The following is a 72,089-nucleotide window of genomic DNA, read 5'->3' as shown; positions in this document are numbered from 1 at the left end:
TTCTTCTGACAAAAAATTTAAACTGATTTCTAATGGTAAACATAAAATAAATAAACTAGAGTACCTCCAGTAGTCACAGTTACCATTAGATATCAGTTTAAATTTTTTGTCAGAAGAAATCCAAAACCATGTTCTGAAATAGTGTCTTGTTTCTCCAATAGGCAGTGCCACAAGTTCAGCCAAAAAAAATCTTAACACAACACACACACACAAGTGTCATACTAACTAATGTAAATCCACCCGATGATGGACGTTTAAACCTTTGAAACGCGCCGTGGAAATAAATAAAACGGTGACTGGTAACAGTAAACTTGTTGTTTCATTTAATTACTGTACTTCCCAAAAATACTTCGACACGTTTCTGGTATCATCAATGAGTCATATTTTATTGATTACGATATTGCAGTGTTGTGTCATTCCGATTTACGGTGCAATGTTCCTAACCATCAACAGGTCCATGACGGCGTCGTTCGTATCTCTTTAAGGAAGGTCAGGCATTTACTCTCGGCGGCGACTGAGCGGCGAGCTCAACCACGAAATTTAATTCGCCGTAGCTCAGGATTATAGGTCAAGGGGAGAATGATCGCGTCCCTATATCTTGTTTTGTCCTCGTCTTGACCCCGGATTCTGCGCCACAATGGCAGTCATTTACGGTAAATGATGATGAATGTTCGGTGACTGATTTACAGAGCACACTTTAGAGGTCGACGGATTCCAACAGTTAATTTCTCCGGCCTAGAAAAACATTGACTAGATTATGTGTTGCCCTGACGTTTTCATTATGAAATAACCTGGAATAGTTGACCTGGAAATATGCAAATCCTGTGAAGCTTGACAGCACGGCAGAGCAAGTGGCCGCTCAAGCCACGAGCTGGTCGAATTCAGATCCGGCAGCTACACTCTCCGTTAACTCGGTCTGATGGCAGATACAGTTGAGTAGCTGAGGAAAGGCAGGAAGGTTGTGGTGTAGTGTCGCTGGCTGAATAGGGATCTGAACAGCCGTTCTCCCGAATTTGAGTCCACTGTCTTGTTAGTTTGATACCTCGCTAGGTAATGTTGACACGTCGTTCCTACATTTGCGTAGCGTCTCACCAACCTTAGGGTCGAAATTAAACAAATGGCAGAAAAGAAACAAATGGCCGTGAATGAATATTTCAGGCAGTGCAAGATCCTAAGAGACGGAAAAGAGCCACCGTGGTACAACAATCGAGTTAGAAAACGGCTGCGGAAGCAAAGGGAACTTCACAGCAAACATAAATATAGCCAAAGCCTTGTAGACAAACAAAAATCATGCGAAGCGAAATGTAGTGTGAAGAGGGCTATGCGAGAGGCGTTCAATGAATTCAAAAGTAAAGTTCTATGTACTGCCTTGTGCAGAAAATCCTAAGAAATTTTGGTTTTATGTCAAAGCGTTAGGTGGATCAAAACAAAATGTCCAGACACTCTGTGACCAAAATGGTACTGAAACAGAGGATGACAGACTAAAGGCCGATATACTAAATGTCTTTTTTCAAAGCCGTTTCACAGAGGAAGAATGCACTGTAGTTCCTTCTCTAGGTTGTCGCACAGATGACAAAATGTTAGATATCGAAATAAACGACAGAGGGATAGGGAAATAAAATCGCTCAAAAGAGGAAAGGCCGCTGGACCTGATGGGATACCAGTTCGATTTTACACAGAGTACGCGAAGGAACTTGCCTCCCTTCTTGCAGCGGTGCACCGTAGGTCTCCAGAAGAGCGTAGTGTTCCAAAGGAGACGTCGAACAGATGTGCAGAACTCTAGACCTATATCTCTAACGCCGATCAGTTGTAGAATTTTGGAACACGTATTATGTTCGAGTATAATGACTTTTCTGAAGACTAGAAATCTACTCTGTAGGAATCAGCATGGGTTTCAAAAAAGACGATCGTGTGAAACCCAGCTCGCGCTATTCGTCCACGAGACTCAGAGGGCTATAGACACGGGTTCCCAGGTAGATGCCGTGTTTCTTTACTTCCGCAAGGCGTTCGATACAGTTCCCCACAGTCGTTAAATGAACAAAGTAAGAGCATATGGACTATCAGACCAATTGCGTGATTGGATTGAAGAGTTCCTAGATAACAGAACGCAGCATGTAATTCTCAATGGAGAGAAGTCTTCCGAAGTAAGAGTGACTTCAGGTGTGCCGCGGGGGAGTGTCGTAGGACCGTTGCTATTCACAATATACATAAATGACCTTGTGGATAACATCGGACGTTCACTGAGGCTTTTTGCGGATGATGCTGTGGTATATCGAGAGGTTGTAACAATGGAAAATTATACTGAAATGCAGGAGGATCTGCAGCGAATTGACGCATGGTGCAGGGAATGGCAATTGAATCTCAATGTAGACAAGTGTAATGTGCTGCGAATACGTAGAAAGAAAGTCCCTTATCATTTAGCTACAATATAACAGGTCAGCAACTGGAAGCAGTTAATTCCATAAATTATCTGGGAGTAGGCATTAGGAGTGATTTAAAATGGAATGATCATATAAAGTTGATCGTCGGTAAAGCAGATGCCAGACTGAGATTCATTGGAAGAATCCTAAGGCAATGTAATCCGAAGAAAAAGGAAGAAGGTTTCGGTACACTTGTTCGCCCACTGCTTGAATACTGCTCACCAGTGTGGGATCCGTACCGGATAGGGTTGATAGAAGAGATAGAGAAGATCCAACGGAGAATAGCGCGCTGCGTTGCAGGATCATTTAGTAATCACGAAAGCGTTACGGAGATGATAGAGAAACTCCAGTGGAAGACTCTGCAGGAGAGACCCTCAGTAGCTCGGTACGCGCTTTTATTGAAGTTTCGAGAACATACCTTCACCGAGGAGTCAAGCAGTATATTTCTCCCACCTGCGTATATCTCGCGAAGAGACCATGAGGATAAAATCATAGAGATTAGAGCCCACACAGAGACTTACCGACAATCCTTCTTTTCACGAACAATACGAGACTGGAATAGAAGGGAGAACCGATAGAGGTACTCAAGGTACCCTCCGCCACACACTGTCAGGTGGCTTGCGGAGTATGGATGTAGATGTAGATAGTATGGGTGTAGATGTAGATGTATTCAATGAGCAAAGCCTGTGTGGCTCTTCTATGTAACCTGCTTACGTCCCGTAACAAACAGCGGTTGCCTTGACGGTGATGACGACGATATTTTGAAATAATGTATGTGATATGTCCCCGAAGGTGTTCACCACTGCTCACAGTTCGTCACTGGTTTTCAAACGCAAAGAAAGTTTCATTAGAAGAACTTGCAGATATATAGGTAACATGTCGCCACGGATAATTATGTCGTATTAAACTGCGTCATCTAAGCCACTGAGAGCTGGCTAATGTTTCCTAGGTTTGGGCCTAATAACACAGCTTAAATTAATAATCTTGCTTGTCGCAAGTATTTGACTGGTTTTTCCGAATTCGAAATGAGTTACAAGGTTTTGATTAGGTTGGATCCTAATAGCAACGCTTAAATTGGTGCAAATGGAACTAGTAGCAGTTAAATTAATATGTTCAGTGTGTGTCACCTCGGTCGCGTATCCTGTGCTATGATTGGCTGACGAGGTAATGTGTCTTGTACTGATAAAAGCACATCGAGTAGTCGTCATGTTCATTTCAGTGTTTAAGAAGCTATGGTCGTTTCCGTATTTGCGATTGTGTTAGGAAAATATGCAGTTCGATAGATACAAAGGATTAAAAATCTCTCCAAAACGCCTCATTTTTAGTACGGCTTGTTGTGCTAAAGTGGCTGGAAATGTGAGGCAGGTCTACAGTACCGATACCAGTTTTCAGAATTGTTAGCACAATACACTTTGAGATGGTGCTGAGCCTTATGAGAGAAAATTCGTCAATAAGCATTAGTCCACTTTCTCATGAAATGTTCTCTTCGAAAAATATAGAGTGGCAAGAATGGAACGTCAGTTACACCTCTGCTGGGGGAAGGAGTTTTTCTTCAGTCTGGAGTTCATGGGCTGGTCTCTCCCTAACTCTCCTGAACAGGTAGTGGTCTTAACGAAAGAGGTCGACTCAGGGCCGCACTGTGATGTGCGGTGTTGTCCAACAGCCATTGCAGAGAAACTTTTAGGAACCTGGTAGGAAACAACACCCTACTCAATAGGTGTACGGGGAACGGGGAATGGCCAATGAAAACGTCTACTACATTCCACTCCTGGTTCTGATTGGCTTGAAGTGGAGCGGTTTTGAGCTCTTGAAATTAGGAGTTGGATGGTAGGCCACTGGAGTAGGGGGGGGGGGGGGGGGCAGTGGTCATGGTCATGTGCAGTTTGGGGTGGAGGCGGTGTTTCGTAGTGCATTTCAGAAGTCGGGGGAAAGTAATCCTTCGTCGTCAACAGAATTATTTATTGCGATACAGAAAATTAAGGTTCTCAAATATGCGTCTCTCTGCGAGGGTGTGAATTTCAGATCGGGTCATTAACCTACGTTTTTATACATTCGTTTAGCGAGTGTGAAGACGCTCGCTAGGCAGAGACTTTAATTTAGGCTCCGGCGCCAAGTAGCTAACAGGACGATGGTATTAGCGAACTAGATGAACTTGGACAGGTTCTTATGGACTCTGAACTGTATTCTTGTTTATTGTTGCGGAAATCATCTGCTGGAATTGTCAGAAACCAGTTGGAGTTGCTGTATGAACTGTCAGCGGGGTACGTGCTCCAGTCCTGTGGTCGAATCTACTTATCTTAAAGAAATTGGTTGAATTAATACAGGGCTTTTAATTATTGAGTTCGGGGTTAAGAAGTTTAATGCTGATCTCGCGGGTTAAAGGAGGCTGGAGATCTTTATTTTGACTGAGTTTACATGTTTAGCAGTACATACAATGGATCCGCATCCACCAATAAACGCTTCCAATTACGTAGAGGTTTCAGAAAGTAAGTTACACATGTTGTCCCACGCTATAACTATCACCCAACGGGTGTGGCGCATTGTCAGAAGAGAATATATGTTCCGGGATTCCTGCAGATGCAGATGTGCTGCGATACGGATAACTGATGTTTCACAGTGCGCGAGTGAAACGCCGCGCCAACACAAAGGTAGTCCAGAGTAGAAGTGCAGGGAACAGTACGACTCTTGTAGGTAATGCGTTTTGCGAACAAGGTTCACGGCGAATTTCTGGTGGTAAATGCGCCAAGCGCAACGCCGCTTTCAGCGGTAATCGATGGTACTAACAATTTGATCACTGCCGCACAGACGTGGATGATGCTGATCGGCAAGGAAGGCCCTCGACATCGACCGCAGGCGACAATGATCAGACAACCGAGGAAATGATCAGGCAGAAACTATCACAGAAATTGTAGGTACGGGTGGTGTCTGTTCACAAAATAGACACCATTTGCGGAGAAGCAGCTGGGACACATACATAAATATTTTGCTGTGAAAAGGATGGAAAGGAAACGGGTTGGGAAAGAGATAGGAAGGGAATAATAATGTCCAGTCGCGCAGGGTATTGATGCTGTGCAGTGGTGAGAGTTGAAAATCTGTGCCAGACCAGATCTCGACCCCGGATGAATCGCTTCTCTAGGACGGTTGCCTTAATCGCCTTGGCTATCCGTACAAAGTTTATCATCAGGCACAAATTTCCAACTTCCCGCTCGCCGCACGGGAACGGTCCCGTCTATTAAACTCTTAATCGCAGATTTCTGATTCCCGTAGTTCAGACGTTAGTTGACCATCCGCACTGTTTTTTTTTTATTTTTTTAATGCCATAAAATGACGAAATGCAGAAATTCACATGAAGAATCACCGCTTTTTGGCGACACAACCAACATGTAAGCCAATGTAACGTGGGAGTTGAATGAAATCCCAAAGAAGGACTTTTGTGACAGTTCACATCGTTTACGAACGTTCTCTGCGTTCTTTCAGTTTTGGGGGGGGGGGGGGGGGGGGTGCTATGAAGAACACATGAAACATTAAAATCACCATCTTCACTTTCCTCTATTTTTCATTAATCCAGTATAGAACTTTTTTTGATCGACGGTATATGTAAAGTTGCTCATAAATAGGCGGAGACTGCCATTACTGATCGATTAGCTTCTCATGGTCGTGGTTCACGGACACGTAGATTTTTGTAAAGGACATTATATTCGCTGTTTACTGGAGAAATTATTTATTTCACAAATGCAATTACGGCCGTTGCTCTATTTTCAAGCTGCACCGCAAAAGATTTTGTTTCAGAACATCTTAGACTTTAAAATCCTCCGGCGTGCATATGGGGCTAGTTTTTACGGTGATATGTATGTATTTCGCGGGATTTTAAAGTCTGACGTGTGCTGAAGCAAAATATTTTGCAGTAACACTTGAAAATAGGCCAAAAGCCGAAATTGCAACCGTTAAAAAAAATTCTGCAGCCAACGGCGAATATGATGTCGTTAAAAAAGAAAATAAACATTACTATTCGATTAAGCTATTGAAGATCAACCACACGAAAGAGTAACGAACGTAAGATTTCTAGGAGTACGCATCCGGAGCGACCTCAAGTGGAATGACTACATAAAACTAATTGTGGGAAACTAATTACTGGCTAAAATTCATTCGAACAATCTTAAGGGAATGTAACTCACGCATGAAAGAAGTGGCTTACAAAAAACTCTTTCCTGGCCGGTTCTTCAGTATTGCTTTCAGTCTGGAATCCTTGATAGGTCGGAGTAACAGAAAAGACAGAGAGAGAGGATCTAACAAAGAATTACACCTTTGGTAACGCGATCGTTTAATAAGATTAAGAAGGTTACGAAGACGCCCAACGAACGCTAGTGGCATGTTTTACAAGCAAGGCGTTATGTTTCACAGAGATGTTTACTACTGAAATTCGAGAGCGTAAGTTCCAAAGAGAGTCGGACGACATCTTACTTTCTTCGCCATCCATCTCGCGAAATGACCACAACGACAAAATTAGAGAATTAATGTGTGACACAGGCCTCGAGCTAAAGTGTGTAACTCCGATTTTGTCAAATCGCTAGCATGCTACAGGAAGGTAATCTTTTGATGTGTGTTAGGACTAAGTATCAATAAATCATTCTTACGTTGCATTGTCATATATCTTTTGACAATAAGACTAACAGAAGACTTATAATGTAGGGTACTGATATATACGTAATTCATAAAGCCACGAGTACATCACAGATGCAAGACGAATATTAAATTTCAAATAAGTATATATCGCAGTTCATGCCGACTGATTCAGGATGTGAAAATAGTCAATCAGTACTTTTATATAACGCAGTCTGCTTAAAAGTGTTAACTTATGCTAACTTCCTTCATAAACAGTCCTACAATGTATTCCCAGAAATGGTGTCCAATTGTTATAAACCAATTGCAATTTTACTCATACAGTGATGGCATGTTGGCGTTACGGTGAAAATTTAATATTTATAAAGTATATTTTACATGTAATTTTATACTGGTAAATGTTTTTATAAAAAAATGTTTTACACATGAATTGTACTTCATTTTAATATTCTACATTGTGTGGGGGTTTGTTTTACTATTTCCTGTTATATAATTGTCAACTGTCATCCATCGCTTGCAGCGAAACCGACCAGTAAGGTCAATTCCCATTCCGTAATCTGTAAATGTCGACTGTGCAGTTTTCCCATAAAACTAATTCTATTACATATATGGTATGGCATAAATTTGCTAATGTATATTATGTCATCGTTACGTGAGGACGTGCTTCCAGTTTTTATCCGATGGCGTAGGCAGCCAATCATGACAATTTACAGCATATTGTTTCTTTTCTATACAAGTTGCTGAATCTCTGCCGTGCGTTTACTTGATATAGAATAGTTTGATGTTACAGTCCTTCTCTTAATTCAAATGGCAAAGAAAACCTTATCCCCCTTGCATTAGTTGTAACTGACGTCATGCAGTGGAGACCGCCATCTGGTTACCTCTCTAGCTTCCGTTATACTCCAAATCTAGTCGTCAAGTACTTTGTCGCAGTTAAGGTACTAAGAAACGGCAAGATGTGGCGTGTGTCTGTCTTGTTCGTGCGACTCAGACTTTATGGTAGCACACCTGATATGTCACTGCAAATCCTCGGCTTTTTATGGTAAGTTTTTATTTAAAATTTTACTTACTAGAAGTATTTGTTATTATATGTTGACTTTGGATTGTATGCGTTAATATGAACAGAAGTTTATGAGGGTTCTTACACTGACATGACAAAGTCATGGAGTGGCGATATGCACATATACAGATGGCGGTAGTATCACGTACACAAGGCATAAAACGGCAGCGCATTGGCGGAGCTGTCATTTGTCCTCAGGCGATTAATGTGAAAAGGTTTTCGACCTCATTCGCAGTTAACAAACTTTGACCGCGGAATGGTAGTTAAGATAGAAGCATGGGACATACCATTCCGGAAATAGTCAGAGAATTCAATATTCTGAGATCCACAATGTCAAGAGTACGTCGAGAATACCAAATTTCGGGCATTCTCTCTCTCCATGGACAACGTAGAGGCCGTGAGCAGCAGCGTTTGGGTAGAATTGTCTCTGCTAACAGACGAGCAACACTGAGTGAAATAAAAAAGAAATGTAGGACATACGTCGAACGTATTGGCTAGGACAGTGCGGCGAAATTTGGCGTTAATGGGCTATGGCGACAGATGACCGATGCGAGAGCCTTTGCTAACAGCACGACGTCGCGTGCAGCATCTCTCCTAGGCTCATGACCATATTGGTTGGACCCTAGATGACTGGAAAACAGTGACCTGGTCAGATGAGTCCTGGTTTAAGTTTGTAAGAGCTGATAATAGGATTCGAGTGTGGCGCAGTCCCCACGAGGCCATGTACCTAATTTAAGTTGTCAACAAGGCACCGTGCAAGTTGGTGGTGCTTCTATAATGGTGTGTGCTGCGTTTCAATGGAATGTACTGTGTTCTCTGGCCCAACTGATCCGATCATTGACTGGAAATCGTTGTGTTCGACTAAGTGGAGACCATTTGCAGCCATTCATGGACTTCATGTTCCCAAACAATGATGGAATTTTTATGGAGACAACGCGCCATGTACACAGTCGTTCCCAATGGGTTTGAAGAACATGCTGGACAATTTGAGCGAATGTTTTGGCCACTCATCGAACATTTATGAGACATAATAAAGATATCAGTTCGTGCACAAATCCTTGCACCAGTAACACTTTCGCAATTATGGACGGCTATAGAGGCAGCATGGCTCAATATTTCTGCAGGGACTTCCGACGACTGGTTGAGTCCATGCCACGTCGAGTTGCTGCAGTGCGCCGGACAAGAAGAGGTCTGACATGATATAACCCTTCTGTCAAAAATGGTTCAAATGGCTCTGAGCACTATGGGACTTAACATCTGAGGTCATCAGTCCCCTAGAACTTAGAACTACTTAAACTTAACTAACCTAACGACATCACACACATCCATGCCTCAGGCAGGATTCAAACCTGCGACCGTAGAGGTCGCGCGGTTCCAGACTGTGTAGCGCCTAGAACCGCTGGGCCACACCGGCCGGCACAGTTTTGTCACCTTTGTGTAATTTCCAGCATGTTGTACATTCGTCATGTGACAGACTGATGTAAGCATTGTATAATGAAACTACCATTACCCGGTTTTATGGTGGTGTAATTTACATCACGGAGCTGTTATCTGTGCCATACTAAATTTTTACACGATTGTAAGCTTGTAGCCTCGACACATTTTCTTTTTATAGATCTGAGGATGACAATACAAACTGCTGAAACTTGTAGTCCAGTAAATAGATTGGTTTTCAAAAGTAGACTGTCGTTCTTCCCAGACAGCATTCGCTAATGGAAAGGGAAAAAGGCTGCCGGGGGGAATGATAGTGATATCGGAAGTAGGCCTGCAGCGTAAGATGACTTGTGGAGTGTAGAGGACGTGCTTTTGCCTGAGCAGCCGGCTTTTGTGCCGCCGAGACTGTGTTGGCGCGCGGGAGGTGCCGGCGGCGTAGGCGCTAGTAAATCACGCGTGGGCTGTCGGGTGCTCGTTGCGCGAATTACGTAAATGTGAGAGCCGGTCAAGGTTGGTCGCCGCGCCACCCGTCAATCGAGCTCACTTAATGCCAGAGCTAATTTTAAAATCTGCCCGACACGGCCAACTCCCTCGTAGCGCGTCTTCCTGCCCCCATGCTCTTCTCGAGGTTACTTCTTTCCTTCAGCTTATCGCCCTCCTCGCGTAGCTTCTCAGTTGTGCATGCTCACTCCCAACTCTTTGCTTTTAACGGAACATTTATGGAGTGCTGTATCAGTAAATTGATTTAATTTCGGGTAGCTAACAGGCCTTATCTTTTTTCTTCTTTCTGTCATTTACTGTCCTACAAGTACCATCGCACCCGATATCATACACGGTCCAGTTACATTAATGCGATCTCCGCCTAAGCTCGATATCAGCGTGCAATAACTGCTCACAGATGGCAGGTGCCAGCACGGTGGCATGAAACAGTCAGTCGTTGTGTCCTTTGGCAGGACACCTAGAAGATGTAACAAGTCCACTAAAGAGACAGCTTATACTACACTCGTTCGTAGTCTGTTAGAATATTGCTGCGCGGTGTGGGATCCTTACCACGTGGGATTGACGGAGGACATCGAAAGGGTGCAAAAAAGGGCAGCTCGTTTTGTATTATCACGTAATAGGGGAGAGAGTATGGCAAATATGTTACGCGAGTTGGGATGGAAGTCATTAAAGCAAAGACGTTTTTCGTCGCGGCGAGATCTATTTACGAAATTTCAGTCACCAACTTTCTCTTCCCAATGCGAAAATATTTTGTAGAGCCCAACCTACATAGGTAGGAATGATCATCAAAATAAAATAAGAGAAATCAGAGCTCGAACAGAAAGGTTTAGGTGTTCGTTTTTCCCGCGCGCTGTTCGGGAGTGGAATGGTAGAGAGATAGTATGATTGTGGTTCGATGAACCCTCTGCCAAGCACTTAAATGTGAATTGCAGAGTAGTCATGTAGATGTAGATGTAGATGTAGATTCAGAAACGAAGCCGATTAACTGACTCGAAAAAGGGCGTTGTCATTGAATTTAGGTACAAGGGTGGAAGCATTTCCGAATCGCCTAAGTTTGTAAACAATTCGCGTGCCGCTCTGGTTAAAGTACACCGTGCTTGGCAAAATGGCGCTATCCAAACCCTGCGCCCTGGTAACTGTCATGGATCACGAACCGTAGATGACAGGGACGAACGATGATTGCGGGGAAGTGTACGGGAGAACAGACGTGCTACTGTTGAGATGAACCAAGGGGCCACAACAGTGTCTCCTCAACGACCGTTCGGCGAACGTTGCTGCTTATGGGCGTCCGCAGAAGGCACCTGCTTCACGCACGCATCGAAGACGAAGACTGAAATTTGCACTTCAATACTACAAGTGGACGTCCACTGAATGGTAGCAGGTGGCCTCTTCAGATGAATCACGTTGTATAATTCACAGAACAGATAGCCACTGGCGTGTACGGGCCTTCTTCAAGGAACCCCCACCCGTGCTAAAGCTCTAGAATTGTCTCAGTTTAGCCGGTGAATCCGTAGATGGTTGTATAAGGGGCGTACGGTATAACTGGCCACGCTTTCCCACCCGAGGTTTTCGATAATTAAGCCAGCCCATCTTTGAACTGACTTACTGAGCAGCCGTGTAGGAATTCTTCTTTTCTGTTAGGTGGAGATGCTCTCGTAGTTTTATGTTACCTTGCGGAGTCGTAGCAATGCCGTCGGATTCTGAAAGTAGAACAACTACCGTGTATGTTTTACGTACTGAAGCGGAAAGAAGTTTTTTGTGCAAATAATTTTTACTTGAGATGCCATTAAGGTGCGTTTATTTAACAAACACCGTAAAATGAACTTGTTCATACTGATTTTATGCTATTAACGGTACGAAAGCATGGTCTACCGCATGAATACACTCATGCTCATACATTAGGGATAATGCTGATACATGGCGAAACAACGCTCTGGTGGGCGGTTTGCGGGTTTAAATCACCTCGGGGTATGGCCATGCGGTGCATTTGACCTGCGGTGGCGCTGGCAGCAGTCCACATACGTTTGCATGTCAGAGTACAGCGCAGCGAGTAAGTGTGCAGACGTTTTCAGACGTGCTAATGGCGACTGTGTGTTGAAAATCGCTCAAAGAACACATATTTATGATGTTATGAGGGTAGAATACTAGGGCGACTGGAGGCTGGTCAAACACAGCAGGTCGTAGCACGGGCCCTCCGTGTGCCACAAAGTGTGATCTGAAGATTATGGCAACGATTCCAGCAGACAGGAAACGTGTCCAGGCGCTACACTACAGGACGTAGCCACTGGAACAGTTGTCTAGAGACATACAGTGTTTAGACGACTGAACAGACGTGGTTTATTCGCCTAGAGACCTGCAAGGTGCATTCCACTGACTGCTGGTCACAGGAGAGACCGTTAAGCCTGGTGTCAAGTACACAGTACATGGTCATTGGAACAGTGGTCCCAGGTTATGTTCACGGACGAGTCCAGGTATAGTCCGAACAGTGATTCTCGCCGGGTTTTCATCTGGCGTGAAACAGGAATCAGATACCAACCCTTTCATGTCCTTGAAACGTACCTGTATGGGGGTCGTGGTTTGATGGTGTGGGGTGGGATTATAATTGGTGCACATACACCCCCGCATGTCTTTGACAGAGGAACTGTAACAGGTCAGGTGATTCGGGATGTCATTTTGCACCAGTATGTCCTCCTTTTCAGGGAAGCAGTGGGTCCCGCCTTCCTCCTCATGCATGATAGCGACAGAATATATCAGGCGAATGGAGTGGCCTGCCTGTTCTCCAGACCTAAACGCAGTCGAGCATGTCTGGGATGCTCTCGGTCGACTTATCGCTGCACGTCTTCAAACCCCTACAAAGACTTCAGGAGCCCCGACAGGCACTGGTACAAAAATGGGAGGCTGTACCCCAGCAGCTGCTCGACCACCTGATCCAGAGTATGCCAACCTGTTGTGCGGCCTGTGTACATGTGCATGGTTATCATATCCCATATTGATGTCAGGGTACATGCGCAGGAAACAGTGGCGTTTTGTAACACATGTGTTTCGGGACGGTTTTCTCAACTTATCGCCAATACGTGGACTTAGAGATCTGTGTCATATGTGTTCCCTATGTGCCGATGCTGTTAACACCAATTTTGTGTAGTGCCGCGTTGTGTGGCACCACATTCTGCAATTATCCATAATTTATGAGCATGAGTATATTAACGGTACGAAAGCAAGGTCTACCACACGACTAGATCGAAGGCAACCGATCAACGACTGTCGACTATGGCGCACATTCTGTAACCTTGAAAGGTCTCTGTTGGATTCCTTTCATGTTAATTTCTTAAATCTGTTGTCATTTACGGCATAAACTCCTCTTCTAAACTTACTGTGGTGTTTCTGACTATCTGGGAGGAGACTGAGCAGTGAAACGTGTTACTTTTACACATAAACAAGAACGATCTGTCACACTACTACACTTTAAAACACAGTTTATATGTAATTCATGTCACACAGTCTCATACGGAACCTACATCCGCTTTCTTTTATGTACTGTATATGATAAGATACCGTCATCCCCCTTCCCTTCTGTGTGAGAGGATGAATGTTTTCTAGTTGCATGCTTGAGGGTAGCAGACAAGCCTGTCTGCTAGAGAACAGTAGGACCAACGTCGGAACAGATAGCTACGCTTTCTAAAAGCAGAGAGGTTTCTATTCTTAGTATGGTCCTGTCTGTCCCTTGTCATGTTGGTATAGGAAGCTGCCTCTCTGGTTACTTCCGTTTGTATCTGTTAAGCACGCTCGGTATGATCCCAGGTCAGTCTGTCCACGGCGAGCGTCTGAAGTGGTAAGATCTCCGGCTAAGCGCGGGTCTGCTAAGTCCATAGGACAATGGATTTCTTAAGTTCAGCCTAACTGAAAATTTAATCACCTTTATTTCAGGTTTAGCTCTAAAATATCTAATGTTATCTTAAATTGCAACGCAGGGTAATTCGAGTGTGAAGTTCAGAATATCTTCCGGTAGTTGCTTTGTCACTACTTTGTGAGTAAAGTGGAACCACGTGTTGATCAGTAAATCTAACTAAGATCATCAATCTTAAATGCGAATGTGCGTGAGATCATAACGCCTCGTCTTGACAATATTTTTCAATAAACAACTTTTCTTTATGTTCAACCCACGTGGGGTGTACTTTGTGAGACCAGTACCACGTGCTTATACAATTGTTTGACCCATCAGGTTAATAGTAAGACGATAGTAACCAGTTCGAGGTTTTTCTTTTGTAAATTGCTTTTCGATCTAATTTATTTTAATTATCAAAATTATTGTGGAGTCACACTCTTTGTGTAAACCAAGTTGACCACGTGAAGCATGTGGTGTAAGCATCAAAGTAGCCTTCAGCTATTCTTTTCGGGAAGGTTTCACAGAGAGTTAGTATGAATTTAGTATACCAGTGTGTGGTAATTTCATGACGGACAGGATTGCGCTACGAACGTAACTTCTTTGGGTGAAAATTGAATCGGTTGGTTGTGGTTAATTTCCTCTTGGATATGTTTCAACGTTCTTCGTGTGTTATTTTATGAATGCAGTGTTGTATGCAGTCTCCCAATCTCGGCTCCATATTTGATGTGTTCTGTAGGATTACAAACTCACATTTTCACAATCCTAAATAAGGCACCAGTTTAGTTATGAATCAAGTTTGATATGCTGAAATTTTAACGGAACAATGATCAATGTTAAAATAAATGTCCAAATATAAACTGATTTATTTCTTTTTATTTAAATTGTCTTTATATATATATATATATATATATATATATATATATATATATCACCGGCTATCGTAAGATGAGTACTACAAGATTATAATTAATGTTAGTCTGGTTGGGAATTTGGTAAGCTAGACTGGATACCTGGTGAAACAGTTGCGCAGTAATGCAAGGTTACCTTCCTCAGATAGCTCACAGCTTTTAACCCACTTCTATGGTCTTGAATATCAGCACCGCTTTCACCTCAAATTAATGCAACAACATTACAACCTGAGCGTACAATCAGTATAGTTCGTTTAAGATCGTACTTCTTCCGTTATGCCAAAGCCATTCATTTATAAATATTAACGTTTTCTGGCCTTAGAAAATTACTGGAAGGTAGTGTTTATGACCCGTTGACTCTTTCTAATGTCTGAGTGGCAAAAGGAAACTTTTGTTAGCAAATATAAATTAGAAACAATTACCTGATTCGAGCTAGAATAAATGTATTTTCCCTGCGTATCTCTTTTCTGACGTGACGAGCGATTTCTGCATCGGCACCTCATCCACTAGCTCTGAAAGCGTCATTGGCCAACCGTCTCTGGTAGCCAATATGGGAACCTGCCGCTCACTGCGTACTCCGTGCGTACCGAAGCGGTCATATATTCACTTCACGCATGTAAAACACCACAACTGGAAATAAAGTAAAAAGCGCTCTTATCTGCAAATAAGGGGTACCTTACAGGTCCAGGCCGGAAGAGGCAGCGTTATAGTCTGATGAATGTGTTCGTGGCAGCTCCTGGGTGATCTCGTCATTCTAGAAGGCACGATGGATTCTTGGGAGCCACGTTCATCCACCACATGCAATTTTTTTTTCTTCGGCACGGTGGCAACTACCAACGTTTCAGACAGCTTGTAGTGTATGTACTTGGTTCGAACAGCACCAGGATGAATTTCCCGTACTACTCTGGCCACCAAACTCGCGGGATTTAAACCCAATCGAGAAACTGTCAGACCAGCTCTAACAGGCCGTTCGTGCCATGGATCTTCAGCGGAGAAACATATATCAGCTGGCCACGGCACCGAATTCGGCGTGGCTCCCCATTCCCGTCGGTACCTTTCAGAACCCCACTGTCTCTCTTCCTGCACGTCTCGCAGCGGTCCTCACTGCAAAAGAGGGTCATTCAGGCGTTTGACAGGCGCTCACATTAATGTGTCTGGACAGTGTGTTTCTGATCTTACTAGCGGACAAATATCTTTCCTCTCCAGGTGGCTCTCTGTTAGTGATAATGGGGCTCTGCCCTCTGGACATCAAGATTAGAGAGTAGGCAGCATGGTTCTGGGCCAAGAAAGGGAATATTAAGAAAACAGAGAATATTCTGGGTGTTCGGGCTGGGGACAAGGGTGCGACTAGGAGCAGAGGTGAGGAACTGTGACTGGAATCATGGGAGGCTGATGATACTGGTCGCAGAACATTTTAACTTCTGCCGGATGTGAGAGAACGGCTAGGAATGAAGTATTTCCATTTCCTCACTGGTCATAGGTCCTATCCGACATATCTATGTTAGTTTGGGAGGGGGGTTAAGCCTGCGTGTGACTGTGGCGCACGGGATGCTTCTCCCGACCATGTCGTTTACGAGTGCCCCCTTTTCAATGATGCAGCTGCCGCATTATGACTTCAGCTACCCGACAATGACACATACTTCCTACTAAGACGGGAAGAGACATTTCGAACTCTGAATAATCTAGCCAACGAGGTATCGCGGAAAGTCTTAACAGAATATCTGAGGGAAAATCGGAAATAGCAGCAAATAACTAAATGTGTCCCTGTACCCTGATCCAGTACCGCCTGTGCGTGGATAGGTCGACTCACAATGCAGTTGGAATCCGCCACGTGCAGGACTAGGAGGCTAGGGTACAACAAACCGAACTGAGATATGCACCGGAATTGATGTAAAAAAAATGGTTCAAATGGCTCTGAGCACTATGGGACTCAACATCTGTGGTCGTCAGTCCCTTAGAACTTAGAACTACTTAAACCTAACTAACCTAAGGACATCACACACATCCATGCCCGAGGCAGGATTCGAACCTGCGACCGTAGCGGTCACGCGGGTCCAGACTGACGCGGCTAGAACCGCACGGCCACATCGGCCGGCGGACTTGATGTAAGATAGGATCTTCGTTAGAACTTAGAAATAGGAAATATAAATAGGAACCTGCAGCGATTCAAGTAATCCTTGGCCCGCGTAGTGTCAGGGGCACGTTCATCGTGGTTAGCTCGGTGAGCAAGGCCACACAGTAGGTTTATACAATCACTGACACACCTGTGATACTGCAGGTAGAAAAAGTTTTTAGTCATAAGTACCCATTAGCAATAAGTAGAGTACCAATAGAATAGAAATTGCCCATTGTTAAACTATACTGTAGCGCACTTGTAGTAACTGTAGTTGTCTGCTACTAATAATGGCAATGTAACATCCTAGGACCCACTAATCATGTAAGGTGGTGCGTTGCATATCTATATTATAAAGATGATGAATAAAGAATTTAAAAAAAGTCTTTAATCTTTGCTATTACGTAGCCACGTATTATTAATATACTGGCCCTTTTTATTGTAGCATCTATTTTATTGCATCATCAAATTGAAACTTAATTTTGTTTACAACTGAACATGTTTCACCTACTTGTTTTAGAAATTGTCAGTTGTCTACAAAGGAATTGGCTAGTATCAATATTTTCTTAACGACAATTATTTTATTTTGCCTCGTTTGGATTTAGAAGCGAGCGTTTCAAGTCAGCTCTATTGGGTTAACTTACAACTAACGTAAATGATAAATTAATTTGCACTGCTGCTGTGAAACACCACATATTCATACGTCACTTCATTTTCCGCAAACTTTCACCAAAAACTGTGTAACGTTTAAGTGCAATTACCATGCACCAGATGATTACCGCTGCACGTATCTGCGACCCGCTGTAGTCGACTATCGCTGTCAGTTATCTCATTACTACACGGCTGTCCCTTTTCATGATTCGTATTTTTAGTTGCAGGTTGCCTATATAATGGACTCTAGGAGCAACTAAAATTTGATTTTGAAAATTTCGCGTAACTATTGATCGAATTTAAAATATTTAAAATGCTGTCATAATCTACTCATTATTAGGTACAGAAGTTAAAGGTATAACATAAAAGGACAAGTTTTACATTTAGAACTATCTTGTGCCTTGAGGTAGCGCAATTCACCACGCACAAATGCCCAGATCCTATTTTTCACTATTTCTGGATGGGATCGCTTAGGGACTTGCAACAAACATTATTCATAATTTAAAACTTTTACGAAACTGTTTCTCGCTGATGCTTCCCTCGAAATAATGACAGGGAAAAAAGTTTACTGTTTACTACTTTTGCGCTGCGCACGCAGTGAAACTGAACTAGGCACGACATTTTAATTTATTGCTTCTTTACTAGTAGCCCTAATCGCAACACATTTTGCAGACAGTATCCACGTATACCACAAAAGGTACATGCAAAATTATATCACTGTGCGACTCATAGTTCAGGAGATATGGCGTCATAAGCATTGCGACGCCTGAAAAGCTAGCTTTTGCATTAACATGGAGCGCAAATTAACCACACTATATTCATCTGGTGTTTGATAATGAGAGAACTTAGCGGCTTCCAACAATCTTTAAACATAATTTCAAACTTTCCTAAACTTTTTCTCGCTTACATGGTTAACGTCAAATATTTAAAACTTTAATTTATTTTTAAAATTATCAGAAGTTTGAAGCAGCTTTGTACGTAGGAGTTCGATTCTTAACAGAGCCGGAGATTTACTTGCATCTACCTAAAGTGAATCGGTCGGAGTGGCCGAGCGGTTCTAGGCGCTTCAGTCTGGAACCGCGCGACCGCTACGGTCGCAGGTTCGAATCCTGCCTCGGACATGGATGTGTGTGATGACCTTAGGTTAGTTAGGTTTAAGTAGTTCTAAGTTCTAGGGGACTAATGACCTCAGAAGTTAAGTCCCATAGTGTTCAGAGCCATCTGAACCATTTGAACCTAAAGTGAATGTCGAACTCCAACAGTCTCAGGAAGCCGGGCAGGGACTTTCGTATTTCGATTCTTGCAGAACTACAACATGGCGGTCACAAAGCGTATTTCGAACGCGATTCTGCGTCTGCAAGAGACTAGTACATTGGATGCTCTAGATTACTGGAGAACAAAACGTACTGTTACAAAACTGGTCTCTAAAAAAAAAAAAAAGACAATTGTGCTATAATACTTCAAAACTCTAGTCTGATTTCGCCATTAACAGGTTGATTATAAAATTGATTCTGTTTTATTTCACTTATGGTTTATCCATACATACCATTGTCGGAGTGCCATGAGATGCAGTAAAGATCTACACTCGGCAACAAAATTAAAGGATAACTTTTGCGAAAGCCCGCATTTGCCTCCCATTTCGACGCGTACGAAATTTGGCTCAAAGGTCCCTACAACCTTCCTTTGTAAATATATGAAGATGATATCTGTTCTTCATCGGTGAGCGTACAGCTTTCTAGAATGAAATGATAATTAAATCAAAACGCTAAGCTGCCGACAGGCGTTGATATACATCAACGGGGACAGTTGAAAATGTGTGCCCCGACCGGGACCCGAACCCGGGATCTCCTGCTTACATGGCAGACGCTCTATCCATCTGAGACACCCAAGATTGTCTGCCGCGAGTAATGAGTGTAATGGGCAGGGGCACTACGTATGTAGTGTGTGGACATTAAGTTGGGAGTGCGGGTCTCATGGGGAGCGTGCAAGGCATAAATGCCTGCAGTCGCACTATTCTCTGTGCCCTCGGTAGATCAGATGGATAGAACGTCTGCCACGTAAGCAAGAGATTTTTATAATTCCAACATCGGATTCCTAGTCAGCGACCCAAATTTTGATTATATGCTTATGAAAATGAAGTAACCTACTAGGTGTTGGAACAACATTCTTTCCACATTTCCGTTGTTCCTATTTCCACCCTAATCGTCCATCATTTAAAGCTATATTTATTATGCATGTAGATGTATATTTCAACTAACGGGTGAAGACATTACAAGTTGGCAGTGCAGCCGTCGCACAACAGAGTCGCAGATGTATCGGTTGCGCAACTATTTGGCTCAAATTACTCGAGGCTAGGAGGAAGGTTTTTAGATCCAGTCTGTGTGTTTTGTTCTATGTGTACACGTATGACTTCGTGGAATTTAATATGCTCTTCATCATTTCGTCATTTACGTGTAATTGCTTCAATTGAAGTAAGTTGCTCTTGCTGAATCAGAGTTCACGATTAAATAAGTACACATGGAGATTGCAAAGTGCAGTGAGCTCAGATCTGAGTGTGCACAGACACTGTGAATGGGCAAGGAGCGGTTACTAAAGCGAGCTACTGAACACTGACCGACAGGCAAAAGTGCTTGGGAAGACGAAGCAAGAGGTGAACTGATGGACGGGAACAGGCACACAAATCTTTCAGGAACTCTTTGAAGAAGCTTCACAAATGATCAGCCAGATCTTGATAATGTTTCTAAGTAATGCATATATTTTAAACTTTCTTTAATTCATCAGAAAAGTGCGGTCCCCGATGGATGAGTGGTGAGCGTGACGGATTGCCGTCCTACGGGCCCGGGTTCGATTCCCGGCTTGGTCGGGGATTTTCTCCTCTCAGGGACTAGGTGTTGTGTTGTCTTCATCATCATTTCATCCCCATCCGGCGCGCATGTCACCCAATGTGGCGTCGAATCGCAGTCGTGTTGACACGTCTGAGTTCACAAGCCCTCTTATCCGTGCTGTGGTAGCTGTTCGATCTACCACTTCTGGCCTACAATACGACGTCTGGCGGGCGTCTGTGCTGCGTGACGTTCAGAACCCTGTCTACGGGTATGAGAATGTTCACGTGACCATTGACACCAGTGCCGTTGCGCAGCTGACGCAGCGCGTCCAATTTGTGTCAATTCTCCGAAAGAACAATCCCGCTACTCGGTAGGCCACAATTTGACCTCTTTCAAACTCGGTCAGTTGGCTGTAGGATTGCGTCCCCGTGGCATGGTTGCCTGCTTGCTTCACACGTTCGCACCAATTGAGTCTTCTGGCTGTGAGCATTCCCTATTGAAGGGTAGACACAGATGACGCACTGGCAGCTATGCTATTACGCTGTCTGTTGGAGGACGACGATGAAACCATTACCAGTACATACAGGGTGTTTCAAAAATGACCGGTATATTTGAAACGGCAATAAAAACTAAACGAGCAGCGATAGAAATACACCGTTTGTTGCAATATGCTTGGGACAACAGTACATTTTCAGGCGGACAAACTTTCGAAATTACAGTAGTTACAATTTTCAACAACAGATGGCGCTGCAAGTGATGTGAAAGATATAGAAGACAACGCAGTCTGTGGGTGCGCCATTCTGTACGTCGTCTTTCTGCTGTAAGCGTGTGTGTTCACAACGTGCAAGTGTGCTGTAGACAACATGGTTTATTCCTTAGAACAGAGGATTTTTCTGGTGTTGGAATTCCATCGCCTAGAACACAGTGTTGTTGCAACAAGACGAAGTTTTCAACGGAGGTTTAATGTAACCAAAGGACCGAAAAGCGATACAATAAAGGATCTGTTTGAAAAATTTCAACGGACTGGGAACGTGACGGATGAACGTGCTGGAAAGGTAGGGCGACCGCGTACGGCAACCACAGAGGGCAACGCGCAGCTAGTGCAGCAGGTGATCCAACAGCGGCCTCGGGTTTCCGTTCGCCGTGCTGCAGCTGCGGTCCAAATGACGCCAACGTCCACGTATCGTCTCATGCGCCAGAGTTTACACCTCTATCCATACAAAATTCAAATGCGGCGACCCCTCAGCGCCGCTACCAATGCTGCACGAGAGACATTCGCTAACGATATAGTGCACAGGATTGATGACGGCGATATGCATGTGGGCAGCATTTGGTTTACCGACGAAGCTTATTTTTACCTGGACGGCTTCGTCAATAAACAGAACTGGCGCATATGGGGAACTGAAAAGCCCCATGTTGCAGTCCCATCGTCCCTGCATCCTCAAAAAGTACTGGTCTGGGCCGCCATTTCTTCCAAAGGAATCATTGGCCCATTTTTCAGATCCGAAACGATTACTGCATCACGCTATCTGGACATTCTTCGTGAATTTGTGGCGGTACAAACTGCCTTAGACGACACTGCGAACACCTCGTGGTTTATGCAAGATGGTGCCCGCCCACATCGCACGTCTTTAATTTCCTGAATGAATATTTCGATGATCGTGTGATTGCTTTGGGCTATCCGAAACATACAGGAGGCGGCGTGGATTGGCCTCCCTATTCGCCAGACATGAACCCCTGTGACTTCTTTCTGTGGGGACACTTGAAAGACCAGGTGTACCGCCAGAATCCAGAAACAATTGAACAGCTGAAGCAGTACATCTCATCTGCATGTGAAGCCATTCCGCCAGACACGTTGTCAAAGGTTTCGGGTAATTTCATTCAGAGACTACGCCATATTATTGCTACGCATGGTGGATATGTGGAAAATATCGTACTATAGAGTTTCCCAGACCGCAGCGCCATCTGTTGTTGAAAATTGTAACTACTGTAATTTCGAAAGTTTATCTGCCTGAAAATGTACTGTTGTCCCAAGCATATTGCAACAAACGGTGTATTTCTATCGCTGCTCGTTTAGTTTTTACTGCCGTTTCAAATATACCGGTCATTCTTGAAATACCCTGTATATCATCCCAAGGTGGCACATACCGTCATAGGAGCAAGATCGATGTCGACTTTCCGGCAGTGTATGACAGCGATCCTGTCCAGCTGTCGGTATAAAATAAGATGGGTAGCACTCCAGAAGGTATGAAACTTCCTGGCAGATTAAAACTGTGTGCCAGACCGAGACTCGAACTCGGGACCTTTACCATTCGCGGGCAAGTGCTCTACCAACTGAGCTACCCAAGCGTGACTCAGGCCCCGTCCTCACAGCTTTACTTCTGCCAGTACCTCGTCTCCTGCCTCCTCGCAGGAGAGCTTCTGTAAAGTTTGGAAGGCAGGAGACGAGGTACTGGCAGAAGTAAAGCTGTGAGGACGGGGCCTGAGTCACGCTTGGGTAGCTCTGATGTAGAGCACTTGCCCGCGAAAGGCAAAGGTCCCGAGTTCGAGTCTCGGTCCGGCACACAGTTTTAATCTGCCAGGAAGTTTCATATCAGCGCACACTCCGCTGCAGAGTGAAAATCTCATTCCAGAAGGTATGTTTATGACATCTTTAACCAGTTTAATGTGCACCGACTTAAAACTAAAGACTATCGTTGCTTTCCGAAAAAGTTGGCTACAAAATTTTTTCTTCGTGGCTCCGTTTATTAAATGAGCCTCCTACTACCTTGATAGTATAGTTAATGAGTTTTCTGTATTTGCGTAAACATATTTGCACGTTTTTAGTGGAAGGTCATTTTTCTATTGTGCGACAGTGTCACACAGTATGAAAACGTCCCTCATTACTGAAGTTATCCCATAACTATTATCGGCACAAAATATCTCTTTAGCGTTTGCTATAGAACTCTTGGCAAGCCATTCGGAACTGTGATCATATTTTGCTTTTTTTTACTAGATAAAAATTTCCCCTAGTGATATTTGTTTTCGGGAAATTGTGCAGAACTAGTCAAATTTTGTACACTGAACTCCATATCTGAAATATGTCTATCAAGAACTACGAAGAAAATGTATATTTCTTGAAAGTCGGTTGCCAACCTCCTCGTACTCAACGGTATTCTGCATTAATGCCGAAGCCGACATCAGTCCACATAGTCAGTTCACATAATTTTGAAGCACGGAAGCTGATCCGTTGCCGATTTTTCATCTATCTGACGATACGCATGAAGCTCTGAATAAGGATACCCAGGGCTACCAAGAAGATTTTACATGCACATATTCCCGTGAACAAACGATGCATGTCCAACTCGCTTTATTTGTTCATGAGACCCAGAAATATTAGATACAGGCTACCAGGTAGATGCCATTTTCCTTGACTCCCGGAAGGCGTTCAATACAGTTCCGCACTGTCGCCTGATAAACAAAGTAAGAGCCCCGGAATATCAGACCAGCTGTGTGGCTGGATTGAAGAGTTTTTAGCAAACAGAACACAGCATGTTGTTCTCAATGGAGAGACGTATACAGACGTTAAAGTAACCTCTGGCGTACCACAGGGGAGTGTGATGGGACCATTGCTTTTCACAACATATATAAATGATCTAGTAGATAGTGTCAGAAGTTCCATGCGGCTTTTCGCGGATGATGCTGTATTATACAGAGAAGTTGCAGCATTAGAAAATTGCAGCGAAATGCAGGAAGATCTGCAGCGGATAGGCACTTGGCGCAGGGAGTGGCAACTGATCCTTAACATAGACAAATGTAATGTATCGCGAATACATAGAAAGAAGGATCCTTTATTGTATGATTATATGATAGTGGGACAAACACTGGTAGCAGTTACTTCTGTAAAGTATCTGGCAGTATGCGTACGGAACGATTTGAACTGGAATGATCATATAAAATTAATTGTTGGTAAGGCAGGTGCCAAGTTGAGATTCATTGGGAGAGTCCTTAGAAAATGTAGTTCATCAACAAAGGAGGTGGCTTACAAAACACTCGTTTGGCCTATACTTGAGTATTGCTCATCAGTGTGGGATCCGTACCAGGTCGGGTTGACAGAGGAGGTAGAGAAGACCCAAAGAAGAGCAGCGCGTTTCGTCACAGGGTTATTTGGTAAGTGTGATAGCGTTACGGAGATGTTTAGCAAACTCTGTGAAAGATAGTGCAAACTTTTTGTGTTTAAAACTTGCTTTAAGAAAAATGGCAAGTAGTAAATCTCCACGCTGTCAAAGCCACCACGACAACTTTTGTTATGCATGTGGGAAATTCACTCCAAAGCCCAAAGAAAACCAATCACTGATTTCGTTAAAAAGGCACATAAATTGTATTTTGATTGCCTTGTTGGTGATTAAGGTAAAAATTTTGCGCCGCTTATTGCCTGCATAACCTGTACTACAATATTAACCGAGTGGTTGAAAGGAAAACGCCGAGCCATGCCATTCGCTGTTCCAACGGTGTCGTGTGAGCCTAAAGATCTGTATTCAGATTGTTACTTCTGTCTTAGAAATATTTCGGGACATTCAAGTAAAACTAGTGTAACTAACCTGTTTGTACGGGTTATTTACGTTAAGAGTGGGAATGGAAATGCTTATTGATTGTGAAATTAACGTGAGAAAATTAGGGTCGCCACCGACTCCAGCCATACAACTAATCAAAGGTTTGGCCGAGTCGGAAAATAAATTAATTTGATCACAGACCAAAAACTCATAAAAATACGTACGTCGTGATATCGCTCATAGGGGATGCGATGTAATTAATAGTATTTTCCGTGCACTGTCCACGAGAATCAACCATCTGAAATAAAATAGTACATGCATGAACACTGTGCAGAAGATCAGCTCCCAGCAACACACCTGAAAATAAGACTTAATCTAAAGCATTTGTTTTAAAATAAAAGGGGAAACTAATCCCTGGACCTGTGCGTAAGGAAACGCGTTGGATGTGCTAACAGGAAAGCTACGAGGTGAGTGGCTTAGGTGCAAAATGCAAGAGAAAATTGCGTATAAAATCATTTATTCCTAAGATATGGATGTGAGGCATGTACACAATTCCTGATAACATTAATTCCTAAAACATTCAAGAAAAGCATCGATACATACACCGTTATAATCTACACCTAAAATCATTGGTGTGAATCATTCATACAACTGCTGTTGCCTGATAACTGATCGCAATAACTCCTGAAACGGTACACGTTTCGCAGTACACCCGCGTGCCCACGTGGTTTGTGGAGACGCAATTTCTAGGTATCGTGGACAAGTTGCAACAATATCACATCACCCAATCATGAACAGTTAAGATTCTTTAAAACAAACATAAGACCGGACAGTTAGTGATGACGGTAGCCCAACAAACTCTAATGTTCAACCACGTGGTCGGTTCCCCACGGACGAAAGATACATAAAGCAAGGAAAATTTACGAGAAGGCAAAGCTATTAATATTTAGAAAAATGAAACCTTATACAGGCACAGCTGAAGGCAAACAGACATTCATACAGAAGCGAGTGCTCACTTCTTATCGACACCTTTGTGTGGCGCTCTTCTGGTGCATCCAAGTCTGCTATAGAAATTTACTAAAAGAAAAATCTGCCAAAGTTTTGCATTCCTTGCTGCGACAAGGCAAAGCAATCTTTCAGAGTTGAAAAGCGAGACCAAAAGCTAACAGCTCTCCTCTCGCCAAGTAACAACGCGCCACGCGGTCAGTCTAACTCACCCTTCTTCGACTGGAGCACAGCTGTGGACGCTTCCCGTACCGGCGGCAGACTGCCTCCCTTTTTCCTCTCCAGCCTCCTCCAGGCTCCGTGTGGCCCGGAAAACCCAAGGATGCCATTTCCGCCACCAACCTAACGCAGGTGGATTTCTCACCAGTAGCGCAAACCTCTTTGCCTACTTGACCACTACGAAAGTTGGCTATTCTGTACAATTGCTGCTGAATCTGTATGACTATCGCAGGCTTTCTGCAGCGGACTACGCCACTGTCTAGCAGCGTGACACACAACCACATTCATTCAATCACGCCACTATGAGAGTTATGAGAAAAGATAAACAAGGAAAAGAAAGAGAAACGCTAGTGAAAATGGGCTACCGGACTAATGAAAGGTGGCTACAGGACCCTTTCACTAGTCATAAAATAATGTATCCAAATGTATCTTCAGTGCATTTGCTTGTGCCCCTTGATGCCTGTTCCTGTCTGCAACTTGAAAGCCACGGAACCAGACTCCATGTCAAGTGAATCAGAAAGTATTGAACATATAGAAGAGCATTGCCCTCAATATCATGACACTTCGCCTCAGCTCTTTAATCAAAAGGAACTGAACGGTTTGGTTCGCGATCTAAAACTCTCGAAACAGCAAGCTGTACTCTTGGGTCGAGACTGCTACAACGGCACCTTCTAGCTCCAGTGACAAAAATTTCCTGTTTCAGATCAAGAGGTGCTTCCTTCGCTCAACATTTCGATATGCAGAATTCAATGTGCGCATGTAGAGATGCCAATGGTCTGATGATGGAGTTAGGTGTACAACGTAATCCACAGGAGTGGCGTCTATTTGCTGACTCCAGTAAAACCAGCTTGAAATCAGTACTACTGCATAAGGGCAAAGCATGTCCATCGGTACCTTTGGCTTTCGCAGTAGACATGGAACAAACTTAAGAAACCATGGTTTTGCTGCTAGAGGCAATCAAATATAAGGATCATGAATGGCAGCTTTGCTGTGATTTAAAAGTTGTTGCACTAGTTACTGGTTTACGAAATACTGCTGCTTTTAGTGCCTTTGGGACAGCCGTGACACCAACAACTATACAGTCAAGGAATGATCTATAAGGAAGTCATGTGTTCCTAGAAACGTAAATGTGAACAGTACCTCGTTGGTTGAGCCTGATAGAATCATTTTGCGTCCCCTTCATATCAAGTTGGGCCTTATCAGGAACTTTGTAAAAGCTCTGGATAAAGAAGGTGAAGCCTTCAATCACTTAAAAGAAAAGGTTCCAAATTAAGTGAGGCAAAACTGGAAGAGGGTATATTTGTTGGGCCATAAATAAGAAAATTGCTGAAAGATCCAACCTTTGATACCAAGCCAACAGATATCCAATTAGCTGCTTGGTCTTCTTTTAAAGCAACTGTGAATGATCTGTTGGGCAATTAAAAGAACATGGGGTGTAGAATGTCGCTTAAAATTCACTGTTTACATTCTCACCTTGATTTCTTCCCGGAAAATTTCGGTGCCGTAAGCGATGAGCATGGTGAACGCTTTCACCAAGACATTCTTACCATGGAACACCGTTAAGGCCATTGGAACCCTTCGATGATGAGTAACTACTGCTGGGGTCTTGTTTTTCAAGCCGGCCGGTGTGGCCGAGCGATTCTAGGCGCTTCAGTCTGGAACCGCGCGACCGCTACGGTCGCAGGTTCGAATCCTGCCTCGGGCATGGATGTGTGTGATGTTCAAATGGTTCAAATGGCTCTGAGCACTATGGGACTCAACATCTGTGGTCATAAGTCCCCTAGAACTTAGAACTACTTAAACCTAACGACATTACGCACATCCATGCCCGAGGCAGGATTCGAACCTGCGACCGTAGCGGTCACGCGCTTCCAGACTGAAGCGCCTTTAACCGCACGGCCACACCGGCCGGCCTCTTAGTGTGTGATGTCCTTAGGTTAGTTAGATTTAAGTAGTTCTAAGTTCTAGGGGATTGATGACCTCAGATGTTAAGTCCCATAGTGCTCAGAGCCATTTGAACCATATTTTTTTGTTTTTCAAAAACCATTGACGATTAAAGGTGAAAATATCTTCTGAACTAATTTGAACCTTTTGTTGGATTCATGCCCCCTTATATACATACAAAATAGTATTTATTTCAAACGTTCTGAATGTGTATTTTTGTTTTACTTAATCGTATCAGTTTTCGCTATTACCAATTTTTATTCTGCTACGTGTCTAGGAAATATGACGTCATTGAGAAAAACTGATTTTAACAGTGCATTCAACACCCCAAAATTGGGTAAATCCATCCATTTACAAACCACATGCAGAAAGTTACAAATGTGACTATGATTCCGATCTAAGCACGTGAATTATCGAATAAAACATTTCCATACGGCAATTTCGACTTCTAATTCGTTATTCGCGATATTAGAATACTTTATACCCGAAGTTTTACTCGAATCCGCCAAAATTTATAATTTTTGATCAGCCAAACTGAATCCACGATTTTGAATTTCGTAATTCCGTCATCGTATTCCCAATCAGCGTTCCAAACAATTTAAAAGGAACTCAGTTTTGTAGGATTTTATATCTATTTCTGTAGTACATCCGGGTTTTGAAGCGAGTTAGGGCACCGTACTGCCTCACGTGTTCTGAAAGCCACCAGGTGGCATTTAAACTTGCGGTGGACAGTGCTCTTAATTTTTTTGATCGTTAGCGTTGATCGACGTGTACTGTGGCTGAAATGTCGTCAGAGTTCATATTCACTGTCGGCAAACACTGTGCAAGAAACGCGATGTCAGTGCATTTGCTCGCGACTAGTTCGTGGGTGTCCCTACGACGCTTTTACATCAAAGAGGCACTGGTGTTTTCACTTTCTACCTTGTCAGAAGTACCCTCAGTGCCTTGTTTTGAGGAAAACTGTCGCCATCACGTGTTGGTGCCATCGCAGTTTGTAACAGCGAAGAGACAGGTCACAGTACGGCAAGGAATCCGTCAATTCAGTGCTGGAATCCCGCCGGTAGCAGCCATACCACGCAAAAGCTCATCCTCGCCGTGGTATATAGAAGTCGCCACCGTCACACGTTTACCTCAGTTCGCTGCATATGACAAGGCATACGCACAGGTCACATTCATCTACAAAATGCGTAGCACAAGTGATGCACAATAGTACCGTCCGATATCCATTGGCTGCAGAACTTTAGAAGACATTCAGAGCTGAATTATTCTGCTGTAGCTGCCACAGCTGTACAGCAAAATAATTAATGAAAGGCTTCGAAACACCTCCAATTCAATTTATTAGAACAATAAGCAGGCATACGTAAAGTAAGATCTTGTGCCGATGATGTTTCACTCTGAAACAAAATATACGTAGAAGGTGAGAATTCAATTTGGAGACATGCCTTCATTCATCGACTTTGAGAAGGCATTTGACCGCATCTACAGGGAAAAGAGGTTGCCTCAGACACCTGATACAAGTATGCCAAATAAGAATAGATAGTGGCAAAATGCTGACACCAGAAATGGAGATAAACCAGGGAGTAAAACAAGGCTGTAGTGTGCCACCTTGACTGTTCGACATCGGCATCGACGACTTGGTCACAGAGAGTGGATGACGCACGGAACACCTCGGGGCATAAGAATTATAGCACTCCGTCTTCAGGCCACAAGTGGCCCATCGGGACCATCCGACCACCGTGTCATCCTCAGCAGAGGATGCAGATAGGAGAGGCGTGTGGTCAGCACACCGCTCTCTCAGTCGTTATGATGGTTTTGTTTGACCGGAGCCGCTACTATTCGGTCGAGTAGCTCCTCAATTGGGAGCACCCGGAAAAGTGGCAACAGCGCATGGCGACCCGGACGGTCACCCATCCAAGTGCTGGCCACACCCGACAGCGCTTAACTTCGGTGATCTGACGGTAACCGGTGTATCCACTGCGGCAATACCGTTGCCTACTATAAGAATTAAGTCAGGCAAATTTCTCAATACAATGTCTTTTGCCTTCGACTGGGTAATCATACAGGACAGTGAAGACAAATTACAAACAGCGGTACATAGGGTAAACAATAAAAACCTAAATTACAATCTAAAGGTATCAAAAATTATAATATAAAGAAATCAACAACAAAAGCGAAAAAAATGAGTTTTTTAGGAAAGTACCCTATAAGGACTAAGATAATCATCAATAATATAATAATAGAACAATTGTCTCATTTCTAGTATCTATGATGTCAAATAAATTTTGAAGAAGAGAAAGATATAAATAAGAAAATGAACAAATATCAACACATATGGAGCACTATAGAAAGTACATTGAAGCGTAAAACTAGAAGATAAACTGAAATGAAACTTTATGTCACAGTACTTCGCAATTTATGGAACAGAGGGCTGGAAACTCAGAGCAAAAGACCTAAGGCAAATTGAAATGTAAGAAATAAAGTTCCTTAGCTCAGTGGAAGGCTGTGCAAGAGGAAGACAGAATAAAAAATGAAGAAAGAACTAGGGGGTTCAGCCATTAAGTGGAAAAAGTAATCCAATGAAGGCAGGATCTGAAGGAGCATGCATAGCGTTATGTCACCTCAGAGAATCCGTCGACAAGCAATGGAATACACTTCTACTGGAAGAAGGAGTGTGGGAAGGCGTGGAAATGCCATAAACCCTATTCCTGGATTGACAGAAGAAGATTATGACGTAATGAGTTATGTCGAACAGAATGAGCTCCTCCATGACAGTCAGCTTGGATTTCAGAAACATCGGTCATGCCGGTCCCAGCTCAGGCTTTTCTCACATGACATCCTGAAGGCCATCGATAAAGGCAGCTAGGAAGATGCATTAAATCTTGACGACCGAAAAGCATTTGACTCAATACCACACCTATACTTATTATCGAAATTTTTGAGTGGATTAAGAATTTATTGGCAGGGACTATGTAGCGTGTTATCTTGATGGAGAGTCATCAACAGAAGTAATTTCAGGTGTGCTTCAGGGAAGTATGTTGGGACCCTAGCTGTTCAAGTCGTACATTAATGATCTAGCAAGCAATATTAGTAGTAACTTCAGGTTTTTATAGATGACGCCGTTATCTGTAATGGAGTACTGTCTCTCAACCTCCGTAACCAAGGTCGGTAACGAACGCCTCTGCAATGACGCTCGACTCGGAGGAACGCCAGTTCGAAGCCTAGAGGTGGATGAAAGCTTCGCTGCCAGTATTTGGTAACGAAGAAGAGGAGAGGTGGTTCCTGATCACCAGTCTTTACGCCAGTGTCCTGGATTAAATACGAAACCTCTCCGCAGTGTCTCATAAGTGAAGCCATATAACATTATTGATGGTGTTCCATCCGTCAAATGGGGACGTTGAGCTCGGCGGCTCACTTGATTATTATTATTATTATTATTATTATTATCATAACTATTTTTACTGTCATAATACCACAAAGATAGGACAATACACTATACACGCATCTATTACACTCAACTACACTCTACAAGCTAACATACGACACCACGTTCGTATATCCGCAAGACAAGGGGCCACAGAGTGCGGAGAAAGGACATCCTTTACGACAGCCATATGAGCCCATCTCGTGATATTCCACGGCTAAAAATGTCATATGGCGTTTACATCTTTCAAAGCATTATCTAATAAAAGTTCCACATATATTCTGTCAGTCCTTGAGAGGATTTCAAAGTGATGGAGAGACTGGGAAAAATCCTATTAATGTTCAGAAGCATACATCTGTGCACTTTACAAAAGAACAAGAAGATGCCGTAATACGCAGTCCAGCCTCATTCTACATCTACATATATAATCCGCTAGCCACCAAGCGGTGTGTGGCGGAGGGCACATTCGCGCCAAAGTCATATTTCCCCCCGTCTTTTCCACCCGCGGATCACGCGAGGGAAAAACGACTGTCTGAACGCCTCAGTACGAGCTCAAATTTCCCTTATCTTTGAATGGTGATCATTGCGCAATGTGAAAGTTGGTGGCAATAATATATGCTCTACATCCTCGGCGAAGATCGGATTTCGGAATTTAGTGAGCAGTCCCTTCCACTTAGCGCGCCGTCTATCTGCAAGTGTGCCCCACTTCAAACTTTCTATGAGATTTGTAACGCTTTCGCGGTGGCTAAATGTACCACTTACGAATATTTCCGCTCTTCTTTGGACCTTCTCAATCTCTTGAATCAGACCCAACTGGTAAGGGTCCCAAACAGACTAACAATACTCTAAGACTGGACGAACTAACGTATTGTAAGCTATTTCCTTTGTTGAAGGACCGCATCGCTTCAGGATTCTACCAATAAACCGCAATCTAGAGTTCACCTTGCCCGCTACTTGTGTAATCTGATCATTCCATTTGAGATCATTTCGAATAGTCACACCCAGATACTTGACGGATGTTACCGCCTCAAAAGACTGGGCATTTGTTTTGTACTCGTACATTAATGGGGATTTTCGCCTTGTTATACGCATTAGATTATACTTACTAATATTGAGAGATAACTGCCAGTCATTACACCACTCGTTTATTTTCTGCAAATCCTCATTGATTTGTTCACAACTTTCGTGTGATACTACTTTCCTGTAGACCACAGCATCATCGGCAAACAGTCTAATGCCGCTGTCAATACCATCAACCAGATCGTTTATGTAAATCGTAAAAAGCAGAGGATCTATTACGCTGCCCTGGGGCACACATGAAGTTACGCTTGTTTCTGTTTAAGTCACCCCGTTCAGGACGACATACTGCTTCCTGTCTGTTGGAAAACAATCTATCCAACCGCATATGTCACTGGATAGACCGTAAGCGCGCACTTTTTGTACCAAGCGACAGTGCGGACTGAGTCGAACGCCTTTCGAAAGTCGAGAAATATGGCATCAACCCGGGAGCCGGTATCTAGAGTCTGTTGTATATCATGCACAAAGAGGGCCAGCTGTGTCTCGCATGACCGCTGTTTCCTAAAACCGTACTGGTTTCTGCAGATGAGCTTCTCAGAGTCTAGAAAGGTCATTATGTCTGAACACAAATGTTCATTAAAGGACCACCGCCTACGTTGGACGCCAACGTGCAATAACCAATCAGAGACGACAGGTGTCACCACTACCAATGGGGGAGACGTAAAGGGCGTCGGAAAGATGTGGCAAACAGAGCAGTTGCTGGCCTAATGCGGAAATGGAGTGATTTATCTCACGTCCAGAGGGGCAAGATCATTGGCTTTCGGTCCAAGATTGGAAGAATTTCCGTAACGGCTAAGATTCTTAACTTTCCTCATGTCGCCGTGGTTAAAGTATACGGTGCATGGCAAAATGGTGCTATCCAAAACCTGCGCCGAGGCAACTGTGGTACAGCACGAGCAATAGATAACGGGGGTGGACGACGACAGCGGAGTTTTGTACTGGCGAAAAGATATGCAAGTATTGAGCAACTGACCGCCCAGATGAAGCAAGGGGCTACCAACAGTGTCTCCCCAACCACCGTTCACAGAACGTAGCTGCGTATGGGTCTCCGCAGCAGGCACTTGGTACAAGCAGCAATACTGATTACTGTTCATCGACGACGAATGCTGGAATCTGCACGCCAGTACTACATCTGAACATCCACTGAGTGGCGACAAATGGCCTTTACACATGAATCAAGTTTTACGTGCCATCAGCGTGAAAGATCTGTCTGAGCGCTTCAGACAGAACTTGCAGATTAACGTTAATAATTTTCTTGATCATCTCTTTGCAACAGGGGGTGACTTCAGCTTGCCAGGTATATACTGGGAGTTTCATGCTATCATAACCTGTGCCAGAGACATTGTTCTATATGTTTACTTTGAGCAGATAGTTACGGAACCAACTCGTGAGAGTCACGTCCTAGACCTCCTGGCAACAAACAGACCTTAACTCATAGAATCAGTTAACACAGAGGAAGGTATCAGTGATCATAACACTGTGATAGCATCTATGTTCAAATGTTCAAATGTGTGTGAAATCTTATGGGACTTAACTGCTAAGGTCATCAGTCCTTCAGGTTACACACTACTTAATGCAAATTATCCTAAGGACAAACACACACACCCATGCCCGAGGGAGGACTCGAACCTCCGTCGGGACCAGCCGGAAATTATCTAAGACCGGGTGTGACAAAGAATGTTAAGAAAGGTTGGAAGATATTTTTGCTTAGCAACAGCACCAGGATACAATATCTGAGCAGTCAGCATCGAGTATTCGGTGATGAGGACAAAGATGTGGAGAACAAATGGAAAAAATTTAAAGGAATGGCGCAATATGTACTAGACAAATAAGTTCCAAGTAAGAACTTAAGGGATGCGAAAGACCCACCGTGGTTCCCTCAGCATTACCCGACTTAATTGACTACATTCCATTATCCTCGTTTTGCTTTTGTTGATGTTCATTTTATATCCTCCTTTCAAGACACTGTCCATTCCGTTCAACTGCTCTTCCAGGTCCTTTGCTGACTCTGACGGCATTACAATTTCGTCGGCAAACCTCAAAGTTTTTATTTCTTCTCCTTGGATTTTAATTCCTACTCGACTCTTACAATTGCCATCTGGCTTCTGTACAAATTGTAAATAGCCTTTCGCTCCCTGTATTTTATCGCTGCCAACTTTAGAATTTGGAAGAGAGTATGCCAGTCAACATTGTCAAAAGCTTTCTCTAAGTCTAGAAATGGTAGAAACGTAGGTTTGCCTTTCCTTAATCTATCTTCTATGATAAGTCGTAGGGTCAGTATTGCCTCACGTGTTCCAACATTTCTACGGAATCCAAATTGATCTTCCCCGAGGTCGGCTTCTACCAGATTTTCCATTCGTCTGTAAAGAATTCGCGTTAGCATTTTGCAGCCGTGATATATAACTGATCTAGTAGAAAGAGTTGGATCCTCTCTAAGGCTGTTCGCAAATGATCGGCTGTTTATAACAAAGTAACATCGCCAGAAGATAGTAACGATTTGCAGAATGACCTCTAGAATATTGATGAATGGTGCAGGTTCTGGCAGTTGACCTTGAACGTAAATAAATGTAACATATTGCGCATAGATAGGAAAAGAAATCCACTACTGTATAGCTACCCTATTGATAAGAAACAGCTGGACACAGTGCTGCCGTAAAATATCTAGGAGTAAATATCCAGAGCGACCTTAAATGTGGAATAACCACGTAAAACAAACAGTGGGAAATGAAGGTCACACTGAAGGAAGGATCTTAGGGAAATGTAACTCGTCCTCGAAAGAAGTGGCTTATAAGGCTCTTATTCGACTGATTCTTGAGTATTGGGATTCCTACAAAATAGGACTGATAGAAGAGATAGAAACGATCCAACGAAGAGGGCACGTTTCGTCACGAGATCGTTTCGTCGGCAAGAGAGCGTTACGGAATTGCTCTACAAACTCCATTGACAGACATTACAAGAGAGGCGTTGTGGACTGAAATTTCGAGAGAGCACTTTCTGGGAAGAGTCGGAAAACATATGACTTCACCCCACATACGTATCACGTAATAACCATGAGGAGAAATTCGAGAAATTAGAGCCAATGCAGAAGCTTACCGACAATCATTCTTCCCACGCGCTATTTGCGATTGGAGGGCTCAGTTAGTGGTACAAAACGTATCCACCGCCAGACATCATTAAGTGGCTTGCGGAGTATGATGTAGATGTAGATGAAAGGTCTGAAAGAAAATATCCTGGAACAATTACCGATAGGTTCTAGGCCGGAGGAGGGAGCAGTATGGAATGAAGAATGATTTCGTGGCTTTCCCTGGGTAGCCTCGTCATTCTGGAAGGTACCTTGGATCAACAGAAGTATGCTTCTTTCCTTAGAGACCATGTCCACCCCCACATCCACTTTGTTTTTCCACGACACGATGGCATCTATCAGCAGGACAATGCAACGTGACACACACCTCGCAGTGCACGTGCGTGGTTCGAAGATCATCAGGATGAGCTTGTCATACTCCCACGGACATCAAACTCCGGGGATTTAAACCCAATCAAAGATCTGTGGGACCAGCTGTTCGCGCCATGGATCCTCGAGCGAGAAACGTATCGCAGCTGGACTTGGTAATGGAGTCGGCATGGCCACTCTGGCAGCCCACATAACATTACTGTCATGCGTTTCGTTCTTCATGACAATTCTCGGTGCACTCAGCAGGGGCAATGAAGAGGCTGGCTATGAAGACAACGGCGTGGGATGTGGTTCGCTATCTGTGCCTTTCAGAACATCATTGATTCACTTCGTGGACATCTGTATTGCAAAACGATGTTATAGAGGCTTTTGGCGCGGTCTCATTAATGTGGCTGGACTGTTTTTGCGGGGTACAAATGTAGACGTTGTTGACCAGTAATACGGATTTGTTGGATAGTGTCGCTAGTATGCCCGTCGATCGCGGCACGTCGCTGTTTTCAGTTCTGAGTGCACATTGAGCACGTAAAGATGCCTCCAAATACGAGTGCCTGACGAGAGACTTCGCGTGATGTTATGCAGGCCACATAACATTATTGTCATGCGTTAGCTTCTTCGTGACAATTCTCGGCCGCACTCAAGAGGCGCAATGAAGGTGCTGGCTATGAAGACAACATTTTGGCACAGACAACGAGCTTTAGACGAGCGTAGGGAATTGGTAGAGAGCACAGGCGGCTGCATTGTGTGACGAGGGTCTTGGAAAATTGGCACAACGCTACAAAAAAAGTCTACGTCGCAGCGGCGGCTTTGTAGAAAAGTAGCTGTGATATGCAGCTAACTATTGCAAATAAAACTTTTTTATTTTCTCGGTGTTTTCCATTTCGCGACCGGTCAGTAGTTAGTTTCCGACTAGTCCATACCGCGCGGAGTGGCCGCGCGGTTAGAGGCGCCATGTCACTGATTGCGTGGCCCCTCCCACCGGCGGTTCGAGTCCTCCCTCAGACATGGGTGTGTGTGTCGTTCTTAGCATAAGTTAGTTTAAGTAATGTGTAAGTCTAGGGACCTATGACCTCAGCAGTTTGGTCCCTTAGGAATTCACGCACATTTGAACATTTTTGACTAGTCCATGTCACAGACTGTGACGATCGTGAAAACGAAATTAATACCGAGAGTAAAGGACTGCCACCTGCGTCAGCGTTCACGTTATAGGCTTAAATGTGCGCGTGTCAATTAAAAGACTAACATAAAAGATGAATTAATCCAGATGACAACAGTAGTAGCTGCAAATCTCTCGAGAAGGGGAAACAAATTTCGCCACTTGTGACTCGCCGCCCACGCGCCGCTGTGTATAAGTTTGTGGAGGCGTTGGCGCTGAATTGACAGTGACAGGTGTCGTGTGCAGAGCGCGGAGCGAGCAGCGCGAGACGAGCATCTGGCGCTGCCGGCGGGCAGGGGAGCGGCCCCGATACAAATTAATTCGACGGGTCGGCGCGGCGGCCGGCGGGCGTGCGTGCGTGTGCGTGCGTGCGTGCACCTGTGAGGCGCTGCCGCCCGCGCACCAGACACGCAGGCCGGCGCGGGCGCGGGCAGCCAGCGCGGCCCAGCGGGCGGTGTCAAGGTGAACGGCCAGCCAAGGCCGCGGGCGCAGCGACAGCCGCGGCTCCACACTCCAGCCTCACCAGCCGCAGCACGGGACGGCGCACGCCCGTTACCCCGGCAACCACATCCGCGGGAACTCACACCCAACTGACATCTTCGTCGTCCACAGGAAATGGATTACATTGGGTAAATACCGGACCTTCAGTGCCTCTAATAACTGAAGCATCGGAGAGAACACCAGGGCCCCACACACGACGACCCATTGCACCGAACCCTCGCGAGCGATATCAGTACAGTCGGTCGATCGCCTCGACTCGACCAATGTTACGAACGTCAATGTATCGAGAAATTCTCCTATCGTAAATGAGCTGATACGTTTAGCAGTTGATCTACGCATCCTCACGAACACATACAGAAAGTAAATTAACAAAAAGAGAATTATAACAAATTAAAGTTGGTTTGAAACTTCTGTTTTGGGAGCTATAGATTACGACGCTGCAGCGCCAGAGAAACTGGTATAGGCATGGGCATTTCAATACAGAGATAAATAAACAGGCAGAACACGGTACTGGGGTCGGCAACGGCTGTATAAGACAACAAGTGTCAGGCGCAGTTGTTAGATCCGTTACTGCTGCTACAATGCTAGGATATCAAGATTTAAGTGACTCTGAACGTAGTATTATAATTGGCGCACGAGCGATGGGACACAGCATCTCCGTGGGAGCGATGAAGTGGGGAATTTCCTGCGCGACCATTTCACGAACGGGACCAACGACTGCTGAAGAGAATCGTTCAACGTGACGAAAATGTAACCCTTCCGCAAATTGCTGTAGATTTCAATGCTGGGGTATCAACAAGAGTCAGCGTGCGAACCATTCAACGAATGTTGTTGTTGTGGTCTTCAGTCCTGAGACTGGTTTGATGCAGCTCCCCATGCTACTCAATCCTGTGCAAGCTTCTTCATCTCCCAGTACTTACTGCAACCTACATCCTTCTGAATCTGCTTAGTGTATTCATCTCTTGGTCTCCCTCTACGATTTTTGCCCTCCACGCTGCCCTCCAATGCTAAATTTGTGATCCCTTGATGCCTCAGAACATGTCCTACCAACCAGTCTCTTTTTCTTGTCAAATTGTGCCACAAACATCTCTTCTCCCCAATTCTATTCAATACCTCCTCATTAGTTATGTGATCTACCCATCTAATATTCAGCATTCTTCTGTAGCACCACATTTCGAAAGCTTCTATTCTCTTCTTGTCCAAACTCTTTATCGTCCATGTTTCACTTCCATATATGGCTACACTCCAACAGAAACGACTTCCTGACACTTAAATCAATACTGGATGTTAACAAATTCCTCTTCTTCAGAAACGGTTTCCTTGCCATTGCCAGTCTACATTTTATATCCTCTCTACTTCGACCATCATCAGTTATTTTGCTTCCCAAATAGCAAAACTCCTTTACTACTTTAAGTGTCTCATTTCCTAATCTAATTCCCTCAGCATCACCCGACTTAATTCGACTACATTCCATTATCCTCGTTTTGCTTTTGTTGATGTTCATCTTCTATCCTCCTTTCAAGACACTGCCCATTCCGTTCAGCTGCTCTTCCAAGTCCTATGCTGTCTCTGACAGAATTACAATGTCATCGGCGAACCTCAAAGTTTTTATTTCTTCTCTATGGATTTTAATACCTACTCCGAATTTTTCTTTTATTTCATTTACTGCTTGCTCAATATACAAATTGAATAACATCGGGGGGAGGGTACAACACTGTCTCACTCCCTTCCCAACCACTGCTTCCCTTTCATGCCCCTCGACTCTTATAACTGCCATCTGGAGTCTGTACAAATTGTAAATAGCCTTTCGCTCCCTGTATTTTACCCCTGCCACCTTTAGAATTTGAAAGAGAGCATTCCAGTCAAGCGTAATTAAATACAGAGATAAATAAACAGGCAGAATACGGTGCTGGGGTCGGCAACGGCTATATAAGACAAGTGTCCGGCGCAGTTGTTAGATCGGTTACTGCTTGTACAGTAGTAGGATATCAAGATTTAAGTGACTTTGAACATAGTGTTATAGTTGGCGCACGAGCTATGGGAATTACCTGTACGACCATTTCACGAACGGGACAAAAGACTACTGAAGAGAATCGTTCATTTTGACAGAAGTGTAACCCTTCCGCAAATTGCTGTAGATTTCAATGCTGGGTCTCTGCAAGTGTCAGCGTGCGAACCATTCAACGAAACATCATCGATATAGGCTTTTGAAGCCGCAGGACCACTCAGGTACCCTTAATGACTCTACATCACAAAGCTTTACGCCTCGTCAACACCGTGATTGGACTGTTGATGACTGGAAACATGTTGCCTGGTCGGACGAATGGATGGGCGTGTACGGCTATGGAGACAACTTAATAAATCAATGAATCCTGCATGTCAGCAGCGAACTGTTCAAGCTGATGGAGGCTCTGTAATGGTGAGGGCGTGTGCAGTTGGAGTGATATGGGACCCCTGATACGTCTAGATACGACTATGACAAGTGACACACGTACGTAAGCATCCTGTGTGATAATCTGAATGCATTCGTGTCCATTGTGCATTTTAAAGGACTTGGGCAATTTCAGCAGGACAATGGCTCACCTCGCACGTCTAGAATTTTTGCAGAGAGGCTCCAGGATCACTCTTCTGAGTTTAAACACTTCCGCTGGCCACCAAACTCCCCAAACATGAAAATCATTGGGCATAGCTGAGATGCCTTGCAATGTGCTATTCGGAAGGGATCTCCACCCCCTCGTACTCCTGCGGATTTATGGACAGCCCTGCATGATTTATGGTATCAATTCCTTCCAGCACAACTTCAGTCGAGTCCGTGCCACGTCGTGTTGCGGCACTTCTGCGTGCTCGTGGGGACCCTACACGATTTAGGCAGGTGTACCAGTTTCTTTGGCTCTTCGTTGTATACAGAACAGATTACTTTTCCAGTGACGCCAAGTGATTTGTGTACATCTTTCCAGGGTACTAATATGATCGTTTTTCGTTAGTTAGTCCTCAATTCAATTTTCATTCATTAACTTTACATTTTAAATTATGACGCTTGCCGGTCGTGGCGTCTATGAAAAATAATTATTATAATGTGGGGCCACAGTCAATGTATTTCTTTAAGGTCAGTACCGCCATTAAACTGTTTGTTGTTTATTTATAGTGTTACATTTACACGTACACAATCATGATTTCGGCTTCAAAGTGCCATTATCAAGTGTTTATTACAAGTTTTATAAATAGCCTAAGATGGGATACTGTCGTATTAAAATACACTATTAGACACATTGACTAAGAGTCGATATTTCTGGCAGAGACTACTGCTTTGTTTCATTACTGAGTACACCATCTTGGCTGAATGACAGTTGGCTAAGCCAACGTCTTTAAGATGTGCCACTATTTTCACAATATTTTTGATATTAAGCTGTGACTGGAATTGCATAAATAATACACACGATTCTGAATAACAATTTGCTTTCAACTTATATTTTCAGCACACACTTACATTAATTCAGCGATGAAAAACAATCAGAACAGAATCAAATCAGCAAAGGAATGCGATGCAAATGCAAATGAGAATGTGAATGCTAATGAAAGAGTCTACTGTGCTTATTCACTTAGACATCAATAAATTGCGAAAAAACATTCTCTTCGCGTTGTGACGTAGTTTGTGTTATAGCTCTACGATGTAGTTTCTCCTTGCTCTTACATAATCTTAGCCACTGTGCTTGAACATAAACTATTATTACTTATAAGTCACTAAGAGACCATAAAAACTACGTTAAAACTCTTAAATTTAAGAAAAGAGGCGCCACATTTGTGTTATTTATAAGCTGAAAACATGCCAAGCACTACATGATGGAGAACTAACAGTGCGTTTTCAAGTTAATTCGGGAGTACGACAAGGGTGTATTCTTTCGCCAACACTATTTCTTTTGGTGTTGGACCATGTGATGAACAGAGTGATGGAGGACGGAAGAGAGGTGTGCAATGGGGAATGCGGGATAGGCTCGAAGATCTAGATTTCGCAGCCGACATCGAAGCGAAACTGGCCAGGTTACAGAGAGAGGCGGAAGTTGCGGGCCTCAAGATAAATGTTCGCAAAACCAAAGATATGCGGATAAATTCGACCATCACGAATAGGCTGGCCATTAATGGAGAGGACGTAGAACAAGTCCAATGTTTCCTCTATCTCGGAAGTATAGTCACGACTACAGGAGGCGCTGAAGAGGACGTCCGTAATCGCATCCGCAAAGAAAATGGTGCGTTTGTACAACTGTACTCTGTTTGGAGAAACAGGAACATCTCAAAGAAGACCAAACTCCGGCTGTTCAATAGCAATGTGAAGGCTGTTCTGTTGTATGGTTGCGAAACTTGGAAGGTGACTAATCACATCAAAAACCAGGTCCTAGTTTTTATCAACTGCTGTCTCCGGCGTATTTTAAATGTGAGATGGCCAGATACAATGACAAATGAAGATCTTTGGGGGGAGTAAAGTCAACAACCAATCAATATACACATCAAGGAAAGAAAATGGAACCGGATTCGGTGTACATTGAGGAAACCAGATGGAGCTGTTGGAAGGGTGGCATTGAATTGAAACCCTCAAGGAGTTAGAAAACGTGGTCGTCCCAAACAGACCTGGAAGAGGACGATCGAGAGAGAAGATGCAGAGGATGGAAAAACCTGGAGTGAAGTGAACAGACTTTCTAGAAATCGTACCTGGTGGAGGAATTTCGTCACGGCCCTATGTTCCAGAGGGAACGACAGGAACTAAACTAAACTGTAAGCTGAAAACGGCGACAGTTATCGATACGGATGAAAGTGAAAATGTCACAAGAATATAGGCGCTTGAGATGACCAGATTATACTATTTTATAAATGCCTGATTGTGATGAGCTCACTGAAAACAAAAAAGTAGCTACTGCAAATGGCTGCGTGTGACACAATAATTGACAGCGCCACCCAAAAGGAAAAAAAAAAACTGTATGAAATCAACCTCCATACAGAATATGAAAAAGAAACACACATCTTGCGTTTCTTTCAAAGGCAAACTCTCCTACATAATAGCAAACATTTTTAGACCACACAACATTGCCTTGACAACACATAACAAACTGCAACAGACACTAAGATCCAATATTAACACACATGGTGATAAACACAATCAGGCATTTATCAAATAGCTCATAGCACCTGCAAAGCCCTCTGTGTAGACCAAACCGGATGAGACTTCCAAAAAAGATACAACGAACAAATAAATGCATATCACGCTAACAGTTATAATAAATCAGCAGTAGCCATCAACATCATAAATTACAGGCCATCCATTCCATGGTATTGCGCATGATCTTCATATATTACGTAAAATGAACACTAAACATCAAATGGAAATATATGAAGAATTCGAAATATTTATTCATGGCACAGTACATGGAGACATGCTATTAAATGATAAACTTGAAAGTAATAATATCAAATTCTTTAAAAACTGCTCCAATGTTGGATTTAAAAAAGAAATTATTTACGAAATTATTTATGCCATGACATAAATACATCTAGATATAACTGTTTCTTCTTCTCTGTATACTACTGTTTTAGCTTTTAAGACTCTTTGGATTAATGTAAGCAAATGATTGTGCATGTATTAAGTTGTGATATAGTTGTTACTGTACTCCGCGTCTCAGAGAACGAAATTACCAACAAAAATGTACGTAAATGCACCAACGCATTGACTAATCACTCTTATCACATAATATACACACTACAAAATATTTATCACACTGAATATGCTACTTTTTTGGCACATAACCTCACCGGCACGCACAGAAAAGAAAAGTAGCCTCATTTCATATTAATTACAATGTAAAAGTAACTGTAAGTGCATCTAATGGTGACCGCATGCAGCCACCGTCAATATGTACGTCGTAGACGAAACGCTTAACTAGTACGTATGGGGATACGCTCGACGTTTGTCACGATTGCATAGCTTACTACCTGGATTCCCATTAATATGGACTCTTTAGAATTCTTTGTCTTCTTAACATAGTTCACACCTGTTTCCAGAATGAGATTTTCACTCTGCAGCGGAGTGTGCGCTGATATGAAACTTCCTGGCAGATTAAAACTGTGTGCCCGACCGAGACTCGAACTCGGGAGTTCGAGTCTCGGTCGGGCACACAGTTTTAATCTGCCAGGAAGTTTCACACCTGTTTATTTGTTTTTATCATTTCTGTGAGAGGTCTATGCGGCATCGTGCCTGCTCTCACTATGGATCACATTCACTTGTGACAGTAATATAGTCTTAGAACATGAATCATATTCTATAACCAATAAATAGTATGACAATTGCCAAGACTACAGGAGGAGGACAGACACGTCAATTACCGGATGGAAAGTTCATAATTTTGTGAAAAAATGGGGCAAGAGAGAAATCTGTACACGGATCTCCCGCTCAGCAATCCAACACCATGACCACACAACCACGACGCCGTTGTTCTTCCAGTTTGCTCCATGTTGCACATCTTTAACTACGACCGTTCACTGCTTCTACGACTGTTGGAACTTAAATAGTGGCAACTATTTAATCACAACCGATACAAAAGAGTTACATGTTTGCACCTGTTACTGTCCTTCATAGAAGTCACCAGCGTTGTGTAGAACCCGTTGCCAGCAATGTGGAAGGCGTAGTATACCGTTACCAGAGTCTGTTCTGTGGATGGTGCGAATGGAGCTTTCTACTGCCTGTCGAATCTCTGGAACAGTTCTGAAGCGAATGCCACGAAGTGGTTCTTTCACCTTCGGAATCAAATGAAAGTCACTAGGATGTAAGTCCAGGGAGTACGGTGGATGGCTCAGTACTTCCCAGTCCCATCGACCGAACAGAGCAGCCACAGCTTGCGCTGTATGCGCCAGAGCATTGTCGTGCAAAATGATGGGTAGGTTGCGTAGAAAGTGTCACCGCTTCTTTCGCAAAGCTGGTCGCAGGTGATGCTCCAAAAACGAACAGTAATACTGTGCACTGACAGTCTGCCATGGAGGAGCGTAATGCGTTAGGATAACACCATCATAGTCGTACACGAGAATCACCATAGCTTTAGACCGCGCTATTCGCACCATCAACAGAACAGGTTCTGATAACGGTATACTACGCCTTCCACATCGCTGGCAACGGGTTCTTCACAACGCTGGTCACTACTTTGAAGGAGAGTAACAGGTGCAAACATGTAAGTCTTTTGTATCTGTTGTGAATAAATAGTTGCCACTATTTAAGTTCCAACCCTCGTATTTTGCTTCTTTTTCCACAGTTCAGTACATATTCTTCCTACTTCATGCTTGATCTGTGTTCAGTTTTTGATGGGCTGTCCACTGGGCCCTCTTGCCACTAAAGCTTAGGAGGGTGTGATGGGGAGTTTCCCTTGTGAGAGGCGTTTGACGTGTGTAGCGGTGCACTTTCGGGAAACGTAAGATAAAGCGTAACATCCATGAATGATGTCCATTATAATTATCCTGGCTGTTATGCCGTGCTCGGTTGATGAATTCTGTGTCGATTCCCAACGTTTCGTCTCCGACTGCGGGAGACATCTTCAAGGGGGTCTGTAGCTCGATGGAAGGACCAACACACCCACTGGCTCGCTACTGACTGCCGCTAAATTCTCTGTCTGCGCGCTCCCACGCCGCGGCGTGACGTCACGTGTTTTGAAAACGTCAGTGCAATTGGCCGCTGTCCGTCGCCGTCGATCGCCGTTGCCATCACCCAGTAGTGGACGGGTGGTACACATCTTCTGTAACACCGGCATCCATATACCGTTTAATTTCACGCCCTCCTCCTTTCGGTTGAAGTTATTTGGGTGTTTAGCGATTTCGATTGCCTCCCTGTAGAGCCTTTCGTAGTATCCGCTTGTGGCCGCTAGTACTTGCGTATCCTCGAAACGAATATTGTGGTTCCCTGGCTGGAAAGCATGCTCCGCAACAGCTGATCGTTCCGTTTCTCCTCTTCTACAATTTCCCTTGTGCTCTTCCAAACGTTTAGAAACCGTTCTTTTAGTGGTACCCACATAAACATCACCACAGCTGCATGGGATCCTATACACTCCAGCTTTTTCCAATGATTTGCGAGCGTCCTTGGCAGGCTTAAGGTATTCCTGTATCTTCCTGGTGGGCTTGTAAATTACGGTAATATTCCGCTTCGTCAAGATCCTCCCTATTCTTTCCGTTACATTTTTAACAAACGGCAGGAAAACCTTAGATTTTGCAGTAGCCTGTACGTCAGTATGATTTCTGCGTGGCTGCCTCAACGCACGTTTTATTTCGGCGGACGAACATCCGTTCTTCATTAGCGCATTGTGGAGATGTTCCATCTCAGCGTCGAGCAACTCAGGCTCACAAATGTTTCTAGCTCTGTCCGCTAACGTCTTGATAACACCCCGCTTCTGTTGCGGGTGGTGGTTCGAATCCCGATGCAAATAACGGTCCGTGTGCGTGAGTTTGGACCTTCCATCGAGCTACGGACCCCCTTGAAGATGTCTCCCGCAGTCGGAGACGAAACGTTGGGAATCGACACAGAATTCATCAACCGACCACGGCATAACAGCCCGGATAATTATAATGGACATGATATTTCCGGCCGTGAAAGTCTACATTTTAGTATCAGACGCCTCTACGGGGAGGAGATGTCAAGAGAAGAGCGACGCCTGGAAGGACTCCAGAAGAAGAGAATGCAGCTTTTGTGTTCCCTCTCATTCCTGTCTCGTTGCAGAGCCGTCAGCGTTATACCGAAGTTTCTGAAGATAAAGCGACTGTTCTATTCGGGAAAGGCACAACGCATTTTCAAACGGACTGAGGAGGCCTTACTACGAGAGCGCATTCAGCAGACCCGACGGGACTTGGCAAGCACAAACTGTAAGTTAATGTCTCTCCGTATTACGATCAGTAATAAACTGCAGCGGTGACTGGGATAAAATTGATAGACTACTGCATGATACCATGGGGAAGCGTATGTTGACAACGTCTAGTAGACAGAAGAAGAAGTTTGATAATTTGCTACCTAATCAGACTGTTCGGCATTTAGACGTTTCCCGGACCGTTATCAATTTGTCCAAACGTTCGTTATCTGACGATGAGGCATCTGTGCTTGCCAAGGGAGGAAATTTTGCTGTTAGCCCGCGTTTTGTGCCCACGGAAGAAATTATAGCCAGTGTAGAAGCAGGAATTCGCAGTGTGGATTCTGTAAGAGCTGAAGAAATCCGTATAGAAACAGTGAGAATATTAGCCAATGCAAAACCACCGGAAAATAATATAACTGTGGGTGAGAGAAGAGCTTTAAAACCCCTTAATGACGTCGATAGTATTTTGGTTCTCCCAGCTGACAAAGGAAGCGCAACGGTGGTTATGGATTTGGCCGATTATCAGAGTAAAATTACTGATCTTCTGGATCCGCAAGCATATAGGAAGCTGAATAAGGACCCCACTAACAACGTTCTCAGAACTGTGTCGCGGTTAATAAAAAAGTTCTCCATTGAAGAGAGTGTTCAGAAAGGTCTCTGCATTCGGTTGCGCTACCACCGAGGCTTTATGGATTGCCCAAAATTCATAAAGAAAATGTGCCGTTAAGACTGATACTAAGTGCCATTGGTTCACCCACCCACTCGTTAGCCAAGTTTTTGACTACGCTGTTAAAACCACATGTGGGCCGTTCGGACTCTTATATAAAGAATTCGACACATTTCATCAGCAGATTGAATGGCATAGTGGTCCAGCCGGAGGACGTATTGGTCAGCTTCGATGTGGTATCGCTGTTTACCGTGGTTCCACTTAATGATGTATTGGAACAGCTGGATCGAATTTTTCCTACCGACATTTCAGAACTGTTTAAGTGTTGTTTGACGACCACATATTTCAAGTGGAATGAACAGTTTTATGAGCAAACGGATGGCGTGGCTATGGGAAACCCGTAATTGCAAACTTCTTTATGGAGAAATTCGAAGAACAGGCCTTAGGTACTGCCAGCAAAAAAACCAAATGTATGGTTCCGATACGTGGATGACACGTTTGTGCTGTGGAGACATGGTAGGGAGGAACTAAGCCGGTTCCACGAACATCTGAACAGTGTAAACACGAGAATTCAGTTTACAATGGAGGAGGAGGTAGACGACAAATTACATTTCCTCGATGTGCTTGTTTTTAGAATCGAAAATGGTACTTTGGGCCACTCAGTATACCGCAAACCCACGCACACACACACACACACACACACACACACATATATATATATATATATATATATATATATATATATATATATATATATATATATAGTACTGACAGACGTACTTAAGAATAGTTTACAAGAGATGGCCTAGGATTAAATCCATAGTGAATCAAATATTGACATTAAATTTAATCTATTGCATGATAAATCCCTATCCTTATTTGAGTATAGCTTCCCTCATAAACTAATTAGAAAAGACGTTAAACAGACATGTAGAAGGCATTAACGTACACTCTTAGGCAAAATAATATATATATATATATGCACATAATAATATTTACAGAACACAACATCATATCATAAAACTATTTTGATTACAAGGGAGGCAGCACTCTTTTGTCATCGAAATATGAAGTGCATTTAAAACACATTTAGTTTGAACTGGATGTCTGCATTAGTAGTAAACACTATATGAACAGCTACATTTACTACTGCTTTTTTATTAAAACAATTACCTCATTGTAATTCAGCTGTAAATTTAACTGAATGTGTTTTCCTTTAACTATTTATTTCGCCTATGATTTTCTCGGAAGTTATGGTGGGAGAAATAGACCCTGCTGTCGGTGAAGGACTTGGGTCAACAAAGGTTCACTGGGCAAGTTTGTGCTTTGACTAAATGCACACTAATGTTTCAAAAAAAGTTGCTATTACGCTGGTATGTCTGTTACACAACTCTAAAAGTAATGGCTAGATCTTACTTTGCGATGAGTTGCTAAGGTACCAAGTAATTCTTTTTATGAAATTCATTATCAGCAGCCGTCCGCTGTGGCCGAGCGGTTCTGGGATCTTCACTCTGGAACCGCGTGACCGCTACGGTCGCAGGTTCGAATCCTGCCTCGGGCATGGACGTTTGTGATGTCCTTATGTTAGTTAGGTTTAAGTAGTTCTAAGTTCTAGAGGACTGATGCCCTCAGATTTTAAGTCCTATAGTGCTCAGATCCATTTCAACCATTATCGGCAATAAGCTCTTCTTGGCTACCGGATACCTTGAATAAATTTTGGGCCTCACAGTATTCTTCATTAATTCTAAATCATCTTTTGACCATGTACTGTGCCCATATACGTGGTCGCTCACTTGTTAGAACACCCTTTCCAGTACAATTCTCATTTCGCATTTGTGCGCCAACACACACGTGTGGACCTCACCACTGATGGTTCGAAACTCCTCTCCTTTCTACGATTGAGCTCTCACGCGCCATCGATGTTATTGTTACGTGAAAGATATTATTCGTGTTTCGTATAATATAAATTTCCCTGACATTTCTAGCGTGTTTACTACAACAATTTGACGTAATTATTTCTCACTTATTCTTTCAGCATATTCTTTTCATAAACGCTATCTACTGACAAAATTCATAAATACACTGAAGGAAAAAACAATCGCAACCCGACAAGGAGTGTGCGACATAAGTGAAAGTTGGCAGGCGTCTTTCTATATCTGAAAGATGATGTCTGTTCATATTTCGTGCCACTCACATAAGAGTGGCGTCATTAGCTCTAGTATGAGGATGCAAATCGGGTTTACTTTAAATACACGCTGTAACGGTCGTGAGAATTAGTTACCTCGAGATCGGACGTGGTGAGCTGATATTAGTGAAAATGACTAAGACGCCATTATCAACACCTCACTGAATTTGAATAGGATTGTGTAATAGGGCTACGAGAAGGTGGATGTTGCTTCTGCGATAGTGCTGAAAGACTTGGCAGAAATGTAGCCACTGCACACGGTTGCTGGCAGCGGTGGTCACGAGAATGTACGGTCGCAAGAAGACTGGGCTCCTGACGGCCACGCGGCAATACCGAGAAGAAAGACCATCGTATCCGGCATAAGACTGTGGCGCATCGTAATGCATCTGCAGCAGCAATTTGAGCAGCAGCTGGCCCACAGTGACACAACGAACTGTTACAAATCGGTTACTTCAAGGACAGCTCAGACCAGACACCCTGTGCCATGCATTCCACTGATCCCAAACAACGGCCATTTGCGACTTTAGTGGTGTCAAGCGAGAGCTCAGTTGTGGGCAGTGTGGTGGTCTGTTGTGTTTTCTGATGCAAGCTGGTTCTGCGTCGGTGCCCGTGATGTCCATGTGTTGCTTAGGAGCGGATGCAACAAACCTGTCCGCGGGCAAGACACACAGGACCTAAACCTGGAGCTAAGGTCTGAGGTGGGATTTCCTATCGAAGCAGGAGGATTCTTGTGGTTATCCCGTCCACCCTGACCGAAAAGTTGTACGTCAGTCTGGCGATTCGACCTGTTATGCTGCCATTTCTATTTTCCATCTGGGATAACGCTTGCCCAAAAAGCGCTGTTGTAACCCAAGATGTTCTATAGAGTATCGACATGTTGCCGTGGTCTGCTCGATTACGAGACATGTCTCCAACCGAACACATAAGGTACATCACCGGTCGACAACTTCAGCGTCTTCCACAAACAGCATTAACCTGATTCAGCGAGCAAGTGCAACAGGCATGGAACTCCACCCCGGTACTTGTACAGAACAATGCATGTACGTTTGCATGCTTGTATTCAACATTCTGGCAATTACACCGGTTATTAATGTACCAGCAATTCACATTTGCAATGGCTTATCTCGCGCTTACATTAAGCTGTGCTCTTTCAATGTGAATCACGTAAATATGCTACGCAGACAAATGTATTCCCGAAATTTCATTACTTTAAATTGATTATTTTTTTGTGTTATGATTTTTTCCTGTCAGTGTACACACAGTTCCAAAAATTCGTTTTCAACTCATGAATTCGTGTAACTGAGAAAAAAAGCTTGAGGCACTGGTTTACAGTATTACAAACTCAGTGACAGAATACGTTTTTCGGCGACGCAGCGTCAGGGTTACAGGTAGCCACGTCTTACCTGAGGTCAATAAGCGAGCGAGCTCGTAGCTCGTCGACGACGAGATCATCAGTGACAGAGTACAAACTTGTAGTGAACAGCGGCCAGAGAGTCAATAACTCCTGTTTTTCTCACCCACTCCAGTCCAATTTACGGTTATTGTAAATCTCAGTAACTTTAAATAAAATAATCTCATTGATGTACAAAAAGTGGAAAACATATTGTAATATGTCCCCATGGACTATCTGTTAATACTGATATGTGGAAAAATTGTAATAAATTTTTATTTAACAATACTTCATTGGTAACATTTTTTCATCAGATCGTGATAAAATAACATTGTATTCTGCGTCAAGTTTAGACACGTTAATATATTACTTCTCCATTTTACTACATGGCTTTCTCTTTTTCTGTACCACACAAAGCGTTTGCGCTAATGGAATTGCGCTAATGGAAATCTTCTAAATCTGTAAGGTAATCATTAGAAGTTCAAATGGGTTCAAATGGCTCTGAGCACTATGGGACTTAACTGCTGAGGTGGCTGGCTCTGAGCACTATGGGACTTAACAGCTGAGGTCATCAGTCCCCTAGAACTTAGAACTACTTAAACCTAACTAACCTAAGGACATCACACACATCCATGCCCGAGGCAGGATTAAAACCTGCGACCGTAGCGGTCCCGCAGTTCCAGACTGTAGCGCCTAGAACCGCTCGGCCACCTCGGCCGTCTCATTAGAAGTACTTGAGATATTCGGATAAGATATGAAACATGACTCGGAAACATATTCATATGTGGTGTGGATTTTCGCTCTTTTATTAATAAATCCTCAGTTATATCTCGCACGATTCCTGTGATAATATTGGTTACAGAGTCATTGAAACCTCCTGAAGCCGCTCCTCCTAAGACACGTCACCGTTCAACAGATTCTTCTATATCTCTTTATGTGATACTGCGGGAAACTGGAAGTAAAGTATCTCAATACTTCACAAATACAACATTTCCTATAGCAGCCTACTTTATGTACACATTCTTCTCCCAGTGGGTCTAGTTGGAACCCAGCAAAGATAGCCGTGCGGGGTAGCCACGCGGTCAAGGGAGCCTCGACACGGTCCGCGCGGCTCCCCCTGTCGGAGGTTCGAGTCCCTCGGGCATGGGTGCGTAAGCTTAGGGACTGATGACTTCAGCAGACTTTATCACAAATTTCCAATTTTCCCAGTAAAGATAGCACCCTAACACAGAAGCCGAAAGCTCCCTAAGTTGCTTGATAAAAATTATTGTTTCTAAAGATAGCCTCACTCCTACAGTATTTTACAGAAATAAGCATAAACGACAGGTAACCTTCAAATTGTTCCATTTCTCAACCGTAGATCAGCCGATGAAGTTAAAACACAGTTTCAACATTTTATACTTGCTACGAATAATGAGCGTCCGTGTCACCCCGACGGCGCTGCCATCTACCGATGCAACAAGCACACCAGAACGCAACAGTACCATGTGAACGCAGGGGTCGTTCGTAGATAGTTTGTAATCACCAAACAAATGCAGCGGGTCTCTATGGACTCTACGGGATGGAAAGGGTTAACGGAGTAACCCCTGTATGTCTTAAGAGATTTAGACACACCATTGAAAACGTAAAATCTGGCCTGGCGAAGAACTGAGCTCTATTCGTTCCGAATGCGACTCCAGGGACTTACGTACCACTGGGGCTTCTCGCCTGGTAACCACAGTGCTTGGTCCCTTGTTCAATGGAGTCGCGAGAGAAGATCCCATGAGAGTTTGAGCAGTTCGCTTGAATTGTGAAATGAAAGGAAGCAATGTATTCCTTACAGATCACGCTAAATTACCGACCTGTAAAGCTAAAATTGATCTTTTCTTCTCCACACATCGATATGTTACCATAAATTATAGAGCATGGCGGTAGGTTGTGAGCACATTAGCAACTTTTTTTACTCGAATCCCTATAAGCACTAAGAAAACACTGCAAGAGGAAATGAGATATTCTATAAAAAAAGAAGTAATGAGACAGCGATGTCCATATGCGCCTGTTGTACACGCCTTGAATTATCAGTCAGCCGTTAAATGAAGGTACGATTACAAGTGCAACACTCGCGATCTAAAATTAATTACAAGTCTGCAACCATAATTCGGCCATAATGGGGTCTTCATATTTCCGGATAACTACAACGAGGAATAAAGCTAACTACGGAAGATTCTAGTCCTCAACATATTTGCTAGCTCCGCAATATACCTCCTTGTGATTGCCGGGAGTCGATTTGACTCATGTGTGACTGCAAAGTCATAACGCAAACAGACGCAAAATTAGCTATCGCCTTTTAAAGGGCTCTAAGCACTATGGGACTTAACATCTGAGGTCATCAGTCCCCTAGACTTAGAACTACTTAAACCTAACTAACCTAAGGACATCACACACATCCATGCCCGAGGCAGGATTCGAACCTGCGACCGTTGCAGCTGCGCATCTCCGGACTGAAGCGCCTAGAACCGCTCGACCACAGCGGCCGGCAACCGCCTTTTAAAATGGCTGAAAATCTTTCGCAGTTAGGCGTAACACTAATGACAGTTTTTGTTACCAACCGACTGTGTACAAAGCGGCAGGCACTGCATGGCCCATCTAACGAGACCGACTGGTCGTGCCGGTACAACAGAGCAGAGTAGGGCGCCCGCTCTTACCTGAGTTCCCAACAATGTTAGGTATCGCCACGTTCCCGGATTACAAAGTGAAGTGGGCATCGTTCCCGAAGACATCCCACCACTACACGATCGACTGTGACAGAAGCAAAGACGTTTTTCATCTTTTCTAAAGAAAAGAAGCTCATTCCGCGATCATGTCCAGATAACCACGCGGTGCTGGTTAGCCATTGGAAGGACGCGGTGTCAATACATTGCTCTCCCGGCTGTTCTTGACTTTTCAATCCTTGGAGTCACTACTTCTCATTCAAGTAGCATTTCAGTCGGCATGAAGAGGCTGACTGGACGCCGTTCCAGTCATCCGACCCAGGAAAAATCCCTGGATGTACCAGGAATCGAACGCAGATCCTCTGCATGGCAGTGATACGGGAAGTGTAAGGAATGATATCAGGCTGCGTAAGCATTGTATTCTTTCATACTAACTTCCGTAAAACATGTGTAGTCGAGTTGGCGAGAAAAGATCCCTGACAGCTGCAGTGAGCTTGTCGCAGCTGCTTCGCGGTCTAGTTCAACCAGTCACGTAAAGCGCTTTTGCATACGTCTATAAGGGAACGCTTCACTGTTGTCGCAGCTCTGTGGACGACGACTGTTTTCGAATGCAGCCGTTTGAGCTTCGCGGGTGAAAACTGGCAGCAATGGCGCTGTCATGGATCACCGCGAGCGTTTTAAGGGAATATATGTAGCGTTTTTTCCATAAACGCAACAGATACACGTAACAGACACTTCAGTCAGCAATAATACGTTCTCTTCCACTATTTACATCAGCCTGCCAACGCTGGTGTAACATTTTGAATGCGCGACTTAGAAATCACGGGGTTTTGAGGCGAAGAACTCATTGAACCTACTCGGAAAGAAAGTTGTTCGATAGTGAGCGGAAGATGTGAAAATCTGAGGCCGCAACATCAGGTGAATAAGGTACATGTGGAATGGCTTCCCAACCCAATTTCCCTATAATGATTTTTGTTCGTCTAGCAGAATGCCGGCGGGTGTTGTCATGGAGCAGCATTACTTCATGCAGTCACTGTTCTTGGATTGAGTCTGCAAGACGTCTCAGTTGTTGACAATTAATGTCTGCAGTGATGGTTACACCTTGGGGAAGCAATGCGTAGGACACCACACCGTCGCTGTTCCGCCAGAGGCATAAGATTATCTTTCGTACAGGGAGTTGCTGCTTTTGCTTGGGCTCAATCATTTCTTTCTTTTCCTTATGTTAGCGAAAAGGCGCCATTTCTAGTCAGCACAATGAGGGATAGGAATGGTGGGTGTTGTTCACGAACCCACTGATGACGAGCAAGTAGGGATGCACATATGACAACAAGCTGATTTTTGAGATTTTAGCTTGGAGCATGCGGTACCCATACATCTGATTTTTGAACATTCTCCATTGCATGCGAAGGTCACACGATGGTGGAATGTTCACAGCTCATCACATTTACCAGTTCTCGAGTACAGTGACTTGGATCATTGTGGACTAACGCGTTTAAACGATTTACATCAAACCCCGAAGGTCTTACTGAAAGTGGAGCGTCACTAATATCGTTCAAACGAGAAAACCAGTTTCTTACCGTGCTTTTATCCCCATACACGGCGCAAATGATTCTGGCTGCCTCCGCTTCTGTCACCCCTCTGTGGAAACCAAACATAAGAATACGTCGGTAATGTTGCGATTTCTCCACCTGGCACTCCATTTTATAGCGTCCACAGCTCGACGCAGTATCTTCAAATGACAAAATAGCAGTAAGTAAACGAAAATAATAACTTTGAACTACAAATAAAAAATGACAGTCGATATATAAACCCATGGCAACTGGAATACGAACATGATAACCAAAGCCTTACGAACTTATGCACCAACCTAAAATTCGTCTAGGAAAGAAGTGGATTACAAAAAGTTTCTTCGACTGAATTTTTGGTACAATTCCTCATCCTGGGATCCATACAAAGTATGATTAAAAGAAGAGATAGGCATCTTCAGAACATTTTACCCGTGGTCTAGGGTTAGCGTCTCTGATTTATAATAGAAACGTCTTCGGTCCCGGGTTCGAATCCTACCGCTGCTTAAAATTTGATTAATGATCAGCCTTGGCGGCGGAAAACTGCCGCCATAAGACGTTACCCTCATTCTGCCAACGGCCTTGTCAAAGAGGGCGGAAGAGCGGAGAGATGGTTCAGGGCACTCTCTTTTCCTAGGGGTGAGAAACTGCCCCTAAAGGCGGAAGAATCAGCAATGATCAACGGCATGAGGACATGAGGATGCAGAAGGCAATGGAAACCACTGCACTGCAGACACATAACGTGTATCCACAGGAAATGTGACCTATAATTGAAGAAGTGTCATGACGATCTCTCCACTGGCAAAAGATTCTGGACTAATCTCCCATTCGGATCTCCAGGAGGGGGCTGCCAAGAGGGAGGTTACCATGAGAAAAAGATTGAATAATCAATGGAAGGAATAACGTTCTACGAATCGGGACGTGGAATGTCAGAAGCTTGAACGTGGTAGGGAAACTAGAAAATCTGAAGAGTGAAGTGTGTAAGCTCAATTTACATATAGTAGGCGTCAGTGAAGTGAAGTGTAAAGAAGACAAGGATTTCTGGTCAGATGAGTATAGGGTAATATCAGCAGCAGTAGAAAATGGTATACCAGGAGTAGAATTCGTTATGAATACGAAGGTAGGGCAGAGAGTTCGTTACTGTGAATAGTTCAGTGACAGGGTTGTTCTTATCAGAATCGACAGCAAACCAACACCGACAACGAGTTCAGGTATACATGCTGACGTGTCAAGCTGAAGATGAAGAGATAGAGAAAGTGTATGAGGATACTGAAAGGGTAATATAGTATGTAAAGGGAGATGAAAATCTAATAGTCATGATGGACTGGAATGCAATTGTAGAGGAAGGAGCAGAGAAAAAGAAAGGGTAATATAGTATGTAAAGGGAGATGAAAATCTAATAGTCATGATGGACTGGAATGCAATTGTAGAGGAAGGAGCAGAGAAAAAGATTACAGGAGAATATGGGCTTGGGACAAGGAATGAGGAAGGAGAAGACTAATTGAGTTCTGTAACAAGTTTCAGCTAGTAATAGCGAATACCCTGTTCAAGAACCACAAGAGGAGGAGGTATACTTGGAAAAGGCCGGGTGATACGGGAAGATTTCAGTTAGGTTACATAATGGTCAGACAGAGATTCCAAAATCAAATACTGGATCCTAAGGCGCACCCAGGAACAGATATAGATTCAGATCACAATAAAGTAGTGATGAAGAGTAGGCTGAAGTTTAAGACATTAGTTAGGAAGAATCAATAAGCAAAAAAGTGAGTTGCGGAAGTACTAAGGAATGACGAGATACGCTTGAAGTTCTCTAAGGCTATAGAAACAGCAATAAGGAATAGCTCAATAGGCAGTACAGTTGAAGAGGAATGGACATCTCTAAAAAGGGCCATCACAGAAGTTTGGAAGGAAAACATAGGTACAAAGAAGGTAACATAAGAAAAACTTCAGCTGATTGATGAAAGGAGGAAGTACAAAAATGTTCCGGGAAACTCAGGAATACAGAAATACAAGTCGCTGAGGAATGAAATAAATAGGAAGTGCAGGGAAGCTAAGACGAAATGGCTGCAGGAAAAATTGGAAGACATCGAAAAAGAAATAATTGTCGGAAGGACAGACTCAGCATACAGGAAAGTCAAAACAACCTTCGGTGACATTAAATGCAAGGGTGGTAACATTAAGAGTGCAACGGGAATTCCACTGTTAAATGCAGAGGAGAGAGCGGATACGTGGAAAGAATACATTGAAAGCTTCTATGAGGGGGAGGATTTGTCTGATGTGGTACAAGGAGAAACAGGGGTCTATTTGGAAGACATAGGGGATCCAGTATTAGAATCAGAATTTAAAAGAGCTTTGGAGGACTTCAGGTTAAAATAAGGTAGAAGAGATAGATAACATTGCATCAGAAATCCTAAAATCATTGCGGGGAATGGCAACAAAACGACTATCCACGTTGGTGTGTAGAATGTATGAGTCTGGCGATATACCATCTGACTTTCGGAAAAGCAACATCCACACAATTCCGAAGATGACAAGAGTTGACAAGTGCGAGAATTATCGCACAATCAGCTTAACACCTGATGCATCCAAGTTGCTTACAAGAATAATACACAGAAGAATGGAAAAGAAAATTGAGGATGCGCAAGATGATGATCAGTTTGGCTTTAAGAAAAGTAAAGGCATGAGAGAGGCAATTCTGACGTTGCCGTTAATAATGGAAGGAAGGCTAAAGAAAAATCAAGACACTTTCATAGGATTTGTCGACCTGGAAAACGTGTTCGATAATATAAAATGCTTCAAGATTTCGAATTTCTGAAGAAAGTAAGAGTGAGCTATAGGGAGAGACGGGTCATATAGGAGTACTATTTGTACAACAGCCGAGAGGGAATAATAAGACTGGAAGACCAAGAACGAAGTGCTCGGATTAAAAAGGGTGTAAGACAGGGATATAGACTTTCGCCCCTACTGTTCAGTCTGTATATCGAGGAAGCAATGATGGAAATAAAAGAAAGGTTCAGGAGTGGAATTAAAACTGAAGATGACAGGATATCAATGATACGATTCGCAGATGACATTGCTATCCTGAGAGAAAGTGAAGAAGAATTACATGATCTGCTGAACGGAATGAACAGTCTAATGAGTACAGAGTATGGATTGAAAGTAAATCGAAGAAAGACGAAGGTAATGAGAAGTAGTAGAACTGAGAACAGCGTGAAACTTAACATCAGGACTGAGGGTCACGAAGTAGATGAAGTTAAGGAATTCTGCTACCTAGGCAGTAAAATAACCAATGACGTGCAAGGAGGACATCAAAAGGAGACTAACTATGGAAAAAAAGGCATTCCTGCCCAAGAGAAGTCTACTAATATCAAATATCGGCCTTAATTTGAGGAAGAAATTTCTGAGAATGTGCGTCTGGAGTACAGCGCTGAATAGTAGTGAAACATGGACTATGGGAAAACCGGTACAGAAGAGAATCGAAGCATTTGAAATGTGTTGCTACACACGAATATTGAAAATTAGGTGGACTGATACGGCAAGGAATTAGGAGGTTCTGCGCAGAATCAGAGAGGAAAGGAATATGTGGAAACCACTGATAAGGAGAAGAGACAGGATGGCAGGACATCTGTTAAGACATGAGGGAATGATTTCCGTTGTAGTAGAGGGAGCTGTAGAGGGCAAAAACTGTAGAAGAAGACATCCAGCAAATAATTGAGGACGTAGGTTGCAAGTGTTACTCTGATTGAAGAGGTTAGCACAGGAGAGGAATTCGTGACAGGCCCTATCAAACCAGTCAGAAGACTGATGACAAAAAACATGCAACCTTAAACTAAGATAACGTGTTACGTAGCGGGATCGTTTAGCGAGAGCGTTTCAGAGATGCTCAACAAACTCCAGTGGCAGACGCTACAAGAGAGGCGTTGTGCATCTCAGAGAGGTTTATTGTTAAGCTTTCGAGAGTGAACATTCCAAGAAGAGTCAAGCAACGTACACCACCGGAAAAAATCACAACGCCGAGGAGTTCGCGATATAAACGAAAGTTTGTAGGTGTGTTTCTGCTTATGAAACGTGATGTCAGTTCAAATAAGAGTTGTGCTAGTAACGCCACTATGAGGATGCAAATCAGGTTTGCTTTAAATTCACTTTGTACCGCTCGTGTGCGTTAGTTACCTTTGAGATTGGACAAGGTGAGTTAATGTTAGTCAAGAATGCCTTTAAGATGACAAAGACGTCATTATGAACAACTCACTGAGTTTGGACGAGGTTGAGCAATAGGGCTACGAGAAACTGGAATGTAGCCGCTACACATGATTGTAGGCAGCGGTGGTCACGAAAATGTACGATCGCTGGAGGACTGTACCCTTGACGCCCCGTGGCGCTACTGGGACAGAAGACCATCGTGTTTGGCGTATGGTTCTGGCGCATCGTACTGTATCTGGAGCGGCAGTTTTAGCAGCAGCTGGCACCAGAGTGACACAGTGAAGTGTTACAAATCGGTTACCTCAACGACAGCTTCGGTCCAAACGCCCTGTGACGTACATTACACTGACCGTCAAACGGAAGGGTGGAGGTCTGTTGTGTTTTCTGATGAAAGCTGTTCCTACGTTGATGCTGATGATGGCTGTATGGTGGTTAGGAGGAGGCCAGTTGAGGACCTGCAGCCAATCTGTCTGCATGCTAGGCACACTGGACCTACATCTGGAGTTATGGTATGGGGTGCGATTTCGTGTGACAGCAGGAGCACACTCGTGGTTATCCCACACACCCTCACCGCAAATTTGTACGCCAATCTGGTGATTCGATCCGCTGTGGCCGAGCGGTTCCAGGCGCTACAGTCTGGAACCATGTGAGCACTACGGTCGCAGGTTTGAATCCTGCCTCGGGCATGGATGTGTGTGATGTCCTTAAGTTAGTTAGGTTTAAGTAGTTCTAAGTTCTAGGGGACTGATGACCTCAGAAGTTAAGTCCCATAGTGCTCAGAGCCATTTGAACCATTTTTTGACCCGCTGTGTTGCCATTTATGAACAGTACCCAAGGGGGTGTACACCAACAGGATAACGCTCGGCCACATACCGCTGTTGTTATCCAAGATGCTCTACAGGGTATCGATATGTTGCCTGCTCGATCGCCAGATCTGTCTCCAATCGAGCACATACGAGACATCATTGGACGAGAACTCCAGCGTTATCGACAAACAGCATTAACCGTCCTTCCACTGATCGATCAAGTGCGATAGGCATGGAACTCCATCCCACAAACTGACATCCGGAACCTGTACAACACAATGTATTAACATTTGCCCGCTCATACTCAACATTCTGGCGGTTACACCGCTTATTAACGTACCAACATTTTACATTTGCAATGGCTTATCTCGCGCATATGTTAACTTGTGGTCTTGCAATGTTAATCACTTAAATATGTTATCTAGACGAAAATATACCCGAAATTTCATTACTCTACAGTAATTATTTTTCGTTGTTACGATTTTTTTCTGCCAGTGTGTTACTTCCTTCCACATACCTCTCGCGAATTGAGCACAAGGACAAAATCATACAAATCAGAGGTCTGCGGAGTGCGGCGGCGCGGTTTCATCCGTCCCTTTACGACGAACCTGTACCTACCTGTGAACATTGTCTCAGCAGATCATCAGTAGGGAAACCGAGCGAAACCTCCTGTACTTCGACGTGAACCAGGCTGCAATTAAAGTCACTAATCTACGTTTCGGGAGAAAGTTTTCCCACGAAATGAAAGGTTGGAAATTTTGTCCTTAATTAATATACTCTGAAACTTAGGTGAACAAGTATCACTGCCAAGCCCGTGATAGTCTTAACACAGTCACTCACAATCCCTTTCACTCACATTAGCAAGTTTATGGTGTTGCATTTCCCGAAAACGTAACAGCTACAAAAATACCGATTGTTTTTGATTAAGAATGCTCGCCAAATATTAAGTCTGTCGGTACCTAATGCAGTCACAGTTTTTAGCCACCAGCCTGCTCAATACGCTACGCGGAATTTATGTCTTTTCTCGTCACAAAACTCACTTAAAAATTCCGAAATTTCTACACACCCATCGGAATAATTATGCCCTCACTTTACAACACTTTTGATGCATGAAACACTGCTAGATTCGACAACTTATCATTTCCATCGGAACTACTACTACACACGTCCGAATTGTTTCATGGCTAGGCTCCGACTCCTCTCTAAAATACTCTGTCTTCTCTACCAGCAGAGAAAGGCGCGCGAAGAATATTGCTTTACCATTGCTCAGTTTATTCAACAGCCAATAGCAAAACAACATTCTCACGCGTCACTCCGCACTTTTCATCAAAACCAATCGCAAAACAGTAAACCTAACGACTGCACTTTTTACCGACGTAATTATCTAATATGCTGAAGTTTTGTCTATGCATAAAGTTATTTACTATTGTTATTTATACCTGAATTAACTTTCCCTTTACCATAAACTTACTTTACAAATCTATTCTACAAAAATCCCCTTTGTCCACATCCATATTTCTCCGAAATGTTCCCACACTAAATCTCACTACATAACTCGTTAAACAATTACCATCATATTAATCTAATACGACACTCACGCATCGTTCATACTGCTAAAACATATCTATAACATTTTACATACACAAAAAGACATAATAACACTTTATGATATAAGATGGCAAGAACTATGCCCCTTACATGAAGTCATTAAAGATCACCTAACTCACGTTGAGCGAACAGTAGGGCTGAACAAAATGACTGACAAGGCACAATGCATCTTGTAGATGGTACCATATGGACATATTGGAATAATCATTGTCGGGTGATGGTTTTAAAGTAATTCACATAACATGAAAACTTTGTGGAAACGAGTCGATTTACTGGACGCTAGTTTACCCCAGGGAAGTATTTAGAGTTGACCATGGCCGGCTGGGGAACGGCAAAGGGAAGCGACAATCGGCAGCTTAGGGCGGCTCAAGCTCTGAGAAAGCGGTAATGTGGCGCGGCCTCCAGCCGCCTTAAGATGAGTGACAGCATGGGTGGTTGACCCCGACCCCATCCTGGTGTACCGGGAAGCAGACGGAGAACTTGTACGCCTGTTGATAAATGTCCGTCATCCCGTTTTCAGGGAAACATGCGACAAAGCCGCGCAAAGCTACGGTGGAGCGGTCAACAGAGGTCAAAATATACGTGATCGTGACTATAGCAACTTCACGCTGAATTCACGGTCAGCAGAGTCTGAAGTAAATCAGGTGAAGAGCGACAGAATGAAATAAACCGGCCTCCGATGGGAACGTAGGACTGAGGAATTTGAAGTATTCTCCTGGCAGTCAGAATTCCGGAAAAATTGATGTTTGTGCAGACGCTAACCTTGATGGGTGGCCTGGGAGGAGCTAAATAACAGAAGTTGAGAGGAAGGGAAATTTTGTGGGAAATTGTTCACTCCCCAGAGCAGGCATTGGTCGGCGCTTGGAAGCGCCGCATAATTAACGCGACATGCGCTGCAATTGGCGTAAGTGATTTTGCTGGAGGGGAAACCGAGGCGAAGAGCGGACTGGGAGATGTCTCCGTAGAGGTCTTCCGTTCTCAGCTTGCCTAGAGTGCGAACGTGGCATTTTTTACTCAGCTTGCCTGGGAAAGAGTGAACATCTCTGCAGTTTAGGACCTAGCAAATGGAACAATTGAGCTTGGAGATAGGAAGTTTTGGTTCAGCTATATACTGAGAAAGGTAGCTAGGAGTGAATAGACGAGCGAAGCCTTGCAGCACCACGAGGTCGGCCGACGTCCGCACAACGACGCCGCTCCGCCACGCTGTATTCGGTGATACTGCGCCCTCTCTGGCCACTGATTAATTTGTTGGATCACGTCGGCAAAGTTTCCACGAGGGTTGCATGGGCTGTGTATTGGGTCAGTCGATAGGAATTACTTTTGAGTTATCGCACTTTACTCCACGCAAACGCAATTTATTACCACTGCCTGATAGGAGAGTCTTGTAATGTGATGATTGAAGGTCTGGAGTTAAAATAAATTTGTGCTAATCGACTGCATCTGTTTTCAATCAAGCAGTTGGAATCCCAAGTCACTTTCTTAATTAATTTTATGTTCAACATTTGCATCTGGTGTTCAATAGCTGAATATAATATCAATGTGCACCCCTTTTTAATTAAAAGTGAGCAATGCTGAACCAATTAATGTCAAAACTGCCACCGCAGTTCAATCAGGAGTCACAGGGCCATATTACTTTTTGCGTTATCCGATATTGCGGCAGTTTTGCACTCTCTGTTGAACTGTTAGTCAATTAGTTGGGGTGAACACACGCCAAAACCAGCTAAGTGACAGGTGGGGTGTTACAATGAAAATACTAGTCAGGTTATGAATAACATTCTATTACTTTAGTGCACTGTAGTGGGCACAATCGAAATTAAATCACAGTCCCCTATCCTATACTGTCCTCTATCGGCTGATACATAAACTACGTGCGCGTCCCGTCTCGAGTCACCATCTGTCACTATCCAGCTCTGAGACACATCTCCCACTTAATCGTATCCAAGGCAGGATCGGTATACTGCCCTAAGCCTCAGGAACTTCACTGACGGATGTTCTTCCCACGCGCCATGACTTCGAGAGATAAAAAGGAAGGGGGATGAAAGAGGTACCTGAAGCATTCTCCACCCCACACCGTACAATGGCTTATGGGACGTGTACACTACATGTAGATGTAAACGAGCCAAGTGAGACAGAGGGCGTTGTCTGGTGCGGACGATATTTTGGGCTCTTCCAGCCTGCACCCGTCTCGGTCTGGCGCTTCTGAGGACGTGGACGCGAGTAGCCGCTCATTACGGCTGCATTGCTGGACAGCGGAACACGGAGAGCTGCCTGGCCGCAACCGCCGAAGATTCCCTCCGCCGCCGCAAACCTCTGCCAGGGCCGCGGGCACCGCCCACTCGGAACCTGCCCTCAGTGGCTTGGAACTCGTCCGACCAGCTCCCGAGAGCTTTCTTATCGAGTGCATCGCACTGCACGAGACCTGCCGAAAGTCTCGGTGCACCGCAAATTGGAGAGGACCGACAGTGGGCGTGGCCGACAGCAACCGAACGGCAGACTGACACGCAGAATGGTCAACCACTCACTTCGCGTCAAGGAACCGTCACTGCCCCTTCGGCCATGTTCTGAAACGTCGGAGATAAGACTTTGTTGTAGTCGATCAAAAAGTTTCCGTTCGAAGACTGTACAGTCCACAAACGATATGCCAGCCAGATAAAGCCGCCGTCAGTGATTAGGCAGTTATCCCTTCGACACACCAAGGTGAAGGTACTCGATTGGTATAACACAGTGTCCTGCTGCGCTAAGAAGTCCGCAACTGCCTGCTGCACACCCTTGTCCAACAGGGGTCGTCGACCCTTCAACGTCTTTTTTTAACCCTTTGACTGTCACCGGGACATAATGTGTCCGATGAAAAGTTGTCAGAGAACGAATTGGAATTTTTTGCATTTTATTGCTATGTATCAGCGTCTTAATGGTCGAGAGAAGCCTACTAATGTTTAGGATAACTCTTACATTTACAGATTGCACCTGCTCTCCACAGGTTTCATTATTACCCCTCGTCTTCATATTGTCATGTCGAACTAGTTTGCACCTGCAGATAGGCTATCCAGTTACCAGATTCGCAAAGTGGGCTACCCTCGCACCTTCTCGGACACATCGTGTCAACGACTTACACCCACGAATTGACGCATGCCACAATACAAACCATGCCCATATTGTGCACATGTGGTGTGAGTTACAAACTTGGAGAAACGCTCTGTCCACTGATATGCGTTGTTTTCAGTATGTCTTGTAGTTTTTGCGCAGTCGTCTTCAAAAATCATGGACGTACTTACTGTTGTTGTTGTGGTCTTCAGGCTAGAGACTGGTTTGATGCAGCTCTCTATGATACTCTTCCCTGTACAAGCTTCTTGATCTCTCAATACCTACTGCGACCTACATCCTTCTGAATCTGTTTAGTTTATTCATCTCTTGGTCTCCCTCTACGATTTTTACCCTCCACGCTGCCCTCCAATACTAAATTGGTGACCCCTTGATGCCTCAGAATATGTCCTACCAACCGATACCTTCTTCTAGTCAAGTTGTGCCACAAATTTCTCTTCTCCCCAATTTTATTTAGTACCTCCTCATTAGTTACCTGGTCTACCCATCTAATCTTCAGCATTCTTCTGTAGCACCACATTTCGAAAGCTACTATTCTCTTCATGTCTAAACTACTCATCGTCCACGTTTCACTTCCATACATGGCTACACTCCATACAATTTTTTTCAGAAACGACTTCCTGACACTTAAATCTATACTCGATGTTAACAAATTTCTCTTCTTCAGAAACGCTTTCCTTGCCATTGCCAGTCTACATTTTATATCGTACTTCGACGATCATCAGTTATTTTGTTCCCCAAAACGCAGAACTCATTTACTACTTTAAGCGTCTCATTTCCTAATCTAATTCCCTCAGCATCAGCCGATTTAATTCGACTCCATTCCATTATCCTCGTTTTGCTTTTGTTTATGTTCATATTATATCCTCCTTTCAAGACACTGTCCATTTCGTTCAGCTGCTCTTCCAGGTCCTTTACTGTCTCTGACAGAATTACAATGTCATCGGCGAACCTCAAAGTTTTTATTTCTTCTCCATGGATTTTAATTCCTACTCCGAATTTTTCTTTTGTTTATTGTAAATAGTCTTGCGTTCCTTGTATTTTACCCCTGCCACCTTCAGAATTTGAAAGACAGTATTCCAGTCAACATTGTCTAAAAGCTTTCTCTAAGTCTACAAATGCTAGAAACGTAGGTTTGCCTTTCCTTAATCTATTTTCTAAGATAACTCGTAGGATCAGTATTGCCTCACGTGTTCCAACATTTCTACGGAATCCAAACTGATCTTCCCCGAGGTCGGATTCTACCAGTTTTCCCATTCGTCTACCTTTCTCAAAAACATGTGATACTATTTTGCCATTGGACGTCTACGAAATTACGAGTGGCGCTCAACGAGAGCATTGCAACAAATGTATTTCTGGATGTATTCTAGTCTCTGCCTAGCCCTACAGTTTTTGCTCTCTACAACTCCCTCTAGTAGCACGGAGTCATTCCCTGATGTCTTAACATCTGTCTTGTCATCCTGTTCCTTCTTCTTGTGAGTGTTTTACACACGCTGCTTTCTTCGCCAATTCTGCGGAGAACTTCCTCACTCTCTATCTTCTCAGTCCGTCTATTTTCCAACGCCCTTCTGTAGCACCACATATCGAACGCTTCTTCCTCAAATTAAGGCCAATGTTTGATGCTACTAGACTTCTCTTGGTCAGGAATGTGCTCATTGTCTGTGCTACTGTGCTTTTTATATTTTCCTTGCTCCATACGCCATGGGTTACTTTGCTTCCAAAGTAGCAGAATTCCTTAACCTCCTCTACTTCGTGATCCTCAATTTTGATATTTAGTTTCTCGTTTCTCTCATTTCTGCTGCTTGTCAATACTTTCCTCTTTTCCGATTTACTCTCAATCAGTATTGTGTACTCATTAGATCATTCCATTCCACAGATCCTTTAATTCTTCTTCACTTTCACTGAAGGTAGCAATATCAGCAGCGAATCTTATCACTGATATCTTTTTACCGTCAATTTTAATCCCACCCTTCAAACTTTCTTTTATTTCCGTCATTGCTTCTTTGATGTATAGATTGAGAAGTAGAGGCGAAAGGCTGCATCCCAGTCTTATGCTCCTTTTAATGATAGCAGTTTCTTCTTGGGCATCCAGTCTTATTGTTCCTTCTTGTTTGTTGTGTGCTAAGCGTCTTTCCCTACAACTTACTGCTATATATCTCAAATTCTCTAACATGTTGCCCCATTTTAACTGTCAAACGCCTTTTCTAGGTCGTCAAATTCTATGAAAGTGTCTTGATTTTTCTTTACTCTTGCTTCCATTATCAAAAGCAACGTCAGAACCGCCACTCTGGTGCCTATTACCTATGCTAAAGCTAAATTTATCGTCATCTAACATATTGTCAATTTTGTTTTCCATTCTTCTCTCTGTTACTCTGGTTAGCAGCTCCGACACATGAGCTGTTAAGCTTATTGCACGATAGTTCTTGCATTTATCGGATCTTGCTGTTTTCGACATTGTGTGAATGATATTTGTTCGAAAGTCTAATGATATTTCGCCAGTCCCATATACTCTACACAACTTCAATATGCGTTTGGTTGCCGCTTCCCCTAATGATAGGCCATTAAATATGTCATGTACTGGCCTGACTCAGCTGCTGCGTTGCACAGGCAAGATGTTGAAACTGATCATGTCTGATTTTCAGTTTATTCACTATCGCCTCGAGAACCGGGGCCTCTGGTTCTCTTTTGTTTCCCGGTTCTTCATAGAGAGATGGTCTGCCACTTAGTTCCTCGTCATTCAGACTTGTTTGAGCGTAATAAACAATCTGCGCCACCTAGCCACTCTGTCATACGATGGTGCATTGCTGTCGTACACATCCACCAACTAAAAATTGCTTGTTACCTGTGTTGTTCCCCGTGAAACACTGAAGACGAATTACTTCACGACTCAACTTTATCAAAGGGTTCCGCAGTTTTGTTTTGGTTCATCCTCTTTAATTCACATGATCAGAAAATGAGTGTAACTTGGATGCTATTAATTTGTTTCAGTTGTGGTTGTGACGTATGGAAATGGGTGTGAGATGGATGTCGTTTATAACTGTGGACGAAATAACCTAGCGGCGGGCATCCGCTGCAACGGCAGTCCTGTCGACAAACTGTTACTGTGATTGGACTGGCAGCTCCGCGCGGCAACTCATTATGCATCCCCTCCAGCAGAACAAATTGCGCCTCAGTTGGGGTAGAAAGTTCCGGAGTACAGGGAGCGACTTTACGATTCGTCCACCTAGGCTGCTGAGACAGTTAGTCCATCTACATTGTCGGATGGACCAACTTTATATGTTGCTCGCAAGGAATCATGGTTTAAAGTAAAACATACCCAACGAAAATTCATATTTACATGGAACTTTCAGTGTGTGATGTGTTTAGTCACGCTTATTTCATAAGTCATGAAACTGTTGTATTTTCTAAAAGGAGCTTTGCAGTTCGGATATTTAGGAAGCTTTTGAAAACAGCAAATCATTTCATTAGAAAATTTTCATAATATACCAGCGCAGTGAACTACTTTCGAACTCAGTGTACCGCTGGTACGTGACTTGTTGATGTTCCACAGTCCGGTAGCAATTTCTCTTCCAGTACTCTGATAATACTGACTGTAAGCGCCCTCATATACCGTCTCCCATGCTGACGCTTTTGTTTCTGCTTCTTCAATCTAAGACATCAATTTTGTAACCCTCGGCTGAATTTTTTTGGAACTACTACCACATTACCAACACGATAACGCGAATAAAGCAGATTTTTAAGAGAATCTATGTTTTTTTACACATTGTACACAGTGGAATTAAAAAACAAATCAGGATGCATATTCAGATTAATGGTATCAAGCAACTACTTTAACAAAACTGTCAACATTTAGAATGCTTCTGAGACACTTTCCAAATGCAGAAACTGGGTTCAGCAAGTTGTTTGCTTATTTTCGTTTGTTATCAGTTGTTATTTTGCCGTCTTAACACCCTGTGTTGTCTTTAAAACGACACGCATAAGGACGCTGTATAAAATTAGAGCAAATTGTATAAGTGTAAAATTTCAGGTTAAAACAGTTATGAACTGAGCATATTTTGCCTAGTAGTTGGTTCAAAACTAAATGTGGTAGCTCATTTCCGTGGGTGCTGGTGATACGCACTGGAGCCCTGGGGTAGGATCTTGTTTCGTTGTGTAAATTGTGACGTTGCCAAACTTTTGAGACATTTTACTCTAGTGGTTCTTAAATGAATCACATGACAAACGTTCCACTCAAATTCTCGGACCAATTTAGCGTACACTGAAGCTATGTACTAAGTACTGGTGTAAACTAGTTTTCGTTATTTAATAAAAGCATTTTACACAATTTATTGTTAACATAGTAGGCTTATGTGGCAGATTAGGATTATGGGTGACAGCGATATTTGTGGGTACGGTGGGGAGGGGGGACATAAGTAGACAGCAACGAATGGCTAATTGTGACCCACCCTCCCAGCCTTCCAGAACCGAGCTGTGGTTCCAGACCTGATTCATCTCCAATGAAATGCACACTCTGGGACGTTCAATGTCACCATGTCAGATTCGGAAAATATATTAACTATCATGTCGATTCGGAAAATATATTAACTACAAGAGTCAACAATTGTTGACAGAAGCCACGCAACTGCTGGTAAGCTGCCATACTATCTGTTGTGTTTGAACTTACTGGCGACAGAAATGAGTCAGATGGTTACACTACGATCACAACATACAGTTGCATGGGTAAAATCACACACTTATTTACATTACTAGCTTGTTCCCCATAGCTTCATCTGATCATATAAAATTAATTGTTGGTAAGGCGGGTACCAGGTTGAGATTCATTGGGAGAGTGCTTAGAAAATGTAGTCCATCAACAAAGGAGGTGGCTTACAAAACACTCGTTCGACCTATACTTGAGTATTGCTCATCAGTGTGGGATCCGTACCAGATCGGTCTGACGGAGGAGATAGAGAAGATCCAAAGAAGAGCGGTGCGTTTCGTCACAGGGTTATTTGGTAACCGTGATAGCGTTACGGAGATGTTTAATAAACTCAAGTGGCAGACTCTGCAAGAGAGGCGCTCTGCATCGCGGTGTAGCTTGCTCGCCAGGTTTCGAGAGGGTGCGCTTCTGGATGAGGTATCGAATATATTGCTTCCCCCTACTTATACCTCCCGAGGAGATCACGAATGTAAAATTAGAGAGATTAGAGCGCGCACGGAGGCTTTCAGACAGTCGTTCTTCCCGCGAACCATACGCGACTGGAACAGGAAAGGGAGGTAATGACAGTGGCACGTAAAGTGCCCTCCGCCACACACCGTTGGGTGGCTTGCGGAGTATCAATGTAGATGTAGATGTAGATGTAGATCTGTGTGTGCAACTTATCCTCCCACTCCTATCTGTCTATCTCCTTCTCCTCACTGTCTCCATCTCTTCATCTTCCCTTCCCTTCTGTTTGTCCATTTCCTTCACCCACTCCCTCTGACCATATTTCCTGCCCCCTCCTTGGACCTTATCCTCTTCCTCTTCTCTCTTTCCATCTCCACCTCTCTCTGTTCCTTTTCCACCTGCCCACTCTCCCTCTCCATCTTCCACCTGCATCGTGTAACTCCCCCTCCTCCCCTCTCTCTGTCCATTTCTTCCTCCCTCTCATTCTGTCCATTCACTCCTCTATCCATCTCAACCTATACCTAGTCATGCTCATCGGCACTCATAGCCCATGGAATACAGTGCAATAAAGCAGGCCGATAATACTGCCACAGCACACCAGTCATGCAAGGCAAGCTATATATCATGAAAATCATTTATTACAGGCCGCAATGAATAGCAGGTTGATAAAGCAAGCCGATATTACTCCAACACGACACATCTGTCATGCAGGGCATCCTACATGTTGGTTCCAGAAAAACAGTTTCTTGCCTCTGACACATAGGCTTCCCTGCAAAGCAACTTGATTTGGCAGGCTGATACTGTTCCCATAAAACATTCCTGTCGTGCTGGGCAGCCTGTATGACAGGGGCTGGAAAATAACACGTTTTTGTCTATACACCCGATCTATTGGGCTAGGAGTTTTTTTACACGACACAGTGCCGATACTCGTCAGACCCGCTGTTCCTATGCTAAATTTGGTTGATCCAAGGGGTTTGGAGGAGATCCTGGACATACACAGATACACTCTGCTTTCTATTTATAAAAGATTTACATGCGGCAGAAGCTAGCAATACAAATACTATCGGATTTACGATGATTTGTCTCAGAATATTTCCCTTGGGTCTAAGTAGTTACTTCCAGTAACTAATGATTGTGTTGCTGGCGTCGATGCCGGTCCTCCAAGATTGCTTGTGTCTTTCCATACCTTCAGATGGATCTCTGTCTGCACCGACTTCTAAAGAGGAAAGGAAGGATACAATTTGCTTCGTTGTGGACGTGTGACCATTAGTGGCGCCTTCTGTCTTCACATGTAGGTGTTGCAGCGAGTGACAGAGAATACGGAGCGAGCACAGCGCGAGGCAGCAGCCAGCTTGGAGTTATCATACTGGGGTGCCTATGGAGCGGCCTTCTTGCAGTGAGGTGTGCATTCGGCATAAACTCTGCAGATCCTGCACTATACAGAACCACTTTTTCGTTATGGGATATGTTATTCACCACTCCAAACGTGTATCTTTGCTCAACATGCGTCGTAAGCTACAGAGATTATCATAGGATCAACATATCGATCTTGAACGCTCTAACCATTGCGCAAGGTATCTGGGCCGAAGGGTTGCGTATAAGGTGACATACCTCAATGGCGGGCTACAAGAACGTCAGAGGCTACACAAGGTGATGCACTGCGCTTACCATTAACAGGACATTGTTCAAGCAGGTAATGGAGATATTCTCGCGTTGGGGTAATTGCATGGGATGAAATGAGACCGAGGCCCCTGATGCCTTTATCCTTCATGTATTCCTTCCCAGAATTGAGCGTTTGCTGCTGACTGCTCAAGTACTTCCTAATCATTTTGTTAATGCTCTTCATTAAACATCTTTGTATCTTTTCTTAACTTTCGTTCGACACCAGTATTCAACGATAGTGTTGGCCTTGGGATCGCTGTTTACTTCCTAAGTGCTCACTGAATGTAGAAGTTCAGGCCAATTCGTTGCCAAATGGTCAAGTAAATTTTCCTCGCGGATGGATTGTTTGACAATTCAATAATTATCGGAAAAGCGTTTAGTACGGCATTGCAAGATTATTTTCTGTGGTTTCTGTTTTAAACTTTTGCGTCTCCCAGTCTATGGATGATAGTTTCGAATCTTCACCTTCCACTACGGGATGGTTCA

General features: G+C 43.7%; 1 pseudogene; it reads right to left on the bottom strand.

Annotated features, from left to right (window-relative positions):
* Positions 1-29,990: 29,990 nt before the first annotated feature.
* On the bottom strand, positions 29,991-30,108 carry LOC124797064 (annotated as a pseudogene).
* Between the last annotated feature and the right edge of the window lie 41,981 nt (positions 30,109-72,089).

The sequence above is a fragment of the Schistocerca piceifrons genome, chromosome 4 (genome assembly GCF_021461385.2).
Source record: "Schistocerca piceifrons isolate TAMUIC-IGC-003096 chromosome 4, iqSchPice1.1, whole genome shotgun sequence".
Taxonomy (NCBI): Eukaryota; Metazoa; Arthropoda; class Insecta; order Orthoptera; family Acrididae; genus Schistocerca; species Schistocerca piceifrons.
This window is presented reverse-complemented; position numbering and strand designations above follow the sequence as displayed.